Source organism: Salmo salar, chromosome ssa14 (genome assembly GCF_905237065.1).
Source record: "Salmo salar chromosome ssa14, Ssal_v3.1, whole genome shotgun sequence".
In the NCBI taxonomy this organism is placed as follows: domain Eukaryota; kingdom Metazoa; phylum Chordata; class Actinopteri; order Salmoniformes; family Salmonidae; genus Salmo; species Salmo salar.
The window spans coordinates 52,822,061-52,894,149 of record NC_059455.1 but is presented as its reverse complement, the minus strand read 5'-3'; the positions used below and the strand labels follow the sequence as shown (position 1 = coordinate 52,894,149).

The 72,089-nt window shown below is 44.5% G+C and overlaps 3 protein-coding genes across 4 annotated transcripts in view; 2 read left to right on the top strand and 1 right to left on the bottom strand.

Moving 5' to 3' along the window:
• The window catches only part of eef1da (eukaryotic translation elongation factor 1 delta a (guanine nucleotide exchange protein)), a 16,079-nt gene extending 7,675 nt beyond the window's left edge, over positions 1 to 8,404 (bottom strand). For both annotated transcript variants that reach the window (XM_014141295.2, XM_014141296.2), the window contains exon 1: positions 8,277 to 8,404. The gene's annotated coding sequence lies outside the window, so the exon portion shown is untranslated. The remainder of the gene's footprint in view (positions 1 to 8,276) is intronic.
• Positions 8,405 to 8,631: 227 nt separating this feature from the next.
• LOC106569722 (zinc finger protein 436) lies at positions 8,632 to 30,831 on the top strand. The gene is made up of 3 exons (XM_014141293.2): positions 8,632 to 8,956; positions 9,055 to 9,114; positions 29,049 to 30,831. Exons 1-3 carry the CDS (start codon positions 8,857 to 8,859, stop codon positions 30,029 to 30,031), a joined length of 1,143 nt encoding a protein of 380 aa, XP_013996768.1. The 5' UTR covers positions 8,632 to 8,856; the 3' UTR covers positions 30,032 to 30,831.
• Positions 30,832 to 51,165: 20,334 nt separating this feature from the next.
• Positions 51,166 to 61,792, top strand: LOC106595329 (chemokine XC receptor 1-like). The gene is made up of 3 exons (XM_014186705.2): positions 51,166 to 51,755; positions 57,769 to 58,019; positions 60,178 to 61,792. The coding sequence occupies exons 1-3, from the start codon at positions 51,729 to 51,731 to the stop codon at positions 61,190 to 61,192; spliced, it is 1,293 nt and encodes a 430-aa protein (XP_014042180.2). The 5' UTR covers positions 51,166 to 51,728; the 3' UTR covers positions 61,193 to 61,792.
• Positions 61,793 to 72,089: the final 10,297 nt, after the last annotated feature.

Genomic DNA, 72,089 nt, shown 5'->3' with positions numbered 1-72,089 from the left:
GGGTTAAATAGTATCTTTGACACGCAAAGACCCAAAAGGCATCCCATAGAAATCCAGGTTGAGAATGAAACGACTGAACAAATGAACAACGAAACAGCACAGCAAGTAAGTGAAAGAAATAGGTTTTGATTATGTTTTACTGATAATGGGGACATGTGTAAATGCCAACAAAATAACTTTTGGTCTGTGTGGTGTGTGTAACCTTTATTTAACTAGACAAGTCAGTTAAGAACAAATTCTTATTTACAATGACGGCCTACCCCAGAAGACGCTGAGCCAATTGTGCAATGCCCTATGGGACTCCCAATCACGGCCAGATGTGATACAGCCTGGATTCGAACCAGGGACTGTAGTGACACCTCTTGCACAGAGAATGCAGTGCCTTAGACCGCTGCGTCCGTGTTTTAACTGTACTAGAATGCTTAAGGCCGCTAAAATGTTAAATAATGTTTTTTTTTTAGGGGGAAAATATTGGATATCGTATCGGCCAAAAATGTCATATCGTTGAATCACTAATAATAAACAAGATGCAATAATTTATCGTTAGTGGGAAGAGCGAAAATCTATTTAATCTTTGCATTATAAAATAATTTGAAATAAGAATATTTCCTAGTATTTATTTACATGTTCATGACCAATAAATAAATACTTTTTCTGACTGATGGTTTCATACTGGTGAAATAGCCTATAGGCCTACAACAAGAAAGGCTAAACATAACATCCGGCCATGAGTTCATATTCCCCGAGTAGCCATACAACAAATCCACAGCTCTTATTTAATTGGGCGCATCATATGCTGAACATATAACATTATAATAACTAGTTCTCTTATTTAATAATAATGTCTAGTTTTTGCTCTATGCACCCAAAAGGAAGCAGGTTTTATAACATACAGTAGAATTTAAACAGGTGAACATACAGTTCATCTTTACATTGAAGAGTGTAGGGGACGCCACCGAGTGCGGGGGACGCCACCGAGTGTAGGACGCCACCGAGTGTAGGACGCCACCGAGTGTAGGACGCCACTGTAATTAGACCTACCGTAGTACATACCACTGAGTGTGTGGGATACCATTGTGTGTAAGATGCCACTGTAATTAGACCTACTGTAGCTCATTTTCCCCCTAGTAGATCATGTTTCAGAATTCGCTGGCAGTGCAGCATATTTAGGGTCAGGCAGTGCAGCATATTTATGTTCAGGAAAAAAATGCTAAACATTATTGCATTCAAACTATCTGCTGACAGGTGTATAAAAATAGAGCACACAGCCATGCAAATCTCCATAGGAAAACATTGGCAGTAGAACGGCCTTACTGAAGAGCTCAGTGACTTTCAACATGGCGCCGTCATAGGACGCCACATTTCCAACAAGTCAGTTTGTCAAATTTCTGCCCTGCTAGAGCTGCCCCGGTCAACTGTAAGTGGTGTTATTGTGAAGTGGAAACGTCTTGGAGCAACAACGGCTCAGCCGTGAAGTGGTAGACCAAACAAGCTCACAGAACGGGACTGCCGAATGCTGAAGTGCATAAAAATCATCTGTCCTCGGTTGCAACATTCACAAGCCTAAGATCCCCATGCCAAGCGTCGGCCGGAGTGGTGTAAAGCTCACTGACATTGGACTCTGGAACAGTGGAAACATGTTCTCTGGAGTGATGAATCACGCTTTACCATCTGGCAGTCCGACAGACGAATCTGGGTTTGGTGGATGCCAGGACAACGCTACCTGCCACAATGCATAGTGTCAACTGTAAAGTTTGGTGGAGGAGGAATAATGGTCTGGGGCTGTTTTTCATGGTTCAGGCCCCTTAGTTCCAGTGAGGGGAAATCTTAATGCTACAGCATACAATTACACTGTAGACTGTTCTGTGCCTCCAACTTTGTGGCAACAGTTTGGGGAAGGCCCTTTCCTGTCTCAGCATGACAATGCCCCCATGCACAAAGCAAGGTCCATACAGAAATGGTTTGTCGAGATCGGTGTGGAAGAACTTGACTGGCCTGCACAGACTGGCCTGCAGCAATGTTCCAACATCTAGTGGAAAGCCTTCCCAGAAGAGTGGAGGCTGTTATAGCAGCAAAGGGGGGAAAACAACTCTATATTAATGCCCATGATATTGGAATGAGATGTTGGACCAGCAGGTGTCCACATCCACTACATGAGTATTAGTGAAATATAGGCAACAGATATTGCATACATAACCAGTCAAAACAATTTAGAACACCTCATTCAAAGGTTTCTTTATTTTCTACATTGTAGAATAATAGTGAAGACGTCAAAATGATGAATTAACAGATATGGAATCATGTAGTAACAAAAAATATCTTTCAAATCAAAATATATTTTAGATTATTCAAAGTAGCCACCCTTTGCCTTGATGACAGCTTTGCACACTCTTGGCATTCTCTCAACCAGCTTCATGAGGTAGTCACCTGGAATGCATTTCCTTTAAATTACATAGAGGAGACTGTAGGGTGTCCACCACTCTGCCCAGAGCGGATGAAAATGTGATGACATTTCACTCCGTTATTTTATAAAATACAATTTACCAAGACAAATAAATTGTATTTATATAGCCCTTCTAACATCAGCTGATATCTCAAAGTGCTGTACAGAAACCCAGCCTTAAACCCCAAACAGCAAGCAATGCAGGTGTAGAAGCACGATGGCTAGGAAAAACTCTAGAAAGGCCAAAACCTAGGAAGAAACCTAGAGAGGAACCAGGCTATGAGGGGTGGCCAGTCCTCTTCTGGCTGTGCCGGGTGGAGATAACAGAACATGGCCAAGATGTTCAAATGATCATAGATGACCAGCAGGGTCAAATAATAATAATCATAGTAGTTGTCGAGGGTGCAACAAGTGATTCTTTGTCCTTAATCGTTTAGTGGGGTCTAACATTATTTTCAGCCTAATACATCTGATACTAAGTACCGAGCTGACAGAGCGGTGTGGTTCTCTACAAAACCTTCGTTTAGTGATCATTGTCGTCCAAATTGTTTCCATGTACCAAAATTAGCACGGCACGAGCCGAATTAAATGTAAAAGGCTTTGAAAATAAAAAGCTTGCGATAAGCTCAGTTGACATTTCACAGAAGTCTTGGAAAAAGAACAGGAACCTCAACATTCATATGAACAGCAACATGTTTCATGAGTTGAAATAAAAGATCACAGAAATTTTCCAAAAAGCTTATTTCTCTCAAATTCTGTGCACAAGTTTGTTTACACCCCTGTTAGTGAGCATTTCTCCTTTGCCAAGATAATCCATCCACCTGACAGGTGTGGCATATAAAGAAGCGGATTAAACATGATCATTACACAGGTGCACCTTGTGCTGGGGACAATAAAAAGGCCACAGATGTCTCAAGTCGAGGGAGCGTGCAATTGGCATGCTGACTGCAGGAATGTCCACCAGAGCTGTTGCCAGAGAATTTAATGTTAATTTCTCTACCATAAGCCACCTCCAACATAATTTTAGAGAATTTGGCAGTCCTCCACATCTGGCTTTTTCACCTGCGGGATCATCTGAGACCAGCCACCTGGACAGCTGATGAAACTGTGGGTTTGCACAACTGAAGAATTTCTACAAAAACTGTCAGAAACCGTCTCAGAGAAGCTCATCTGTGTGCTCGTCGTTCTCACCAGGGTCTTGATCTGACTGCAGTTCGGTGTCATAGCCGACTTCAGTGGATAAATGATCACCTTCGATGGCCACTGGTACGCTGGAGAAGTGGGCTCTACACGGATGATCCCAGTTTCAACTGTACTGGGCAGATGGCAGACCGTGTGTATGGTGTCTTGTGGGCGAGGGGTTTAGTGATGTCAACGTTGTGAACAGAGTGCCCCATGGTGGCGGTGGGGTTATGGTATGGGCAGGCATAAGTTACGAACAATTTAATTTCATCAATGGCAATTTGAATGCACAGAGATGCCGTGATGAGATCCTGAGGCCCATCGCTGTGCCATTCATCCGCCACCATTACCTCATGTTTCAGCATGATAATGCACGTCTAAATGTAGCAAGGATCTGTACACAATTCCTGGAAGCTGAAAATGTTTCAGTTCTTCCATGACCTGCATACTCACCAGACATGTCACCCATTGAGCATGTTTGGGATGCTCTGGATCGATGTGTATGACAGCGTGTTCCAGTTCACGCCAATATCCAGCAACTTCACACATAAGAGGGACAACATTCCACAAGCAACAGCCTGATCAACTCTATGTGAAGGAGATGTGTCGCGCTACATGAGACAAATGGTGGTCACACCAGATACTGACTGGTTTTCTGATCCACACCCCTACCTTATTTAAGGTATCTGTGACCAACAGATGCAGATCTGTATTCCCAGTCATGTGAAATCCATAGATTAGGACCTAATGAATTTATTTCAATTGACTGATTTTCTTATTTGAACTGTAACTCAGGAAAACCTTTGAAATTGTTGCATTTCTATTTTTGTCCATGGTACCTCTATATAGTTATGTCCTGTGGATTGGAGAAGTTGAGTTGAATGGTGAGCTTGTCAGGTAGCCTTCATTCCCTCCTAGCATGTAGCCTAGCTGACGCCATGCTATTTTCAGGTAGCCTTCATTCCCTCCTAGCATCTAGCCTAGCTGACGCCATGCTATTTTCAGGTAGCCTTCATTCCCTCCTAGCATGTAGCCTAGCTGACGCCATGCTATTTTCAGGTAGCCTTCATTCCCTCCTAGCATCTAGCCTAGCTGACGCCATGCTATTTTCAGGTAGCCTTCATTCCCTCCTAGCATCTAGCCTAGCTGACGCCATGCTATTTTCAGGTAGCTTTCATTCTCTCCTAGCATGTAGCCTAGCTGACGCCATGCTATTTTCCTGATTCATGACCACTTTGTTCTTCGGGACATTGATGTAGTCACTAATTTTGACCATCCTTCAAGGGTAAGAACTCCAATATGTTTTGAACAGATTATGAGACGTGAGGGTTGGACCATTGGTTTTCTAAGAGTCGCCGCCACACAATTAGCATTATTTTACCCATTGGTCAAAAGATGCGTTTTTGATTGGACACCTTAAAAATAGGAATCCATAACATTACAGCTGCATTTACCATTAAGAAAACTTGACATTTTGGCAATAACTGAGAAGCTCAGAGATGAGCATCTGTTCTTTCCTCTAGCATGTCTCACTGACTTACACACAATACCCCATAATGTGGAATTGTGTTTTTCAAAATGAATTACAATTAAAAGATGACATTTCTTATGTATTCACCCCTTTGTTATGGCAAGCCTTAACAGTGGTTGAATACTTAAAACATGGCATGGTTTTATTTTTTTCAGGAGTAAACATTTGCTTATTAACAAGTCACATAATAGCATGGTGAAGTTATTAATTATACTGTGGATGGGGTCTCAATACACCCAGACACTACAAAGATACAGGCGTCCTTCCTAACTCAGTTGCCGGAGAGGAAGGAAATCCGTTCAGGGATTTCACCATGAGGCCATTGGTGACTTTAAAACAGTTAGAGTTTAATGGCTGTGATTGGAGAAAACTGAGGATGGATCAACAACATTGTAGTTACTCCACAATACTAACCTAAATGACAGAGTGAAAAGAAGGAACCTGTACTGAATAAAAATATTCCAAAAACATCCATTCTGTTTGCAACAAGTCACTTAATACCGCAAAAGACGTGGCAAAGCAATTCACTTTTTGTCCTGAATACAAAATGTTGTGTTTGGGCAAATCCAATACATATTGGATTTGAAGCATAGTGGTGGCTGCATCATGGTATGGGTATTATTAATATAGTTTTCCAGGATAAAAATAAACTGAATGGAGCCAAGGGAAAAATCCTGGAGGAAAACCTGTTTGTCTGCTTTACACCAGACACTGGGAGATTAGTTCACCTTTCAGCAGGACAATAACATAACACAAGGCCATGAAGACAGTGAATACTTCAGAATGGCCATGTTACAGTTTTCACTTAAATCTGCTTGAAAATCTATGATAAGGCTTGAAAATTGCTGTTTGCCATGATCCCCGACACCTTGACAGAGCTTGAAGAATTTTTTTCAAGAATAATGGGCAAATATTATACAATCCAGGTGTGGAAAGCTCTTAGAGACACACCCAAGATTTAGCTCAATTATAATTATCTCAAATACCTCGACACCGGTGCCCCCTCACATTGACTCTATACCGTAACACCCTGTATATAGCCTCCACTTTGACTCTGTACCGGTACCCCCGGTATATAGCCTCCACATTGACTCTGTACCGGTACCCCCTGTATATAGCCTCCTCATTGACTCTGTACCGGTACCCCCTGTATATAGCCTCCTCATTGACTCTGTACCGGTACCCCCTGTATATAGCCTCCTCATTGACTCTGTACCGGTACCCCCTGTATATAGCCCCGCTATTGTTATTTACTGCTGCCATTTAATTATTTGTTTTTCATCTCTTACTTAAAAATATATATATATATATTTTATGTATTTTCTTAAAACTGCTTCGTTGGTTAAGGGCTTGTAAGTAAGCATTTCACTCTAAGGTCTACACCTGTTGTATTTCAGCGCATGTGACAAATACAATTTGATAAGATTTTAGCATTTTGCAAATCATTTGGGATTAACAAGTGATAGTTTGGGTTATGGAATCTCTAAGAGATCAGAACAGTTTTTCAATGGCAAACTATGGAACACTCATTACCAAAACATGCCCTTATCTCCGAAACCTGCTTATCATTAACGTAATGCACCAATATTTAGAAAAATAAAACCTTTACTTCAGTCATTTTGGCTTAATCTGATGGTGTGCCTTTTGTTCTTTATCCAAATATGAGTAAATAAATTAACATTCATACACAATAATGACAAAATAACATTCACAAACAATAATGACATAAAATAACATTCATACACAATAATGACAAGAAACAACATTCAGAAAATATTGTTTTGAGAAATTACTAAATACATTTTCAATTTAAATATATTTGCTTTCAGTGTTGTTTAACTCAAGCCTTTCCATTAGGTGTACAAGGTAAAAAAATATATATTAGAAATGGATTTATTCCTTTTTGGACTCCGAAAACTGTTGGAAGTTGTAGACATTGTGGTAAAATGCAAAGTATCAGATCAATAAACATAATTATGAAATAGATCAATAGAGATCCTAATCTCAGTGATCCACGAGGAATTATGGTCTCCTCTATCATGGTACATGCCTAGTGGTTTCCTCTAGCAGCATGGTACGTGGTTTCCTATAGCAGCATGGTACGTGGTTTCCTATAGCAGCATGGTACGTGGTTTCCTATAGCAGCATGGTACGTGGTTTCCTATAGCAGCATGGTACGTGGTTTCCTATAGCAGCATGGTACGTGGTTTCCTATAGCAGCATGGTACGTGGTTTCCTATAGGAGCATGGTACATGCCTAGTGGTTTCCTATAGGAGCATGGTACATGCCTAGTGTTCATGGTTTCCTATAGGAGCATGGTACATGCCTAGTGTTCATGGTTTCCTATAGCAGCATGGTACATGCCTAGTGGTTCCCTATAGCAGTATGGTACATGCCTAGTGGTTCCCTAGAGCAGCATGGTACATGCCTAGTGGTTCCCTAGAGCAGCATGGTACATGCCTAGTGGTTCCCTAGAGCAGCATGGTACATGCCTAGTGGTTTCCTAGAGCAGCATGGTACATGCCTAGTGGTTTCCTAGAGCAGCATGGTACATGCCTAGTGGTTTCCTAGAGCAGCATGGTACATGCCTAGTGGTTTCCTAGAGCAGCATGGTACATGCCTAGTGGTTTCCTAGAGCAGCATGGTACATGCCTAGTGGTTTCCTAGAGCAGCATGGTACATGCCTAGTGTTCATGGTTTCCTCTAGCAACATGGTACATGTGGTGTTCAGTTTCTCATGACGGACATTACATAAAAATAAGTTTGAAACAATTCCGGATAAAACAGCTTTGATCAATTTCACATTGGACTTGATTGTCATGCAAACGTTTTGTTTTCCCCTTGAAAGGACTTTACTAGTTACCAACGAGCAAGTCCGTGCAAGTAACTAGTGTCGTGAATTGCAGCTGTGCGTTGGCGTCTCCGAGCTGTGGTTTGATGTGTGGCAGGAGAAAACTCCGCTTAGGTAACTTCAGCTGAAGTTTGGCATGCAGAAAGTTGCTGATTATTCGGCCACGTGCTATTAAATATTCCCCGTTAAACATGTTTTCTGACTAAAAGAACATTAACCTCAACTATAGATACTCGGAGGTGTAAAATAATCAGTTAGTTTGACTCACTGTGTTTTTTTATCGAGGTTTTATAGTTGAGTCGGTGTTGCCGGCGTACACCCTGCTGTAATCCGATGATCGAAAAGAAGTGGACAGGATGGACGAACGGTACTTGTTCAGAAAGGAAGGGGGGAACTTTTTATAAGTTTATATCATGCGTGGAGGAACTATTAAACTATATAAAGAGATAGTGACCACTATATGAAACTGTAAATACTTATTCGTTTACGTTTTAGTTAGCAGTGAAAAGCTAGTTTATGTTTTTACGATTTTTAAATGTACTTTATCAGTTGGTACGCACCAACATTGAAAACTACATTTACTACAATGCATTGCGCTTATGGTGTGTCTATATATTCGGTCCGGTAAGAAAAGAGGAACGTTTTTTTTAAGCCAGAACATAACAAAGTAACTAGTCTTTCAAGTAGCTAGCTGTTTGTAGAAACTCTGATTTAGGTATATCCCCCATTGGTTTTCGTTCTACACGGGATTGTGAAATTCGTACAGTTTGTCTGCTACATAAACTAACCGTTGACAGATAGCTAGTTAGCTTAGCACCGTAGACGGTAAAAAGCGCCGAACTAGCGAGATGGTATCAGTCAACCCAGTGGACTCTGATCCGGTACTCGGGATCAACGTTGTGGTGAAGGATGAAGAGGGAGAGGTAGTGGATTATTTAACTGAACCAAGTAAGTTTTGATGGATCCATGTAACTAAACTATGTTTTTGTGATATTGTTTTAGTTTTTTTGTTATAGCCTATGTGTTTTTATTCTGTTTTCAAATAGTGCTGTCCTGGGGTGTGAAAGAGGAACAAGAAGAGGTACCGTGTCACCTAGGAGAACACGGTAAGTCTGAGTGATAATAGAGAGAAATAGTTATGGCGTATTTTTGTAGGCACTAAAGCCGGTGTCGGCTTCAGTTCGGCTGGCGGCAAGGCGAACCGGACGAGTGTACTCGTATGGTCCCTAAAATGATGTTCACTTGAAAAACCAAAAAAATAAATAAGGGGGAAAGCGGCAATATTACCCAGGGCCAGTAGAGGGCGGTGAACTGGTAATACACATCTACGGCCAAACAAGGAAGTGACAACAACCAAACAAGGAAGAAACGCGCTGGGGAATATAAACAAAGAATTTTATAACAGAAAGAATATAGGCCACAGCCTGTCGTTTCCAACGGGGACAAATGAGTCATTGTGGGCAGAGCCAGAGATTCTATTGGCGTGTTCTCGCATGCATCTGCATATTTCCATTAGGGAACGCCTATTGTGTGCTATAACTCAATTCTCTTTTGCACTCCTCCTAAGCGATGCTATTTTTCACAAGTTTTTCAAAAGGTAAAGTCTACAAAACGTAGTTCACTCTGTTCATAACATTTTCTAGTTTTGGGAACAGAACTGCATTGACATCAAATGTTTAATTGATGAGAAAATGTGCATAATGTAGGCAAAAATCCATCTAATTTGTCTTCTCCCACTGCCGGCCAGTGAGCAAGCAGATGCTTGACATTTTATACATCCGGTGAAATATCCGTCTCATTGTTCTATCTGTGATATAATAGTGTACACAGAGAGACACTTGACTGGCGAGATAACGGAAGTTGTGCGAATTGCCCAGGGTCTACTAGATTTGATATATTTAGAAACACGCATAATGGGGATCTACAATCAATCAATCGATCAAATGTATTTATATAGCCCTTCTTACATCAGCTGGTGTCACAAAGTGCATTACAGAAACCCAGCCTTAAATCCCAAACAGAAAGCAATGCAGGTGTAGAAGCACGGTGGCTAGGAAAAACTCCCTAGAAAGGCCAGAACCTAGGAAGAAACCTAGAGAGGAACCAGGCTGAGGGGTGGCCAGTCCTCTTCTGGCTGTGCCAGGTAGAGATTATAACAGAACATGGCCAAGATGTTCAAATGTTCATAAATGACCAGCAGGGTCAAATAATAATAATCACAGTGGTTGTCGAGGGTGCAACAGGTCAGCACCTCAGGAGTAAATGTCAGTTGGCTTTTCATAGCCGATCATTCAGAGTATCTCTACTGCTCCTGCTGTCTCTAGAGAGTTGAAAACAGCAGGTCTGGGACAGGTAGCACGTCCGGTGAACAGGTCAGGGTTCCATAGCCGCAGGCAGAACAGTTGAAACTGGAGCAGCAGCACGGCCAGGTGGACTGGGGACAGCAAGGAGTCATCAGGCCAGGTAGTCCTGAGGCATGGTCCTAGGGCTCAGGTCCTCTGAGAAAGAGAGTTAGAGAGAGCATACTTAAATTCACACAGGACACCGGATAAGGCAGGAGAAATACTCCAGATGTAACAGACTGACCCTAGCCCCCCGACACATAAACTACTGCAGCATAAATACTGGACGCTGAGACAGGAGGGGTCGGGGGACACTGACCCCATCTGACGATACCCCCGGACAGGGCCAAACAGGCAGGATATACCCCCACCCACTTTGCCAAAGCACAGCCCCCACACCACTAGAGGGATAACTTCAACCACCAACTTACCATCCTGAGACAAAGCCGAGTATAACCCACAAAGATCTCCGCCACGGCACAACCCAAGGGGGGGTGCCAACCGGGACAGGAAGATCACGTCAGTGACTCAACCCACTCAAGTGATGCACCCCTCCTAGGGACGGCATGGAAGCGCACCAGTAAGCCAGTCACTCAGCCCCTGTAATAGGGTTAGAGACAGAGAATCCCAGTGGAGAGAGGGGAACCGGCCAGGCAGAGACGGCAAGGGCGGTTCGTTGCTCCAGCCTTTCCGTTCACCTTCACACTCCTGGGCCAGACTACACTCAATCATAGGACCTACTGAAGAGATGAGTCTTCAATAAAGACTTAGTGGTCGAGACCGAGTCTGCGTCTCTCACATGGGTAGACAGACCATTCCATAAAAATGGGGCTCTATAGGAGCAGCCTCCAGCTGTTTGCTTAGAAATTCTAGGGACAGTAAGGAGGCCTGCGTCTTGTGACCGTAGCGCACATGTAGGTATGTACGGCAGGACCAAATCGGAAAGATGGGTAGGAGCAAGCCCATGTAATGCTTTGTAGGTTAGCAGTAAAACCTTGAAATCAGCCCTTGCCTTAACAGGAAGCCAGTGTAGAGAGGCTAGCACTGGAGTAATATGATACAATTTTGGGGTTCTAGTCAAGATTCTAGCAGCGATGTTTAGCACTAACTGAAGTTTATTTAGTGCTTTAGCCGGAAAGTAGAGCATTGCAGTAGTCTAACCTAGAAGTGACAAAAGCATGGATGCATTTTTCTGCATCATTTTTGGACGGAAAGTTTCTGATTTTTGCAATGTTACGCAGATGGAAAAAAGCTGTCCTTGAAACAGTCTTGATATGTTCGTCAGAAGAGAGATCAGGGTCCATAGTAACGCCGAGGTCCTTCACAGTTTTTTATTTGAGACGACTCTACAACCATCAAGATTAATTGTCAGATTCAACAGAAGATCTCTTTGTTTCTTGGGACCTAGAACTAGCATCTCTGTTTTGTCCGAGTTTAAAAGTAAAACATTTGCCGCCATCCACTTCCTTATGTCTGAAACACAGGCTTCCAGGGAGGGCAATTTTGGGGCTTCACCATGTTTCAACGAAATGTACAGCTGTGTGTCATCTGCATAGCAGTGAAAGTTAACATTATGTCTCCGATTGACATCATCAAGAGGTAAAATAGATAGTGAAAACAATAGCGGTCCTAAAACAGAACCTGATTTTTAATGTACTAGAATACTAGATTTGATGTACCTAGCAACACGCATAATAGGGATCTACTAGATTTGAGGTACCTAGCAACACGCATAATAGGGATCTACTAGATTTGAGGTACCTAGCAACACGCGTAATGGGGATCTATTAGATTTGAGGTACCTAGCAACACATATAAAGACTAAGACGGCGCCAAAAATCATGGCTGACGTTTTACATTCTCCAATTGTGTTATTTGGTAAATTTTTTTGTGTAACTTATTTTTTAACTTATTGTGTACATAATGTTGCTGCTGCCGTCTCTTATGACCTAAAATAACTTCTGGACATCAGAACAGCGATTACTCACCGCGGACTGGATGAAACGTTTTCCTTTAACGAGTCAGACGAGAAGGATATCCTGCTTTCACTGGAACAGGCCCAGATCCACGCCTTTTGCGTGAAGAAAAGATGCAGGAAAGGGGCCGCAGATCGGCCAGCCTTCTGAGAATCCATAGGCGAGCCACCGTCCGTTGTTCTTGCTAACATGCAATCATTGGAAAATAAAATTGATGACCTACTATTAAGATTATCCTACCAACAGGACATCAAAAACTGTAACATCTTATGTTTCACCGAGACGTGGCTGAATGACAATACGGACAATATAGAGCTAATGGGATTTTCCATGCACCGGCAGAACAGAGACGCTACCTCTGGTAAGACGAGGGGTGGGGGTGTGTGTCTATTTGTCAATAACAGCTGGTGCGCGGTGTCTAATATTAAAGTCTCGAGGTATTGCTCGCCTGAGGTAGAGTACCTCATGATAAGCTGTAGACCACACTATCTACCAAGAGTTCTCATCTATATTATTCGTAGCCGTCTATTTACCACCACAGACCGACGCTGGCACTAAGACCGCTCTCAACCAACTCTGAGGCCATAAGCAAAGACGAAAATGCTCACCCAGAAGTGGCGCTCCTAGTGGCCGGGGACTTTAATGCAGGCAAACTTAAATCAGTTTTACCTCATTTTTTTACCAGCATGTTAAATGTGCAACCAGAGAAAATATCTTAGACCACCTTTACTCCACACACAGAGACGCGTACAAAGCTCTCCCCCGCCCTCCATTTGGCAAATCTGACCATAATTCTAACCTCCTGATTCCTGCTTGCACGCAAAAACTAAAGCAGGAAGTACCAGTGACTCGCTCAATACGGAAGTGGTCAGATGACGCGGATGCTATACTACAGGACTGTTTTGCAGCACAGACTGGAATATGTTCCGGGATTCATCCAATGGCATTGAGGAGTCCACCACCTCAGTCATCGGCTTCATCAATAAGTGCATCGACAATGTCGTCCCCACAGTGACTGTACGTACATATCCCAACCAGAAGCCATGGATTACAGACAACATCCGCATCGCGCTAAAGGCTAGAGCTGCCGCTTTCAAGGAGCGGGAGACTAATCCAGACGCTTATAAGAAATCCTGCTATGCCCTCAGACGAACCATCAAACAGGCAAAGCATCAATACAGGATGAAGATTGAATCCTACTACACCAGCTCTGACACTTGTCGGATGTACCAGGGCTTGAAAACTATTACAGACAACAAAGGGAAACCCAGACGCGAGCTGCCCAGTGACACGAGCCTATCAGACAAGCTAAATGCCTTTTATGCTCGCTTCGAAGCAAGCAACACTGAAGCATGCACGAGTGCACCAGCTGTTCTGGATGACTGTGTGATAACGCTCTCGGTAGCCGATGTGAACAAAACCTTTAAACAGGTCAACATTCACAAAGCCGCTGGGCCAGACGGATTACCAGAGCGTGTACTCAAAGCATACGCTGACCAACTGTCAAGTGTCTTCACTGACATTTTCAACCTCTCCCTGACCAAGTCTGTAATATCTACGTGTTTCAAGCAGACCACCATAGTCCCTGTGCCCAAAGAAGCGAAGGTAACCTGCCTAAATGATTACCGCCCCGTGGCACTCAGGTCGGTAGCCATGAAGTGCTTTGAAAGGCTGGTCATGGCTCACATCAACACCATCATCGCAGAAACTCTAGACCCACTCCAATTCACATACCGCCCCAACAGATCCACAGATGATGTAATCTCTATTGCACTCCACACTGCCCTTTCTCACCTGGACTAAAGGAACACCTATGTGAGAATGCTGTTCATTGACTACAGCTCAGCGTTCAACACCATAGTGCCCATGAAGCTCACCTCTAAGCTAAGGACCCTGGGACTGAACACCTCCCTCTGCAACTGGATCCTGGACTTCCTGACGAGCCGACCCCAGGTGGTAAGAGTAGGTAACAACACATCCGCCACGCTGATCCTTAACACAGGGGCCCCTCAGGGGTGTGTACTTAGGTCCCTCCTCTATTTCCTGTTCACCCACGACTGCGTGGCCAAACACGACTCCAACACCATCATTAAGTTTGCTGACGACACAACAGTGGTAGGCCTGATTACCGACAACGATGAGACGGCCTATAGGGAGGAGGTCAGAGAACTGGCAGTGTGGTGCCAGGACAACAACCTCTCCCTCAATGTGAGCAAGACAACAGAGGTGATCGTGGACTACAGTGGAGCGGGTCGAGAGTTTCAAGTTCTTTGGTGTCCACATCACCAACGAATGATCGTGGTCCAAACACACCAAGACAGTCGTGAAGAGGGCACAGCAAAACCTTTTCCCCCTCAGGATACTGAAAAGATTTGGCATTGGTCCCCAGATCCTCAAAAGGTTCTACAGATGCACCATCGAGAGCATCCTGACTGGTTGCATCACCGCCTAGTATGGCAGCTTCTCTGAATCCGTTCATAAGGCGCTACAGGGGGTAGTGCATACGGCCCAGTACATCACTGGGGCCAAGCTTCCTGTCATCCAGGACCTATATAATAAGCGGTGTCAGAGGAAAGCCCATAGAATTGTCAGAGACTCCAGTCACTCAAGTTATAGACTGTTTTCTCTGCTACCGCACGGCAAGCGGTACCGGAGCGCCAAGTCTAGGACCAAAAGGCTTCTAAACAGCTTCTACCCCCAAGCCATAAGACTGCTGAACAATTAATAAAATCGCCACCGGACAATTTACACTGAACCCCCCCCCCTCTTTGTTTTGTACACTGCTGCTACTCTCTGTTTATTATCTATGCATAGTTACTTCACCTCTACCTACATGTAAAAATTACCTCAACTAACCTGTACCCCCACACACTGACTCGGTACCGGTACCCCCTGTATATAGCCTCCACACTGACTTGGTACCGGTACCCCCTGTATATAGCCTCCACATTGACTTGGTACGGTTACCCCCTGTATATAGCCTCCACATTGACTCTGTACCGGTACCCCCTGTATATAGCCTCCACACTGACTCGGTACCGGTACCCCCTGTATATAGCCTCCACACTGACTCGGTACCGGTACCCCCCTGTATATAGCCTCCACATTGACTCTGTCCGCCCCCTGTATATAGTCTCCAATTGACTCTGCGGTACCCCCTGTATATAGCCTCCACACTGACTTGGCGGACCCCCTGTATTAGCCTCACACTGACTCACCGGTACCCCCTGTATATAGCCTCCACACTGACTCGGTACCGGTACCCCCCTGTATATAGCCTCCACATTGACTCTGTACCGGTACCCCCCCTGTATATAGTCTCCACATTGACTCTGTACCGGTACCCCCTGTATATAGCCTCCACACTGACTCTGTACCGGTACCCCCTGTATATAGCCTCGTTATTCATATTGTGTTACTTTTTGTTATTACTTTTTATTTTAGTCTACTTGGTAAATATTTTCTTAACTCTTGTTGAACTGCACTGTTGGTTAAGGGCTTGTAAGTAAACATTTCACGGTAAAGTCTACACTTATTGTATTCGGCGCATGTGACAAAGTTTGATTTGATTTAATAGGGATCTACTAGATTTTCTGTACCTAGCAACAACATAATAGGCCAGATATGGAGACAGAGAAGATGTTACAGGTGCATCATGGTGGGCGTAAGGCCGAGAGAGCAATGGTGGAGTGATTCAATAGTTCTTTTAGGTCTGAACTGCTGCAGAAGACCCTTGTTTTACCACCGCCAGCTGTCCTGCCACAACGACAATTCCTTGTGTTTTCCTGGGAGATGTAGCTTTCCCTCCACATGAGAACCTCGTGCTCCCTCATCCAGGTATGTTGATAATAGAATGTTTCAATCAATCTAATTTCCCTTGTTACTGCATACATGTATGCACCTCTGAGAAACGCCATTTTATCAAGGCTTTTGGAATATGGTTTCTGGAAAATTGTATGATATTAAAAAAATATATATTTTTGAAATTTTTTTGTATTTAAAAAAAAAAATGTATCTCAGACATGTATGTATCTGCCATATATCCTCTCATTCACAGGTGTCTCAATAAACCTGGGCGTACCTTGAACCATCACCCCTCTCGTTCTCGCAGTCAGAGAATGCATTCGGCATTATGGCTTCGACGAGGGTTCTTGGTCGTCCAATCGAGGGTACCCCTGAAAATGACGGGTGACCCTCCACAACTACCTGTCTTCCACAGATGAAGCTCATTAGCCAAACGTAAGATGCACTACATGACCAAAAGTATGTGGACACCTGCTTGTTGAACATCTCATTCCAATATCATGGGCATTAATATGGAGTTGTTCCCCCACTTTGCTGCTATAACAGCCTCCTCTCTTCTGGGAAGGCTTTCCACTAGATGTTGGAACATTGCTGCTATAACAGCCTCCTCTCTCTTCTGGGAAGTCATTAATATGGAGTTGGTCCCCCTTTGCTGCTATAACAGCCTCCACTCTTCTGGGAAGTCAGTAATATGGAGTTGGTCCCCCCTTTGCTGCTATAACAGCCTCTACTCTTCTGGGAAGGCTTTCCACTAGATGTTGGAACATTGTTGCAGGGATTTGCTTTCATTCAGCCACAAGAGCATTAGTGAGGTTGGGCGCTGATGTTGGGCGATTAGGCCTGGCTCACAGTCAGCGTTCCAATTCATCACATTTGCTGACAACCCGCCAAACCCCCCCGGACGTTGCCATGGCAAGAAGCCATGGTTAGAAGAGGACAACTCAACCCAAGGCCAGCCAATCAGAACAGGCCTTTGTTTGGACTGCTCACACACACTCCTTAATGGACGCACTGTGAACGAAAGTAGTTTGTACTAAAATGTCGAGTTTTAATCTTGTTAATAAATTGAAACCTGATTTCTGTGACGTCTCAGTGTTCAGTAATTTAGATTTAGATTGAACTACACCATCAGTAGAAGAAAGCCTGTAAGGTCTGTGCCACACCTTCTCTACGTTGTCAGAACTTGATGTCCAAATGGATTGGAACACCACGTATTGAGATGAAATGCCAAAAGAACGGCCCGCTAATAAACCTTTTCTTGCTTCTGAAAGTACAAAAGTGTCTGCTGAGAACAGACATGTAAACAAGTGTTTATGGAAGAACAGTGTGCAGTTACACATATTAGGTTTGGGGAACAGTGTACATGGAGAGGGGGGACATTAGGAGTGTCTGGGGAACAGTGTACATGGAGAGGGGACATTAGGAGTGTCTGGGGAACAGTGTACATGGAGAGGAGAGGAGGGACATTTAGGAGTGTCTGGGGAACAGTGTACATGGAGAGGAGGAGGGACATTAGGAGTGTCTGGGGAACAGTGTACATGGAGTGGAGGAGAGGGGGGACATTAGGAGTGTCTGGGGAACAGTGTACATGGAGAGGAGAGGAGGGACATTAGGAGTGTCTGGGGAACAGTGTACATGGAGAGGGGGGGACATTAGGAGTGTCTGGGGAACAGTGTACATGGAGTGGAGGAGAGGGGGGACATTAGGAGTGTCTGGGGAACAGTGTACATGGAGAGGAGGAGGGACATTAGGAGTGTCTGGGGAACAGTGTACATGGAGAGGAGGAGGGACATTAGGAGTGTCTGGGGAACAGTGTACATGGAGAGGAGGGACATTAGGAGTGTCTGGGGAACAGTGTACATGGAGAGGAGGGACATTAGGAATGTCTGGGGAACAGTGTACATGGAGAGAAGGGACATTAGGAGTGTCTGGGGAACAGTGTACATGGAGTGGAGGAGAGGGGGACATTAGGAGTGCTACAAGCTACAAGACCATGGTGATTGCCTACGGAGCTGTGAAGGGAACGGCACCTCCATACCTTCAGGCTCTGATCAGGCCCTACACCCAAACAAGGGCACTGCGTTCATCCACCTCTGGCCTGCTGGCCCCCCTACCTCTGAGGAAGCACAGTTCCCGCTCAGCCCAGTCAAAACTGTTCGCTGCTCTGGCACCCCAATGGTGGAACAAGCTCCCTCACGACGCCAGGACAGCGGAGTCAATCACCACCTTCCGGAGACACCTGAAACAACCCCACCTCTTTAAGGAATACCTAGGATAGGATAAAGTTATCCTTCTAACCCCCCCCCCTTAAAAGATTTAGATGCACTGGATATCATAAGGTGAATGCACCAATTTGTAAGTCGCTCTGGATAAGAGCGTCTGCTAAATGACTTAAATGTAAATGTAGGAGTGTCTGGGGAACAGTGTACATGGAGAGGAGGAGGGGGACATTAGGAGTTTCTGGGGAACAGTGTACATGGAGAGGGGACATTAGGAGTGTCTGGCCAGCTCTAGGAAGAGTCTTGGTGGTTCCAAACTTATTTTATTTAAGAATGATGGAGGCCACTGTCTCGCTGCTCCACGGACAATTCCTTTGACTTCATGGTTTGGTTTCTGCTCTGACATGCACTGTCAACTCTGGGACTTTATATTGACATGTGTCTGCTTTTCCAAATCATGTCCAATCAACTGAATTTACCACAGGTGAAAGCAAAGATAACTGAACTTAATGACTATCGCCTCATAGCACTCACTTCCGTCATCATGAAGTGCTTTGAGAGACTAGTCAAGGACCATATCACCTCCACCTTACCTGACACCCTAGACCCACTTCAATTTGCTTACCGCCCCAATAGGTCCACAGACGACGCAATCGCCATCACACTGCACACTGCCCTAACCCATCTGGACAAGAGGAATACCTATGTAAGACTGCTGTTCATTGACTACAGCTCAGCATTCAACACCATAGTACCCTCCAAGCTCACCATTAAGCTCTAGACCCTGGGTCTCCACCCCACCCTGTGCGATTGGGTCCTGGACTTCCTGACGGGCCACCCCCAGGTGGTGAAGGTAGGAAACAACACCTCTACTTCGCTGATCCTCAACACTGGGGCCCACAAGGGTGCGTGCTCAGCCCTCTCCTGTACTCCCCGTTCACCCATGACTGCGTGGTCATGCACGCCTCCAACTCAATCATCAAGTTTGCAGATGACACAACAGTAGTGGGCCTGATTACCAACAACGACGAGACAACTTACAGGGAGGAGGTGAGGGCTCTTGGAGTGTGGTCTCAGGAAAACAACCTCTCACTCAACGTCAACAAAATAAAGGAGATGATCGTGGACGTCAGGAAACAGCAGAGGGAGCATCCCCCTATCCACATCGACAGGACAGAAATGGAGAAGGTGGAAAGTTTTAAGTTCCTCGGCGTACACATCACGGACAAACTGAAATGGTCCAACCACACACAGTGTGGTGAAGAAGGCGTAGCAGCGCCTCTTAAACCTCAGGAGGCTGAAGAAATGTGGTATGTCACCAAAACCCTCAAACTTTTACAGATGCACAATTGAGAGCATCCTCTCAGGCTGTATGGCAACTGCTCCGCTCACAACCTCAGGGCTCTCCAGAGGGTGGTGAGGTCTGAACAACACGTCACCGGGGACAAACTACCTGCCCTCCAGGACACCTACACCACCTGATGTCACAGGAAGGCCAAAAAGATCATCAAGGACAACAACCACCCGAGCCACTGCCTGTTCACCCCGCTATCATCCAGAAGGCGAGGTCAGTACAGGTGCCTCAAAGCTGGGACCGAGAGACTGAAAAACAGCTTCTATCTCAAGGCCATTTGTTGTTATTATGGATCCCCATTAGTTCCTGCCAAGGCAGCAGCTACTCTTCCTGGGGGTTTATTATGGATCCCCATTAGTTCCTGCCAAGGCAGCAGCTACTCTTCCTGGGGTTTATTATGGATCCCCATTAGTTCCTGGCAAGGCAGCAGCTACTCTTCCTGGGGTTTATTATGGATCCCCATTAGTTCCTGCCTAGGCAGCAGCTACTCTTCCTGGGGGTTTATTATGGATCCCCATTAGTTCCTGCCTAGGCAGCAGCTACTCTTCCTGGGGGTTTATTATGGATCCCCATTAGTTCCTGCCAAGGCAGCAGCTACTCTTCCTGGGGGTTTATTATGGATCCCCATTAGTTCCTGCCAAGGCATCAGCTACTCTTCCTGGGGGTTTAATATGGATCCCCAGTTGTTCCTGGCAAGGCAGCAGCTACTCTTCCTGGGGTTTATTATGGATCCCCATTAGTTCCTGCCAAGGCAGCAGCTACTCTTCCTGGGGGTTTATTATGGATCCCCATTAGTTCCTGCCAAGGCAGCAGCTACTCTTCCTGGGGTTTATTATGGATCCCCATTAGTTCCTGTCAAGGCAGCAGCTACTCTTCCTGGGGTCCAGCAAAATGAAGGCAGTTTATACAATTTTAAAAACATTACAATACATTGACTGTGTGCCCTCAGGCCCCTACTCCACCACTGCCACATATATACAGTACAAAATCCATGTGTGTGTATTGCGTATCCTATCGTTCGTGGGCATGTTTGTGTTGCTTCACAGTCCCCGCTGTTCCATAAGGTGTTTTTTTTAATCTGGTTTTTTTAATCTGTTTTTAAATCTGATTCTACTGCTGCTTGAGTTACTTGATGTGGAAAAGAGTTCCATGTAGCCATGGCTCTATGTAGTACTGTGCACCTCCCATAGTCTGTTCTGGACTTGGGGACTGTGAAGAGACCTCTGGTGGCATGTCTTGTGGGGTATGTATGGGTGTCTGAGCTGTGTGCTAGGTGTTTAAACAGACAGCTCGGTGCATTCAACATGTCAACACCTCTCATAAATACAAGTAGTGATGAAGTCAGGACCTGCCTTGTTGATAGTGCTGTTAAGAAGGTAGAAACTAGGGCCTGTAGGACCTGCCTTGTTCTAACTACACCAATTTAGCATAACAGGCACGCAAACAATGTTTGTGTGTTTTAAGCTTCACTGCGTTCCTGTCAAGGTGGCAGAGGCATGAAGGCACCCTGCAGTGATGTGTTAATTAGCTGAGAGCTACAGTGGGGTCTGAAAGTATTGACACCCTTGATAAAGATGAGCAAAAAGGACTATAAAATGCATCATTCAAATACTGAGCTATATTGTATGCTTAAAGAAAAGAGACATTATTTTATACTAATACAATTGATCAGAGAAAGAGACTTTGTTTAACAAGTAATATATTTTTTTTTCTCAAAAAGGTAACTTAGGGGTGAAAATTATTGATACACCAGTTTTCAATACCTTTTAATATCTCACATTGCAAGGTACCTGCACTGTCTTTTTCTGTTTTATGAGTTGGAAAACACATTGAGAGGAATCTTAGACCACTCCTCCATAAATAATCCTTCCAGATGGTTGATATCCTTCGTCTGCGCTTATGGACTGCCGTCTTCATTTAAATGAAATCAAATCAAAGTTTATTTGTCACGTGTGCTTCCAGAGGCAGTTTGGAACTCGGTAGTGAGTGTAGCCTTCCCTGTAGCTCAGTTGGTAGAGCATGGTGTTTGCAACGCCAGGGTTGTGGGTTCGATTCCCACCCCCCGCCAGCACAGGAAAATTTTTTTTTATGAAATGTATGCATTCACTACTGTAAGTCGCTCTGGATAAGAGCGTCTGCTAAATGACTAAAATGTAAAATGTAAATGTTGTTGATAGTGTTAAGAAGGTAGAAACTAGGGCTGTAGGACCTGCCTTGTTGATAGTGTTGTTAAGAAGGTAGAAACTAGAGCCTGTAGGACCTGCCTTGTTCATAGTGTTGTTAAGAAGGCAGAGCAGCGCTTTATTATAGACAGACTTCTCCCCATGTTAGCTAATGTTGTATCAATATGTTTTGACCATGACAGTTTACAATCCAGGGTTACTCCAAGCAATTTAGTCACCTGCTCAATTTCCACATTATTTATTACAAGATTTAGTTGAGGTTTAGAGTTTAGTGAATGATTTGTCCCAAATACAATGCTTTTAGTTTTAGAAATATTTAGGACTAACTTATTCCTTGCCACCCACTCCGAAACTAACTGCATCTCTTTCTTAAGTGTTGCAGTCATTTCAGTTGCTGTAGTAGCTGGTGTGTATAGTGTTGAGTCGTCCACATATATAGACACTATGGCTTTACTCAAAGCCTGTGGCATGTCGTTAGTAAAGATTGAAAAAAGTAAGGGGCCTAAACAGCTGTCCTGGGGAATTCCTGATTCTACCTGGATTATGTTGGAGAGGCTTCCATTAAAGAACACCCTCCGTGTTCTGTTAGACAGGTAACTCTTTATCCACAATATAGCAGGGGGTGTAAAGCCATAACACATGTTTTTCCAGCAGCAGACTATGATTGATAATTTCAAAAGCCGCACTGAAGTCTAACGAAACAGCCCCAACAATCTTTTATCATCAATTTCTCTCAGCCAATCATCAGTCATTTGTGTAAGTGCTGTGCTTGTTGAATGTCCTTCCCTATAAGCATGCTGAAAGTCTGTTGTCAATTTGTTTACTGTAAAATAGCATTGTATCTGGTCAAACACCATTTTTTCCAGAAGCTTACTAAGGATTTGTAACATGCTGATTGGTCGGCTATTTGAGCCAGTAAAGGGGGCTTTACTATTCTTGGGTAGAGGAATGACTTTAGCTTCCCTCCAGGCCTGAGGGCACTGCTCTCTAGTAGGCTTAAATTGAAGATATGGCAAATAGGAGTGGCAACATGGTCCGCTATTATCCTCAGTAATTAAACTGTTAAACAGCCGTCACTAACACACAGAGAGGCTGCTGCCTACATACAGACTCGAAATCATTGGCCACTTTAATGAATGGATCACCAGCCACTTTAATAATGAATAAATCTACTGCATCTTGCCTATGCTGCTCGGTCATCGCTCATCCAAATATTTATATGTACAGTTGAAGTCGGAAGTTTACATTGGAGGTTGGAGTCATTAAAACTCGTTTTTCAACCACTCCACAAATTTCTTGTTAACAAACTATAGTTGTGGCGAGTAGGTTAGGACATCTACTTTGTGCATGACATAAGTTATTTTTCCAACAATTGTTAACAGACAAATTATTTCACTTATAATTCACTGTATCATAATTGTAGTGGGTCAGAAGTTTACATACACTAAGTTGACTGTGCCTTTAAACTAAACAGCTTGGAAAATTCCAGAAAATGATGTCATGGCTTTAGAAGCTTCTGATAGGCTAATTTACATAATTTGAGTCAATTGAAGGTGTACCTGTGGATGTATTTCAAGGCCTACCTTCAAACTCTGTGCCTCTTTGCTTGACATCATGGGAAAATCTAAAGAAATCAGCCAAGACCTCAGAAACAGAGTTGTAGACCTCCACAAGTCTGGTTCATCCTTGGGAGCAATTTCCAAATGCCCGAAGGTACCACGTTCATCTGTACAAACAATAGTACGCAAGTATAAACACCATGGGACCACACAGCCGTCATTCCGCTCAGGAAGGAGACACGTTCTGTCTCCTAGAGATGAACGTACTTCGGTGCGAAAAGTGCAAATCAATCCCAGAACAGCAGCAAAGGACCTTGTGAAGATGCTGGAGGAAACAGATACAAAAGTATCTATATCCACAGTAAAATGAGTCCTATATCGACATAACCTGAAAGGCCGCTCAGCAAGGAAGAAGCCACTGCTCCAAAACCACCATAAAAAAGCCAGACTACAGTTTGCAACTGCACATGGGGACAAAGATCATACTTTCTGGAGAAATGTTCTCTGGTCTGATGAAACAAAAATAGAACTGTTTGACCATAATGGCCATCGTTATGTTTGGAGGAAAAAGGGGGACGCTTGCAAGCCGAAGAACACCATCCCAACCGTGAAGCACGGGGGTGGCAGCATCATGTTGTGGGGCTGCTTTGCTGCAGGAGGGACTGGTGCACTTCACAAAATAGATGGCTTCATGAGGAGGAAAATGTATGTGGATATATTGAAGAAACATCTCAAGACATCAGTCAGGAAGTTAAAGCTTGGTCGCAAATGGGTCTTCCAAATAGACAATGACCCCAAGCATAATTCCAAAGTTGTGGCAATATGGCTTAAGGACAACAAAGTCAAGGGATTGGAGTGGCCATCACAAAGCCCTGACCTCCATCCTATAGAACATTTGTGGGCAGAACTGAAAAAGTGTGTACGAGCAAGGAGGCCTACAAACCTGACTCCGTTACACCAGTTCTGTCAGGAGGAATGGGCAAAAAGTCACCCAACTTATTGTGGGAAGCTTGTGGAAGGCTACCCGAAACGTTTGACCCAAGTTAAACAATGTAAAGGCAATGCTAGCAAATACTAATTGAGTGTATGTAAACGTCTGACCCACTGGGAATGTGATGAAGCTGAAATAAATCATTCTCTCTACTATTATTCTGACATTTCACATTCTTAAAATAAAGTGGTGATCCTAACTGACCTAAGACAAAGAATCTTTACTATGATTAAATGTTAGGAATTGTGAAAAACGGAGTTTAAATGTATTTGGCTAAGGTGTATGTAAACTTCCGACTTCACCTGTACATATTCTTATTCCATCCCTTTAGATGTGTGTGTATAAGGTAGTTATTGTGGAATTGTTAGATTACTTGTTAGATATTACTGCATGGTCGGAACAAGAAGCACAAGCATTTCGCTACACTCACATTAACATCTGCTAACCATGTGTATGTGACCGATAAAATTTGATTTGAATTTGAGGTGGACTCCAATCATGTTGTAGAAACATCTCAAGGATGATCAATGGAAACAGGATGCACCTGAGCTCAATTTCGAGTCTCATAGCAAAGGGTCTGAATACTTATGTAAATAAGGTATTTCTGTTTTTTATTTTTAATAAATGAGTAAATGTTTTTCGCTTTGGCATTATGTAGATTGAGATGTTTATTTAATCCATTTTAGAATAAGGCTGTAACGTAACAAAATGTGGAAAAAGTCAAAGGGTCCGAATGCTTTCCGAATGCACTGTAAATCACAAAGACTTCATAATTCATAAAGGTCATCTTACCTGACTGGTATTATAGAACACAACATACAGGTAATGTTACCTGACTGGTATTATATAACACAACATAGACTTCATAATTCATAAAGGTCATGTTACCTGACTGATATTATCTCATAGAACATGGAGAGATCTCCTAAGCCTGTGTTTACCCAATACCTTATTTTCAGCCTTTATTCCAGAACCCCATTCCTTCCCATTAATTCCCCATGGGGGTGGCTAAATGAACCCCATTCCTTCCCCATTAATTCCCCATGGGGGTGGCTGAATAAACCCCATTCCTTCCCCATTAATTCCCCATGGGGATGGCTGAATGAACCCCATTCCTTCCCCATTAATTCCCCATGGGGATGGCTGAATGAACCCCATTAATTCCCCATGGGGATGGCTGAATGAACCCCATTCCTTCCCCATTAATTCCCCATGGGAATGGCTGAATGAACCAGAGCCCATTCCTTCCCCATTAATTCCCCATGGGGATGGCTGAATGAACCCCATTCCTTCCCCATTAATTTTCCCATGGGGATGGCTGAATGAACCAGAGCCCATTCCTTCCCCATTAATTTCCCCATGGGGATGGCTGAATGAACCCCATTCCTTCCCCATTAATTTCCCCATGGGGATGGCTGAATGAACTAGAGCCCATTCCTTCCCCATTAATTCCCCATGGGGATGGCTGAATGAACCACATTCCTTCCCCATGGGGATGGCTGAATGAACCAGAGGTAACTTATTTCCAGGTTTTAGGACTACAAGCTCTATCAATGACAATCTTTGTTTATGAGGGGAAATTAATTCAATTAAAATGGTTGTTCCAAATTTTAATTATATTTCAATGATTCCATCAATGTTTACTTAGTGTAAAGGTATTATTAAAGAGCATATGGGAGGGAAAAGACATCAGTATGCAGAAAATACGTGCCCCTAAAGAAAAGGACTTCCAGATGTGGAGCTGTACAACATGGCCTCTCCAGCGATCCAGAACAGCTAAACACTAGAGGAAGTTAAGGAGAGATGGTTTAAATTTAAACGGGGTTTAACAGCTCATTTTGGACCGTTACATATTCTATCCCAAAAGAAGAGCTAATGATACAGATATTCAGGGAATTAATCAATTTCTAGACCATTCCTGAGCGCTGTGGTTGTCAGTGCATTCAAGGATCAAAGAGTCTCCACACCGATAAAGATATGCTTTTGTATGGTACACTGCTATGTGGGGGAAATGAAGGATTCCTACTCTGGGAGACCTGAACAAGAATAAGGTATTTTTGTATAAAGTGTGTGATAATGATATATTGCTAACTAAAAGCTGTGTCAACACTAGGTGGCACCATTATGTCAAAAGGCAACAAGGTTGTAGAAGGTGTATTTTCATTCCCAAGCTTTGTGCAATCAGCCGTTGTATGTTACAATGCTGTTAAAGGTTAATCATGTGAACCTGAATTGTGGCAGAGGGACAATGTGACATAAGAAGTAGAGCTGATAAACCGGAAATATCGACACTGTCCAAAGCGACCATTTTATCGAGGACATTTTACTGATATCGATAACAACGATAGTAGCCTATACTAGAAGAAAGGTTTGAAATGAAACAGGCCTAACTCTGCTAATAACAAGACAAATAACATTCAAAGATGTAGGATTTTAAAAGGTCAAATAAAATGAAAGTAACTGGTGCTTATTAACTTTATAAACATATTGTTCAATTTATCACTATTGTGATAATTCAGTCAATTTATTGTGAAATGGGTTTTGGTCCAAATCGCCCAATAAGAGGATATGATTGTATATTATCACAGATATTGTCAGAGAAGCCAATAGAAAGGTATACAATTAAATGTTTTTCATAGATTTTATTTCCCTCCTGTAAGGTCCCATAGGATGATGTGAAGGGGAACCCTCCTTCACATTGTGGGAAAGCCCGGTTGTGCACCCCCTATGGGACAAAGCTTTGTAGTGCATGGGAGATGGCCTTGGATCCCAGCTCCCTACTGTAGGTCACCAAGGCTGTCTGTTGAGTGACATCTGAAATAAGAGGGATTAACCAGACAGAATGTATAATATTATGTTGAGGTATTGTGTTAAGGCTGGTCCTAAAACATTGGAAAAGCTCTGAGTTATTTGTTATTTATTTAACCTTTATTTAACTAGGCAAGTCAGTTAAGAACAAATTCTTATTTTATAATGACGGCCTACCCCGTGTTGACGGAATGGATTGATACATTGATAAAAAACAACATTGTATGAAATCATGTTGGCAAAGCGGCAGGAGGAAAACAATACAGACTCCAAGAAGAGATGGGAACCATTCCTGTGTTTCCTTACAAGCACATAACAGAATATCATGAAATCGCAGATCATTTATCAGGAAAACATCTCTATGGATCTGCAGTGTCTGTTTTCTCCCTATGGATTTGTGTTTTGTATGAGTGTTTTCTTGTTTAATACAGTACCTACTCATTCAAGAGTTTATTTTATTTTTACTATTTTCTACATTGTAGAATAATAGTGAAGACATCACAACTATGAAATAATACATATTGAATGATGTATTAACCAAAAAAGTGTCAAACAAATCAAAATATATTTTTTATTTGAGATTCTTCAAAGTAGACACCCTTTGCCTTGACGACATCTTTGCACACTCTTTGCATTCTCTCAACCAGCTTCATGAGGAATGCTTTTCCAACAGTCTTGAAGTAGTTCCCACATATGCTGAGCACTTATTGGCTGCTTTTCCTTCCCTCTGCGGTCCGACTCATCCCAAACCATCTCATTTGGGTTGAGGTCAGGTGATTGTGGAGGCCAAATCATCTGATGCAGCATTCCATCACTCTCCTCCTTGGTCAAATAGCCCTTACACAGCCTGGAGGTGTGTTGGGTCATTGTCCTGTTGAAAAACAAATGATAGTCCCACTAAGCCCAAACCAGATGAGATGGCGTTTCGCTGCAGAATGCTGTGGTAGCCATGCTGGTTAAGAGTCCCTTGAATTCTAAATCAAACCAGACAGTCACCAGCAAAGCACCATCACACCTCCTCCTCCATGCTTCACGGTGGGAACCACACTTGCGGAGATCATCCGTTCACCTACTCTGCGTCTCACAAAGACACGGTGGTTGGAACCAATAATCTCAAATTTGGACTCATCAGACCAAAGGACAGATTTCCACTGGTCTAATGTCCATTGCTTGTGTTTCTTGGCCCAAGCAAGTCTCATCTTCTTATTGGTGTCCTTTACTAGTGGTTTCTCTGCAGCAATTTGACCATGAAGGCCTGATTCACACAGTCTCCTCTGAACAGTTGATGTTGAGATGTGTCTGTTACTTGAACTCTATGAAGCATTTATTTGGACTGCAATCTGAGGTGCAGTTCATTGCCGATTTCTGAGGCTGGTAACTCTAATGAACTTATCCTCTGCAGCAGAGGTAACTCTGGGTCTTCCTTTCCTGTGGCGGTCCTCATGAGAGCGAGTTTCATCATAGCGCTTGATGGTTTTTGCGACGGCACTTGAAGAAACTTTCAAAGCTGTCATGAAGGCAAAGGGTGGCTACTTTGAAGAATCTCAAATATAAAATATATTTTGATTTGTTTAACACTTTTTTTGGTTACTACATGATTCCGTATGTGTTAGTTCATGATTTTGATGTCTTTTGACTGGTACTGTATATTGGTTGTTGTTTTGTGTTTTAAAGATGAATTGTTTATACAAAAACAACAATAGATGAAATTATGTAACGTTTAAAACTAATAAAATATCCTACATTTGAATACAGCACTATGAATTTTTTTTGAAAGTAATGCTGTTTCCCTCCTGTCCTGCAGGTGGCTGTATAGACCAGGCTATAGACCCTTCAGAATCACCCCAGAAGAATCAGCAGGGTCACACCACTGAAACCAACTACCCTTGCTTAGCCTGTGGGAAGTATTTCTACAACTCATCAACCCTGCGGAGACACATGCGTACTCACACAGGAGAGAGGCCGTATCACTGCTCTGAGTGTGGGCGGAGCTTCAGTCACTCTGGCAACCTGAGGAGTCATCAGGTGATCCACACAGGAGAGAGACCGTACCACTGTCTGGTCTGCGGCAAGAGCTTCAGTCAGCCAGGAGGCCTGGCCAAGCACCAGAGGACACACACAGGAGAGAAGCCATTCCACTGCACTTTCACAGAGTGCGGCAAGAGTTTCTCCAAGTTAGAACACCTACAGACACACCACAGGACTCACACAGGAGAGAAGCCTTACCCCTGCTCCTCTGACTGTGGAAGGAGATTCTCCAACTCAGGCCAGCTGACCCAACACATGCGTACTCACACAGGAGAGAGGCCGTACCACTGCTCAGAGTGTCTGAAGACCTTCTCCCACCCAGGAGCTCTGAAGGACCACCAGAGGATTCACTCAGGAGAGAGACCCTACGTCTGCGCTGTCTCGGCCTGCGGTAAATCGTTTATAAACTCTGGGGCTCTGAAAAAGCACAGCCAGACGCACACAGGGGAAAAACCTCACTGCTGCTCTGACTGTGGGAGAGGCTTCTCCCAGCTGGCTCACCTCCAGGCTCATCAGAGGACTCACACAGGGGAAAGACCCTATCATTGCTCCCTCTGTTGGAAGAGCTTTATTCAACAAGGGCATCTGGACAGGCATAGACGCATCCACCTAGCTGTGGACACACCTGAAGATCAGTTATCCCCTAGCATCAGTCCAGATCAGCACATTAGACCGATAGATGATCCACCTAACGTCTTTGATGAAGAAACTGTGCCAGAACAACCTGTACATACTGAATTAATGAGTGACCTTGAATGATTGGTTTGATTGCATAATTCCAGACTGTGTCAATTTTTACACTGTTTTTGTTTGTATCTCACTGCTGCATAAAACCATTGGTGTTATTATTCTGTCAAATAGCCTGCAATACATAATGTGGGTGGGTGGACGGACGGACGGACGGACAAGGCCTGATGATGGATGGATGGGTGGGTGGGTGGACGGACGGACGGACAAGGCCTGATGATGGATGGATGGATGGGTGGGTGGGTGGGTGGACGGACAAGGCCTGATGATGAGCTGATGATGGGTGGATGAATGGATGGGTGGACGGACGGACAAGGCCTGAAGATGAGCTAATGATGGGTGGATGGATGGATGATGATGGGTGGGTGGGTGTATGGATGGGTGGGTGGGTGGACGGACAAGGCCTGATGATGAGCTGATGATGGGTGGATGAATGGATGGGTGGACGGACGGACAAGGCCTGAAGATGAGCTAATGATGGGTGGATGGATGGATGATGATGGGTGGATGGGTGGGTGGGTGGGTGGACGGACAAGGCCTGATGATGAGCTGATGATGGGTGGATGAATGGATGGGTGGACGGACGGACAAGGCCTGAAGATGAGCTAATGATGGGTGGATGGATGGATGATGATGTATGGATGGGTGGGTGGGTGGACGGACAAGGCCTGATGATGAGCTGATGATGGGTGGATGAATGGATGGGTGGACGGACGGACAAGGCCTGAAGATGAGCTAATGATGGGTGGATGGATGGATGGATGGATGGATGATGATGGGTGGATGGATGGGTGGGTGGGTGTATGGATGGGTGGATGATGATGATGGATGGATTGATGATGGGTGGATGGGTGGGTGGGTGGATGGATGGATGGGTGGGTGGGTGGATGGATGATGATGGATGGGTGGATGGATGGATGGATGGGTGGGTGGATGGATGGGTGGGTGGGTGGATGGAGTTGTGTTTTCCCTCCCAGTGAATGTTGAACTTTTCATGGCAGTCTAGTTGATAACAGCACGACTGTATGTGTTGAACGTGTAAACGACTATGTGTTGAACGTGTAAATGACTGTGTTGAACGTGTAAATGACTATGTGTTGAACGTGTAAATGCTTTCATCAAACATTAGTCAAGCCAGTTGTTCTACTCTCAACCTTTTGTTTAAAACGGATTTAAAATGAGATAATATAATACAATGAGTTTAATAGTATTTCAAATACTAGAGGCTTCTAATAATGAGGTGTTGCAAGAGGCTTCTAATAATGATGTGATGCAAGAGGCTTCTAATAATGATGTGATTCAAGAGGCTTCTAATAATGATGTGATTCAAGAGGCTTCTAATAATGTGTTGCAAGAGGCTTCTAATAATGATGTGTTGCCAGAGGCTTCTAATAATGATGTGATGCCAGAGGCTTCTAATAATGATGTGATGCCAGAGGCTTCTAATAATGATGTGTTGCCAGAGGCTTCTAATAATGATGTGATGCCAGAGGCTTCTAATAATGATGTGTTGCCAGAGGCTTCTAATAATAATGTGTTGCCAGAGGCTTCTAATAATGATGTGTTGCCAGAGGCTTCTAATAATGATGTGTTGCCAGAGGCTTCTAATAATGATGTGATGCAAGAGGCTTCTAATAATGATGTGATGCAAGAGGCTTCTAATAATGATGTGTTGCCAGAGGCTTCTAATAATAATGTGTTGCCAGAGGCTTCTAATAATGATGTGTTGCCAGAGGCTTCTAATAATGATGTGTTGCCAGAGGCTTCTAATAATGATGTGATGCAAGAGGCTTCTAATAATGATGTGATGCAAGAGGCTTCTAATAATGATGTGATGCAAGAGGCTTCTAATAATGATGTGTTGCCAGAGGCTTCTAATAATGATGTGTTGCCAGAGGCTTCTAATAATGATGTGTTGCCAGAGGCTTCTAATAATGATGTGTTGCCATAGGCTTCTAATAATGATGTGTTGCAAGAGGCTTCTAATAATGATGTGTTGCCAGAGGCTTCTAATAATGATGTGTTGCAAGAGGCTTCTAATAATGATGTGATTCAAGAGGCTTCTAATAATGATGTGATGCCAGAGGCTTCTAATAATGATATACAGTGCATTCGGAAAGTATTCAGACCCCTTGATGTTTTCCACAGTTTGTTACGTTACAGCAATATTCTAAAATTGATTAATCTACACACAGTACCCCATAATGACAAAGCAAATGTTATTTGTGACATTTTTACAAATGTATTAAAAATAAAAAATGGAAATATTACATCTACATAATTATTCAGCCCCTTTACTCAGTACTTTCGAAGCACCTTTGGCAGTGATTACAGCCTTGAGTTTTAGGTATGACGCTACAAGCTTGGCACACCTGTATGGGGACACCTGTATGGGGAGTTTCTCCCATTCCTCTCTGCAGATTGATGTGGGGCAATCAAACAGGTAAAACGTCAGTATAGAGACAAAGTGGAGTCGCAATTCAACGGCTCAGACACCAGACGTATGTGGCAGGGTCTACAGACAATCACAGACTACGAAAAGTAAAACCAGCCACGTCACAGACACTGATGTCGTGCTTCCGGACAAGCTAAACACAATCTTTGCCTTCTTTAAGGATAACACAGTGCCACCGTCGCAGCCAGTACGAAGGACTGTGGGCTCTCCTTCTCTATGGCCGAGATAAGACATTTAAAAATGTTAATCCTTGCAAGGCTGCCGGCCCAGACGGCATCCCTAGCCGCGTCCTCAGAGCATGTGCAGACCAGCTGGCTGGTGTGTTTACGGACATATTCAATCTCTCTATCTCAGTCTGCTGTCCCCACATGCTTCAAGAAGTCCACCATTGTTCTTGTTCCCAAGAAAGCAAAGGTAACTGAGCTAAATGACCACCGCCCCCATCCCATCTGGACAAGAGGAATACCTATGTAAGAATGTTGTTCATTGACTACAGCTCAGCATTTAACACCATAGTACCCTCCAAGCTCATCATTAAGCTCGAGGCCCTGGGTCTCAACCCCGCCCTGTTTAACTGGGTCCTGGTCTTCCTGATGGTCCACCCCCAGGTGGTGAAGGTAGGTAACAACATCTCCACTCCACTGATCCTCAACACTGGAGCCCCACAAGGGTGCGTTCTCAGCCCCCTCCTGTACTCACTGTTGACCCACGACTGCGTGGCCATGCACGCCTCCAACTCAATCATCAAGTTTGCAGACGACACTACAGTAGTAGGCTTGATTACCAACAACGACGAGACGGCCTACAGGGAGGAGGAGAGGGCTCTGGGAGTGTGGTGTCAGGAAAATAACCTCTCACTCAATGTCAACAAAACAAAGGAGATGATCGTGGACTTCAGGAAACAGCAGAGAGGGAGCACCCCCCTATCCACATCGATGGGACAGCGGTGGAGAAAGTGGAAAGTTTTGAGTTCGTAGGCGTACACATCACTGAAAAACTGAAATGGTCCACACACACAGACAGCGTGGTGAAGAACGCACAACACCTCAGGAGGCTGAAGAAATTTGTCTTGTCACCTAAAAACCTTACAGATTCAGAATCGAGAGCATCCTGTCGGGCTGTACCACCACCTGGTACGGCAACTTCTCCGCCCACAAGCGCAGGGCTCTCCAGAGGGTAGTGAGGTCTGCACAACACATCACTGGGGGCAAACTACCTGCCCTCCAGGACACCTACAGCACCCGATGTCACATGAAGGCCAAAAAGATAATCAAGGACAACAACCACCCGAGCCACTGCCTGTTCACCCCGCTATCATCCAGAAGGCGAGGTCAGTACAGGTGCATCAAAGCTGGGACCGAGAGACTGAAAAACAGCTTCTATTTCAAGGCCATCAGACTGTTAAATAGCCATCACTAGCCAGCTACCACCTGGTTACTCAACCCTGCACCTTAGATGCTGCTGCCCTATGTATATAGACATGGAATCACTGGTCACTTTAATAATGTTTACATACTGCTTTACTTATTGTATTCTACTGTATTTTAGTCAATGCCACTCTGTGATATGTTTCACCTGTGAGACCACATACAAACTTGTCTCAGAGAGCGTCGTCAAGAAAACGTTCTGCAATGAGAATTGGCTTGAAATGCCTTGAGAGAGTTTCAGTCAGTTCTGCATAGGTCAACTCATCCATACTCAGACCCAAAACACTGAGAAATACATCTGCTTTCTTTTCAACTTTGATTTCATTTGCAGCCAGCCAACGCTCAAAACAGGAATCAGAATCCTCTTTTGTGGCCTCAAACTCTGGTACTCGACCAATGGTTGTCATTTTCACAGTTAATTGTTCAGTTTCCACTTCCATTGTATTCCTTTAAAAAAAATATATATATTTCTCCACTGAGATGCCTATTTTCAATGACAGTTCTTACTTTAACCAGAGGGCAGTAATCGCTGTTGTGGACTCCAATAGGCCTGCTGCTTGGCAGCTCCCGAACGCTGTGCCTGATAGCAGTCTTCTACTGGTGAAACAAAACCTGCCGATTTACGTCCTGGTATTGAGTTTCATCCTTCTCTTCAAGCAGTGTCCGTTTTAGAAGAATCACCTCATCGCCACTGTGATAGTTGTGCTGTGGAGATCAGGCAGGTGACGGGAGTACAGTTTAGTGTTGTTTAGTAAAAACATCTCGTGCCTGGCCCAAGAAATCAAATCAAATTGTATTAGTCACATGTGCCGAATACAACAGGTGTAGGTAGACCTTAGAGTGAAATGCTGAATACAACAGGTGTAGGTAGACCTCACAGTGAAATGCTGACTTACAAGTCCTTAACCAACGATGCTTTAAGAAGTTAAGAAAAATAAGTGTTAGTACATTTTTTTAACTAAAAGTTACAAATAATTAAAGAGCAGCAGTAAAATAACAATAGCGAGACTATATACAGGGGGTACCAATACAGAGTCAATGTGGAGGCTATATACAGGGGGGTACCGGTACAGAGTCAATGTGGAGGCTATATACAGGGGGTACCGGTACAGAGTTAATGTGGAGGCTATATACAGGGGGTACCGGTACAGAATCAATGTGGAGGCTATATACAGGGGGTACCGGTACAGAGTCAATGTGGAGGCTATATACAGGGGGTACAGGTACAGAGTCAATGTGCGGGGGCACAAGTTAGTCAAGGTAATTGAGGTAATATGTACAGTTGAAGTCAGAAGTTTACATACACCTTAGCCAAATACATTTAAACTCAGTTTTTCACAATTCCTGACATTTAATCCTAGTAAAAATTCCCTGTTTTAGGTCAGTTAGGATCACCACTTTTTTTAAGAATGTGAAATGTCAGAAAAAATAGTAAAGAGAATAATTTATTTCAGCTTTTATTTATTTCATCACATTCCCAGAGCCAATGTGTAAAGGGGTGCGTAACTGGCAGGGAAGTCAGACGCAGGAGAGCAGAACGAGATAGTAGCCGGAGCAATTTAATAAAAAAAAAACAACGTCATAAAAATACAACAGAAAATGGGTACAAAAAACCCTACGCGCACCAGTAAACAAGTGCACAAGCACTTAACAACAAACAATCCCAAACAAAGACATGGAGGGAACAGAGGGTTAAATACACAACACTTAATGAAGGAAATGGAAACCAGGTGTGTAGGAAAACAAGACAAAACAAATGGAAAATGAAAAGTGGATCGACGATGGCTAGAAGACCGGTGACGCTGATCGCCCAACGCCGCCCGAACAAGGAGAGGAAACGACTTCGGTGGAAGCCGTGACACAATGTGACCATGCATAGACTATAAACAGAGAGCAGCAGCAGGGTAGTGTTATGTTACGACACCTAATAGGAAGTGCTCATGCGCACCAGGCAGTGATGCAACCAGTCAGGATGGTCTTGATGGTGCAGCTGTAGAACCTTTTGAGGATCTGAGGACCCATGCCAAATCTTTTCAGCCTACTCAGGAGACAGAAAACATTTGGTATGGGTCCTCAGATCCTCAAAAGGTTCTACAGCTGCACCATCGAAAGCATCCTGACTGGTTGCATCATGGCCTGGTATGGCAACTGCTCAGCCTCCGACCGCAAGGCACTACAGAGGGTAGTGCGAACGGCCCAGTACATCACTGGGGCCAAGCTTCCTGCCATCCAGGACCTCTATACCAGGCGGTGTCAGAGGAAGGGCCCTAAAAATTGTCAAAGACTCCAGCCACCGAAGTTATAGACTGTTCTCTCTGCTACCGCACGGCAAGCGGTACCGGAGCGCCAAGTCTAGGTCCAAGACGCTTCTAAACAGCTTCTACCCCCAAGCCATAAGACTCCTGAACATCTAATCAAATGGCTACCCAGACTATTTGCATTGCCCCCCCTCTTTACACCACTGCTGCTACTCTGTTATCATCTATTCATAGCCACTTTAATAACTCTGCCTTCACATACTACCTCGACTAACTGGTGCTCCCGCTCATTGACTCTGTACCGGTACCCCCCCTGTAAATACTCTCACTATTGTTATTTTACTGCTCCAATTTAATGACTTTTATTTCTTATTTTTTATTTGTATTTTATGGTTAGGGGCTCGTAAGTAAACATTTCACTGTAAGGTGTTGTATTCCGCGCATGTGACTAATAAAATTTGATTTCATTTGATTTGATCAGATAATCCTCACATAGCAAAGTAAACCGGCTCACCTCACCTCTCTCTGGACAGAGTAAACCCTCTCACCTCACCTCTCTCTGGACAGAGTAAACCCTCTCACCTCTTCCTCTCTGGACAGAGTAAACCCTCTCCCTTCACCTCTCTCTGGACAGAGTAAACCCTCTCCCTTCACCTCTCTCTGGACAGAGTAAACCCTCTCCCTTCACCTCTCTCTGGACAGAGTAAACCCTCTCCCTTCATCTCTTCCTCTCTGGACAGAGTAAACTCTCTCCCTTCACCTCTCTCTGGACAGAGTAAACCTTTAATAAAGTCTGTGAGCTGGTGTGGAGGAGTCAGGCGCAGGACAGCAGATATGAGTAAAAAAACGTATTTACTCAAAATACAAACAAATACAAAGCAATAATGCGAGCCCACAATAACGGACCGTATTACTCAAACAAACAAACATGGGGGAACAGAGGGTTAAATAATGAACAAGTAATTGGGGAATTGAAACCAAGTGTGTAAGACAAGGACAAAACAAATGGAAAATGAAAAGGGAATCGGCGATTGCTAGAAGGCTGGTGACGTCGACCGCCGAACGCTGCCCGAACAAGGAGAGGGACCGACTTCCCTCTCCCTGAAGGGTAGCTACGCTAGCTTGGTCACTGGTGAAGGGTAGCTACGCTAGCTTGGTCACTGGTGAAGGGTAGCTACGCTAGCTTGGTCACTGGTGAAGGGTAGCTACGCTAGCTTGGTCACCGGTGAAGGGTAGCTACGCTAGCTTGGTCACCGGTGAAGGGTAGCTACGCTAGCTTGGTCACCGGTGAAGGGTAGCTACGCTGGCTTGGTCACCGGTGAAGGGTAGCTGCGCTGGCTTGGTCACCGGTGAAGGGTAGCTACGCTGGCTTGGTCACCGGTGAAGGGTAGCTACGCTGGCTTGGTCACCGGTGAAGGGTAGCTACGCTGGCTTGGTCACCGGTGAAGGGTAGCTACGCTAGCTTGGTGACTGGGTCTGATTGGTAGATAGGGCTGCGTGCCATCCGCATAGCAGTGAAACTGAATATTATGATTGCGGGTGATGTCACCAGGGGATGCATATACAGGGGGAAAAAAGGATTGGGCTTCAAGAATTGATACTGTCGTGGAAAATTGTCTTAAAAGTATCACTCTTACAAGAACTTGTAAATTCAATATAGACTTTAATACAAAGTAGCAAAGCCGAGCTGGTCCGCGGAACAACTGACTTTCTCAGGCCCCAGCTCTGCTTTTATGCACATACAATACATAGGTCCATCCTTTATGTAAATGAAGAAAAACCCTTTGTGCTTTCTGCCACCATTATCTTTCAACCCTATGGATAACGCCCATATCTGAGGATAACGCCCACATCTGCTCTTGTTTCTAACATAATGGTGGCCAAACTTTCCTTATATGGACATAAAATTAATGCATGCATCGCATGCTTACCCTTACTTATTTGTCCTTGTTATCTTTACTTATGGTTAGGTGTTTATCTCCTCCTCCCTTCATTAATGTATCTCTGCTTTTCCTTCCCTCAGCACATTCTCTTTTCTCCCACATAAATCCCTCCTCTGGGACTAATTAGTCCCACACAAAACATGATTAACCAAGAGAATTTAAGGATAGGAGTAATAACAATAATAATAATAATCCAACAACCGGTAAGTGTGTGGAACGGAATGTGAACAGATAAAACGTAATCATACTCTGGACCAAACATCTCCAATCCCCTAACATGGATCGGAGTAAAAGATCCAGTCAAAGTTAAAATTGGCAATGAGGATATATATGTGACAAATTAATATACTATGAGGATACACATGACAGATGAATATGCTATGAGGAAGCATGAGCATGTAGTACAAAGCCTTGCCTGAGGTTGTCTCAGCTATTTAGAATATATGAAATAATACAAAGAGTTATATCAAGAAAATAAATAATAAACATAATAAGAATGATTAAAAGGTAATGCATGAATATATTGCAATATACGAATAATATATGAATAATATAATATATGATTAATATATGAATCTGAACAAGGCCCAAACGATCAAAAATAAAAATGACAAACATCATTCCAAAATGAGACATTCTAACACGATCCTCCCTCGCGGACACCTCTCTGACATGTACTGAGCACATATTACTCATGACTGCTAGAAGATTAAGGACATGGTCCGTAGACACTTGTAACCGGAAACATCCTCTGTTACCTAACGTATAATACATGTTCATCATTTTAGGAAGGCAAAACTAACTTTTAATTAAAGAAAAGCATACATTTATACATGTATGAAACCAATGGAACAGACATAACAGACAACATATACTTTAGGCCTGTTCAGAGTTATACCAGGAGTTATGTCCTAGGGGCACACTCCTCATCTGCACAAATAGGACAATCCCCTCTTTGGCACATTGCACAAAAGAAAGGTTCGGGATGATGGAAATGTCCATTAATGTCAACTTGGGAGCACCACTTGCAACGCCTAGGTTTTGGACATTTTTTGTGTACATGAACAATCACTAATTCACCTGAATCGGGGTTTGTGCCATACACCGAAAACCCACCAGGTCGCCAGTCATGGCACTCATAACCTCTTCCACGGATCACCTCATGGAGACAGTTAGGGTTTCCAAAAGGACAATCAAGGGGACCTCCAACAGCATTGCAAGGGTTCCCATACTTATTTGTATAATGTCCAGAGTTGCCTGGGACAGGATTGACTACGATAGGTGGATCCAAAATATGATCCTTAAACTTGATTCTTAACCTCCTTTTTCGTTCAGGGTTGACTCCACGCACCGACATCTGCTTAACAGCAGTCTTAACCACGAGTGATTTAACTAAAGGTAACACACAGCAAAATACAACGCCTAATGCCACTAGGCCTCCACCCACCATGATGGCCAGCCTAGTAAACATAGCGCCCCATTTTCCTAAGGCCAGGTCCAACCAATCCCAGACATGAGAATCAAACCCAGCATTCGCTTTCACTTCTGCTCTTAACCCTTTAAGTTTATTCATAGCTAGGGAAAATGTTCCATTAGGTGCAGTGTTATTGGGAATAAAAGTACAACACGCATCTCCATACATTACACAAACTCCCCCCTTCTCCGCTAAGAGCCAGTTGAGAGCTTCCCTGTTTTGCCATGTCATCTGGCTTGTGGCCTTTACCTGTTCTCCTAAAGCTGTCAAAGCAGAGTCTGTATAATTTATAAATCTTTGTTGGTTATAATATATATAATTAATCCACTCTAAGTTCTTATTGGGTGTGACCCACAAAAATATAGATTCAAACCCAGATTTAACCTCATCCCTGGCTTTAAACTCATTGGGCACACCCCTGGGTTGTCCAATTGAATCAAGGTATACTTTAGGATCCGATTCATATTCTCTCTTAGTTCTAGTTTTAGCGTGCTCCACCTGGGGTATTTTAATAATGGCAACTTGTTGGACTGCTCTGACTAACGTACACAACCCAATCCATCCTTCAGGAAGAACATTCAGAAGTTTGTTTTTCCCACACATCCAAAAACTATCAGCAATACCTCCATCTTGGTTCTTTAACATAGTAAGAGATGGTGCAACCTGAGTGATGTTGCCACACGACCCCTTCCTATTTGTAATTAGTCCTTTCTCATCAAATTTACGAATACCCACAATTTCTAACACCCAGATAGTGTCACACTTTACCGTTGTTTTTCCCACATCAATTCCACCAATACCATAACTATAGAAACATTCATATTTTCCCTTAACCACAGTACTTTTGTCTATCTGAGGTTTAGTTAACTCAGTCCTAATGTTGTATGTAGCACATTCCTTGTTAGCCAGTACAGTCTTATTTAACATAGTTTTACCTTTAGTACTGCCCAAAGCCATTCTGCACTCAATGTCACATAAAGGAACATGGTACTTTCCATGATTACAATTAGCATTTTTCCATTTAGCACAACTGTCAAATGATGCCGGTTCTGGTACTATTAATATTTCAGACAAGGGTGATTTGCTGCATAATATACAATTGTCAATCTTATGTCTGTCTGCTGTATACCTTGCCCATTTATACCAGTCATTTTTTGCCGCTTCTTCCAATGTTCTGTCCTTGGGTGGTTCTGATTCTGCCCCACCCGCTGTCTCGTCCATATCATATCCTTGAGGTGAACTGTTTGGTTTTGTCAACAAGTTCCAAATGTCAGTGAAAAACCCTCCTGATTCCGATGTTTCTGGTTTCGTTGTAGGTTTCGCTGTAGGTGTAGTCACAGGTGTCGTTGTAGGTGTAGTGGATTTCTCACCCAGAGTAGTAGATGTTACTCCAGTCGTGACCACTGTGGTATTTACAGCTGCTGCCACAGTTGTCGTGGTTCTAGTTGTTGTAAGTACTTCTGGATCGGGTGCTGGTGTGAATTCGATTTTCATGGTGGTTGTACTGCTTCCTCCAACCAGTCCTGTATGTGTCAGCTCAACTATAAATTCTTCTCCTTCAACTGGTTCAATGTTTTTTATGCTGAGCACCCATTCATTTTCTTCTTTAATTACTGTTAGGTCACATCCTTTGTGATCCCAGACCACTTCTCCCTTGGTCTGATGATGAGTCCATCCACAGCAGGCGACTTCCGGTAGGGGTTTTATCCTGTATATCGCGACTGTTTTCTGTTCTCCTGCTTCCGTTATGATCTGAGGTGGGACTATAATTCTGACCCTGTTCTTCCCACCTGGTTGTCTGTCAGGTTCCTCTCTTTTTTCCCTATTCAATTGTTCATCGGGGGGACCAGGTGAGTGCCGAAAAGTCAATGGTGGGAAAAGCCCCTTGCTCTTCGGCCCTTGGATCATCTCCCTCTTCTGCTCCACCTGGCTCCCCATTTGGGTAGTCATCAATTCCAGGGAAGAGTTGTTCCCATTCTTCGGGGTGTACTTCTGGATCCCATTGTATTGGGCTTTCGCCATAGATATCTGCCACAGTAGGCATACCACCAGGAGTATTAGGCATATCGTTTTTCCCCCCCCTTGGAGTCTCTGGTCCCATAGGCTTGAATATCGTTGGTTGGCCAGTTTCTTCTCCTGCCCTGTCTCTTCGTTTACTCCTTCTGAGGGCAGTTGGTGGTGTGTCAGCCGTCTCTTGGCTTTCGCCTGGCTTGCTAGCTTCCTGGCTTCCTTCCGAAGCCTCGTTCTCTTCCGCTGTTCCTCCTCCTGTCGTGCCCCCGTTTGGTGTATCAGCATCCTCTGGGTCCTCATTCCTATTTGGTTGTTTCCTCCTGTCTGTCGGGACCCTGGTGCAGTGGTTGAGATGATACCACGTCTTGCTTCCTTTCACCTGGACGGCTGTCGACGTTGCTTCGGCCACCTCGTAGGGTCCTTCTCTCCTTGGTTGATCCCACTTTCTCCAGAACACCCGAATGTAGACCAGGTCCCCTGGTATCACCTGGCGTGGCCCTTCTGGTCTCTGCTCCGGTTCCTTCTTTTTCTCCTGTGAATATATAGCTTCATGTATCTTGGTTAGATGCTTTACATATGATTTTAGTTCTGTTTCTAGTATGTCTAACGAGGGACCTTTATACAGTCCCCCTAGTGATGGCACAGGCATGGGTCGACCCGTAAGCATTTCATGCGGTGACAAGTGCGTGTTTCTGTTAGTTTCCATGCGACTGCTCATTAGTGCAAGCGGCAAAGCATCTACCCAGTTAAGCCCCGTGGATAGGCAAATCTTTATTATTTTATTTTTCAGCGAGCCGTTGGCTCTCTCTACGATTCCTTGCGATTGGGGATGATACACACATCCTAGTCTTTGTTTCATCCTTAGTTTCTGTATTATGATTTTTACCACTTTTTGTATGAACGCCGCGCCATTGTCTGAACTGATTTCTGATGGAATACCAAACCTAGGTATTATTTCTTTTGATAAGAATTTTATCACGGTGTTTGCTCCTTGATCAGCCGACAGAATTGCTTCTATCCATCTGCTAAACCTGTCTATTATGACTAGCATGTACCTTTTACCATAAGCAGGTTTTATCATGTCTACATAGTCCATCACAATGTGTCGAAATGGTCCTTCTGGGACTGGTATGTGACCTATAGGCGTGGTTATACCTTTATGCATGTTGTTTTTCGCGCATATTTCACATTTTGACAAGACGTCATCTACTGTTGCTTGTAGATAAGGAGACCAAAAACCTTGTTTTTTGTTTTGTCTTACCACCTCCCCCCTTGCACAATGATCTAGATCATGTGCATCATTAATAAGCAAACCCAATAATGTGGTACTGGCAAGTATGGCACCATCATGTGTTCTCCATACCCCATGTCTATCAACAGAGGCTCCCCTCTGTATCCAGGTATTTTTCTCGGTGATCGTGGCACGAGCCTGAATTTGAATCAACTCAGCAGGAGTTGTGAGTGGCGCAATTCCGATTACATCTAATAACGGTGCCGTTAGAATAGGGACAATACATCTAGATGCCTTTTTGGCAGCCTCGTCAGCTGCATTATTGCCCCTGATAACAAAATCATTACCTTTTTTGTGAGCTTGACATTTGATTATTGCCAGTCTCCTAGGGTACATTAAAGCTGTCATTAGTTTAATGATTTGTGCATGATGTTGGATAGGAGTTCCATCACTCTTTTTAAACCCTCTCTGCTTCCATACTGCACCCAACAGGTGACACACCCCATGTGCATAAGCCGAATCGGTGTAGATGTTAACTGTCTTTCCCTTTCCTAGCACACAAGCAGCCGTTAATGCCTGTAGTTCAGCCAATTGGGCTGAACATGGTTGGGGGCAATATTCTATTACTACCTCGGTGAAGGCTCTACCTTGTTCCTTAACTACTGCAAACCCTGCATGATTACCAGTGTAGTCCTTAAAACAGGAACCATCTACAAAGTAATTTTCCAGGTTACTTCCCTCACGGTCCATTAATGGAATGGACTCTAAATCAGGGCGCAGTTTGGTAAATGTTAGGGCTTCAGCAACACAGTCATGTGCTTGTCCTTCAAAGTCAAATGGAATTCTGTCAGCTGGATTGACAGTGTTGCATTTTTTTATGGATACGTCCGGGTAAGTGAGTAAAGTCATGTAGTCTAAGGTTCTAGCGTTAGTTAACACAAATCTTCCCTGTTCTATCAGCTCCACTATTTTATGATGGGTACTTATAATCACTGGATATCCCATGGTGATCGTCGAGGCTTTGTCATACGCGTAATGTAAGGCTGCTAATCCCTGATAACAGGGTGGGTAGCCTTGAGCTACTGGATCCAATTTAGAACTGTAGTAAGCAATAGGTTGTTTCTTTCTACCGCTACATGTTTCCTGCATAAGAATAGCGGCCGCATAGTTGTCACACCTATTTGCTACGTATAACAGAAATGGTTTAGTGTAATCAGGTGCTGCTAGGGCCGGTGCTGTTTGCATTTCCTTTTTGAGTGTTTCGAATGCAATGACAGCATCGGAGGTCCACTCCAGCGATGCTCTTAGATTAAGCTGTCCTGCTTCCTTCATTATTTCTCTCAGAGGAGCCGTTTTGATTACATACTCCTCTATCCAATCAGAACGAAATCCTGTCATTCCTAAAAAGGTCATCATTTGAGCTACCGTTTGGGGCAACGGTGCTTTGCTAATTCCCTCTAGTTGTCCTGGAGCTATTGCTTTAGTTCCATGGGCTATTGTTCTGCCTAAGTACTCAACCTGGGGTTGACAGTACTGTAATTTTGCTTTAGAGACCTTGTGTCCTCCATCCGCTAACCTCTGCAGGACTTTTAGTGAGTCAGAGTGGCACTGTTCTATCGTGGAGGCGCAGATTAGTAGGTCATCTACATATTGGATCAGAGTGCCGTCAAGCACTAATTCTTCTAGATCTGCTCTCAATATTTGATTGAACAAGTGCGGGCTGTGCCTAAATCCCTGGGGGAGACGGGAGTAAGACAGAGTTTTACCTCTGTACCTAAATGCAAACAAGTGCCTGCATTCCTCCGCCAGGGGGACACAAAAAAATGCTCCACACAGGTCAATCACGGTGAAGTATTTGGCATCTGGGGGAACATTAGTCAACAGCGTGTGAGGATTGGGAACTTCTGCTGGACAATCTTGTGCTATATCATTAATAGCCCTCAAGTCGTGTACCAGTCTCCATTTTTTACCATCGGCTTTAAGTACAGGTAGCAAAGGTGTATTGCAGACGCTTGGCATCTCAATTAATACTCCTGCCCTGATCAGTCCCTCAATCGTTGATCTTATTCCCTCCTCAGCTTCGGGCTTCATAGGATACTGGGCTTTCCAAGGAGGTTTGGTGTCTGGCTTGACTTTTATGTTGATCGGGCTTGCTGATTTGACAAGCCCTACGTCGGTATCATGTTGTGACCATACTTCTGGTGGTATGATTTTCTCCATTTCTTCTCTAAGCTCGCTAATTAGCCCTATCCCTTCACCTAACACTACTTGTTGGTCTGCACTGACCTCTATCTCCCTAGGATCGCCAATCATCATTGTAGTAGTGACTATCTTGATGAATGCTTTATCTTTGGAGTGAAAAATCAATGGAATGTCTGTTTTGTCCCACTTTGTCTTTTTAGCTTTCCTCATCATGGGTCCCACATCCTTTGATGTGAAACCTTGATTTACTAGCAATGTGATGTGAGGGATAGAGTCCGAGACATTGAACCATTTCAGCACAAATTCAGAATCGTCTCCGTCCATCACATCCATCGCCGCTCCCTGTTCTCCAATGATTATACATTGGGACATAATTGGTGCTTTCCTGTTATTTGCCCCCAAGACCCAGAGATGTTCTAGCAACGGATCCTGATGAGGGTCAAATTGCATTGTGCAGTGATATTCAGACCCTGCTCTAACCGCTCCGGGTATCTGGGCCTGAATAAATTTACCCCATCTTCTTACTGTCCTGTCTACATCTGTTTCAATACCTCCTAACCAATATACGTTGGCTGTGGCCTCTGTGTTTACCACCGGTAATTGTAATCCTATTTTTTCTATTATCACCCCGTCGGGGGAGCATTTAATTTGTATACCCATTTGGCATAGGGCATCTCTTCCTAACAGATTAACCGGTGTTTGATCTGATACCAGTATTGGGATTGTTGCTGATTTACCGTTAGCAGTAAGACGAACTGGAGCGGTCATTGGATTTAGCTGCGCTTTTCCCGAGAATCCTATTGTTTTGGCATATTTACCAGACATGGGGAGATGAGAGGCATAATTTGGACTCACACATGTGTAAGTGGCTCCAGTATCTATTAACATGGGTACGCCTCTATTCTCTATTTGAACCTGCAGCATAGGCTCTTGGTCAGCTCCTGTAGTTAAAATTGTAAACTGACCCTCCCCTTTAGGATTCTCTGGGCATCCCTAGTATATCTGATTGGGTCCTGACCATGGGTTCACAGGGCCCGGGGGTGGGTTCCGGTCACCCTGCCATCCGCCAGTAGGGCCCCAGGGATTCTGGTTTCCCCCAGCAGGTGGCTGCCAGCCACCGGAGCTGTTGTTTGCTGGTGAACGCCTATTGTGTGTATTATCCCCAGTACGATCCTGCCACGGGTTTACGGGACATTCACGTCTGGTGTGCCCTTGTTGGTAGCAGCCCCAACACACACCAGGTGGCCCCCGTGGGGTCCTGGTTCCTTTCTTCTGATCCCCCTGTATATTTCTTTGTTGTCTGTTCCCACCAGTCCAAATCGGGGGCTGTGTGTACACATTTTCTACTGGCAATGGGACAGGCACTTGGGTCCGGCCAGGGGTCAACGGTTGCGGCCCTCCTGGGGAAACAGCAGCCATTGTTCCTATCTCGGGCACAGAGGTGGTTACTGAGGCCTGGATCTTTTTCTTTCCTTTGGTCAGTTCTTCCAGCTGCAACTGGGCCAGCCTTCTCTGGATGTCTTTCCCTTGCTCAGCTTGTTTTTGTTCCTCCCTTCTATGTTTCTCGACAGCGTGAACCACATAGTCACAGAATTCTTTGAATGGTTTTGAGGTAAGTCCCACCACGTCCTCCAGCCGGTTCCTTACTGGCTGGGGCATGGCTTCCACCACTGAGGTCCGGAACATTGTTGTCATCAATTCATTTTCCTCCGGATCCTGTTCTGTTTCCATTCTCCATTTTTTCAATTGTCCATGCAGGTACGCAGCTGGGTTTTCTGCAGCTCCAATGGCCTCTCCCCTCAGTGCCTTGGGGTCCACCTTTGTTGGGTATGCTGCCCTTAGGGCCCTCCAGATGGCAGGCCTATACCTGTCAAACATCAGTCCGTCTCTTGACACCTCCCACTCTGTGCCGTTGATTCCTCCCTCCTGCATGATTTCTCCCATTCTCTGCACGCTTGTTACCCTTGCCAGTAATGCCCTTATGTCGCCCACCGCCAGTAATTTCCCCATTGTAAATTCTTCAAAGGTTCTGATCCACTTCCCAGCTCCTTCATGGAGATCCGGCAGCCGGGTGACCAAACCCTCCAGGTCCTGCGTAGCCCATGGTATGTAGTGCCCCTGATTTCCTTTTATCAGGATTGGGCATTGGTTATACGGATCTAGACTATAGTTTTTTGCTTTTTTCTTTGCCCTGTCTCTGAGCACCATGTGATCTGTTTCTGTGGAGTCTTGTTTCAGATTTTCCTGTAGGTTGCGAGCTGTTGCCTCATCTTGCCTCTCTTGCTCCCTTGCATACTCTTCCTCTGCTCGCTCATATTCTTCTTGTATCTTTTGTGTTAATAGGCGGTCCTTCCTTTCTAATAGATCTATATCGAATCTATTATCTTTACCCTCATCCTCAGATTCTTCCCCAAAGTTGCTGCCTGCATCAGATCCTTCAGGAGTTTTTGGGTGTTTCTGTGACTTCTCTTCTTTCTTGTCTTTTTCTTTTCTTCCTTCTGTTGTGTGTTGTTTCGGTGTTTCCTTCTTTCCCATTTCTGTTTCCATTGCTTTCAGGGTTTTTATCAAACCCCCATAGCAATTGAAACCTTCTTCTTCGCTTCTTGTGTGTCTCTTTGTTTTTGTTGGACCTTTCCCTGCTGAGTGAGGGGGTGCACCCACTGCTCTGGGTGTGCAGGCCTCTTCCTCCTCCTCCTCTGTCACTTCTACCCTACCTCTTATTTCCATCTGTCCGGTTACCATGGGATACTGCCCATGGGGATAAGGTGGTGGCTTATTCTCCCACACACCCTTTTCCTCATTTTTCTTGTGATCTTTCTTCAGCATTTCTCTTGCTGTTCTCATGCTGTGTAACAGGCCCATTCCTTCGTCTTTAAACATTTTCAATATTTCATTCTCTCTTTCTCGTTTGTTCTTTCTTTTCTGTTTTTTATTGTTTGGTTTGTAGTTTTTTATTAGGGTCTCCATTTCCTCACACACAGAGACATCCAATGTCCCCTCTGCAGGCCATTTGGTATTATACTTTCTAGTACGTTTTTCCCATTTTTCAGATGTTTCTTTTATTTCATTTTTATTCAAAGGGTGTCTGGCCCCCAAGATCTCTACCGGTGTCCCATTCCCTTTGAAGGGCATCTTTGTCTTTAGCTTTACTTTCCTGTATTAAATCCCTTTCCTAGGCTGCGACCTCCTAGGGACCCAGCAATTCTAAAGTGTTTTATTTTACTTGTGTTTACACTATGCTGCGTTATCCGTTTTGTGAATGCCAAACATTTATTGCGGTTCCGTGTGTTATCTTATTTAATTCTGGCTTGACCTGTCTTTATTTTTACTTCTTGTTTTAGTTTATATCTTTATCTGTGTGTGTTTCCTTTCCTCCCTGCGCACTGTGTGTGCTATGTGTATGTGTTTACTGTCTTCTTATTGTCTTATTTTCCTAGTTTTATCAATTTTTTAATATACTGTATTATATCGATGTTTTATCTTTACATATAGCTCTCCTTATCCGTTATCTATTGGTTTTATTCCCTTCTCTCCAGGAGAGTTTTACCCCTACTCTCCCTATCTATATCGAGCGGCTACACAGCGGAGCTTCACAGTTCCTCCCCTGTCCCAAAATAGGGGAGGAATCACACACCTGTTATCCTGTTATCTCTCCTCCTTGCTCTATGCTTCTGACTTGTTCTAATATGCTTCCTCAACCTAGAGAAACTTTCACTCACTCAAACACACTTTTTTATTTGCATTCATACAATCTTTATTCACATTCGTTCATCCACACCCTGCTTTACCTAAAGCAACCTATAAAACCTATTCCTGATACACTTCCTCAACACAGGATAACTTTGTATTCATAGGATTTTTGTAGTATGTCGGAAATTCTGCTTAATCGAGTCAGTTTCCCTTCACACTGTCTGTCCCCCCCCTTGTACTGTCCTCCGTTCCTCAGAGCAGCTACGTGGTGGACCCTACTGATCTTCCGGCGCCGTTAGCAAAGCGGAGCGTTAGTATCTGTAGGACTAACTTTTCACGGTTACCATTCGTCTACCTAGATCGAATCTCTCCCGTGCCCTACCTGCTCACTGCATACAGATCCTCGTTCCTCGAGCGATATCGTGAACAGCCCACTCAATCAAGCCCTCTAATTTTCTCCTAGGCGCGATTGTGTAGGATTTCTATCTATTTATCTATTTGTTCTGACCACACGCATACAGCAGCAGTAGCCCCACGCCAGGTCAGGCAGTCCAGCCGAAAGAGAGCAAATGCACACACCTCTTGGGCCACACAAGGTTCCCAGATCTATGGTCTCGTGAGAGGAGCAACCCGAATCACACACCCAACACGAACCGCCTGATCAGGTTGATTGGGCTGTGTTAACGCACATCCCAAAACAGGTCCTGAAACAGTCGAACTCGGCCAAGCAGAATCAGACGGGACAATCCCTCCCAACAAAACCACACATGTGGGCCCGTTAGAACGGTCCAGTCAGCGCAGGCGCAAGCCCTCCCCGCTAGATACCTACACAAGCCGGTCCACTATCTACTGCGCATGTAATCCCAACAAATTGTACACATATCACATTTAATAATTCCCCATTCATGCATGCATGCAGTTCTATTGAATTCAAAAGTTCTTTCAGTACCACTACATTTTTCAGGAGTTCTTTAAATAGAGAGACCTACGTGGCGTCTCCTTCGTTGAGACTGAATCTCCGAAGCAATCTACACAAACATTTCAACTATTGTAAGAACAAGCTTACCTTATTATAGTTGGGCGGCCACCCGTTTGCGAGACTGCTCCAGAAAAACCGTCACCAACCAAAAACGCCGTTGTCTGAGGTCCCTTCAACTCCTGGCAAGCTCGCCAAAGTATGTCGTGGAAAATTGTCTTAAAAGTATCACTCTTACAAGAACTTGTAAATTCAATATAGACTTTAATACAAAGTAGCAAAGCCGAGCTGGTCCGCGGAACAACTGACTTTCTCAGGCCCCAGCTCTGCTTTTATGCACATACAATACATAGGTCCATCCTTTATGTAAATGAAGAAAAACCCTTTGTGCTTTCTGCCACCATTATCTTTCAATCCTATGGATAACGCCCATATCTGAGGATAACGCCCACATCTGCTCTTGTTTCTAACATAATGGTGGCCAAACTTTCCTTATATGGACATAAAATTAATGCATGCATCGCATGCTTACCCTTACTTATTTGTCCTTGTTATCTTTACTTATGGTTAGGTGTTTATCTCCTCCTCCCTTCATTAATGTATCTCTGCTTTTCCTTCCCTCAGCACATTCTCTTTTCTCCCACAATACCTGAGGGACACCGTAGTGAATAGGTTCCACAAAGATATGAGCTGAACCAGTCGAGGGCAACGCCAGAGATTCCCACCCAACTCTTCATCCGCTCAACAAAGATGTTATGATCAATAGTTTTAAACTGAGATCTTAAAGACCTACGATAGAGCATTTAATAGCATCCGCAGCCAACAGAAGGTCATTAATGTCAACAGGAAATAGAAAAAAAGAGGAGAGTAAGACGTCCTGTGGAACTCTAAAAAGGCCTCCATATCTATATGGAAAGGGTTAAAAACAACAGCCAGCGATGTTAGAGACCTTGATGTCTTTGTGGTCTAGTGACCTTTACTTTCCCAAATCCTCCTGGTAACCCTCTGTAGTTGTTAGGACCGTTCTACCTGAGAGGAACAGATACCTGCATGTGTTCTAGTTTGGAGTTCAGCTCCAACCTCCACACTATGTGTGCAGCCTAAACCCTATTCTCTTTACAGTACATTGATTTAACCTTTATTCAACTAGGCAAGTCAGTTAAGAACAAATTCTTATTTAACAATGACGGCCTACCCCAGCCAAAACCTAACCCAGACAACGCTGGGGGACTCCCAATCACGTTCGTTTGTGATACAGCCTGGAATCGAACCAAGGTCTGTAGTGATGCCTCTAGCACTGAGATACAGTGCCTTAGACCGCTGTGATTCAGCCTGGAATCGAACCAAGGTCTGTAGTGATGCCTCTAGCACTGAGATACAGTGCCTTAGACCACTGTGATTCAGCCTGGAATCGAACCAGAGTCTGTAGTGACGCCTCTAGCACTGAGATGCAGTGCCTTAGACCGCTGTGCCACTCGGGAGCCCATGTGGGCCTGGTTAAAAGTAGTGCCCTTTAAAGGGAATAGAGTGCCATTTGTGACGAGTCATACCTATGGTCTCATCTGTTTCTCTGAGGAACAGAAACCTGCAGTTGGATTTCAGGTGCAACTTCCAAACTGTTTCTATGAGGAACAGATTTCAGGGCCAACTTCCATACTTGGTGCGTCTCAACGGTCTATATGGTGCACTACTTTTGACCAGAGCCCCCATAGTACACTATATAAAGTAGTGTACCATAAAGGGAATAGGGTGCCATTGGTCTTTCCTTAGGGTCTAGTATTGCAGTCAGTCAGAGTAGGTATCTGAGACAGGTAGACTAAATCAGATCAGTCATCCTCATCTGTAGTCACTTAGCAACAACCAGGGTCTCTGTGTTCCAGGGTCTCCGTGTTCCAGGGTCTTCCTGTTCCAAGGTCTCCGTGTTCCAGGGTCTCCGTGTTCCAAGGTCTCCGTGTTCCAAGGTCTCCGTGTTCCAAGGTCTCCGTGTTCCAAGGTCTCACCACCTAGTCCTGTCCTGCTGGGACTACATACCTCTACAGGGAGATGGATGCTGAAGGAGTCAACATGGAGGTAGGAGGAGCGATATACATTTTATATCTAATATATACTGAACAAAAATATACTGAACAAAAATATAAATGTGACATGTAAAGTGTTGGTCTCATGTTTCATGAGCTGAAATTAAAGATCCCAGAAATGTTCCATACGTACAAAAAGTTTATATCTCTCAATTTTTTTGCACAAATGTGTTAACATCCCTGTTAGTGAGCATTTCTCCTTTGCCAAGATAATCCATCCATCTGACGGTTGTGGCATATCAAGAAGCTGATTAAACAGCATGATAATTACACAGGTGCACCTTGTGCTGTGGACAATAAAAGGCAACTAAAATGTGCAGTTTGGTCACACAACACAATGCCACAGATGCCTCAAGTTGATGGAGTGTGCAATTGGCATGCTGACTGCAGGAATGTCCACCGGAGCTGTTGCCAGAGAACTGAAAGTTAATTTCATTACCATAAGCCACCTCCAACGTGGTTTTAGAGAATTAGGCAGTACGTCCAACCGGCCACACAACCGCAGGCCACGTGTATGGTGTCGTGTGGGCGAGATGTTTCCTGATGTCAGCATTGTAAACAGAGTGCCCCATGGTAACGGTGGGGTTATGGTGTGGGCAGGCATAAGCTCCCGACAACAAACACAATTACATTTTATTGATGGCAATTTGAATACACAGAGATGCCGTGATGAGATCCTGAGGCCCATTGTCGTGCCATTCATCCACTGCCATCACCTCATGTTTCAGCATGATAATGCACGGCCCCAGGTCAGAAGGATCTGTAAACAATTCCTGGAAGCTGAAGATGTCCCAGTTCTTCCATGAACTGCATACTCACCAGACATGTCACCCATTGAGCATGCTTGGGATGCTCTGGATCGACGTGTACGACAGTGTGTTCCAGTTCCCACCAATATCCAGCAACTTAATCATCAATGAAAAGGAAAAGGTGTAACCGATGTGAAATGGCTAGTAGTTAGCGGTGGTGTGCGCTAATAGCTTTTCAATCGGTGACATCACTCGCTCTGAGACCTGAAGTAGGGTTTCCCCTTGCGTTGCAAGGGCTGCAGCTTTTGTGGCGCGATGGGTAACAATGCTTCGTGGGCGTCAGTTGTTGATGTGTGCAAGGGTCCCTGGTTCAAGCCCAGGTTGGGGCGAAGAGAGGGACGGAACCTACACTGTTACAAAGGCATAACATGCACATAGGTTAGGCTACTATGGTGAGCGAGCGTTGAGCCTTTTCATTTTCAATATGTATTGATTACCCATTTATTTGTCTCTGCCTGCAAATCGTCCTCCTAAAAGGTAGACTATACCCTTTTGGCCTAGCCAAAACGTTGCATCATCATTCTTGCTGCTTCCAGTTCAGTAGCCATACCTGTGAGATCAGGTGCTCGTGTGGTGTCTATTAAATAGAGTGGGCTATAGCCTATGCATGGGCAGAGAAGCATGAGGCTGTTATCTTTCCAAGGAAATGGACTTCCTAAATAGGCCTATGGTTAGGCTATAGTTTACTACATTACCTAGAAATAGGGCTAAATATTGATCACCCATATTTCTCCTTTTGAAAATCTTCCCACTCCTGAAAGGTAGGCTATAAAAATAGCTGAAGATGAAGTGCAAGTCTCTCCAACTCTGCTCTCTTCAAACTACATCTAGCATAGTGGCTGATATAACCCAGTAATACAATATAAAGGCCATGTGAGAATCTCTGGTAATTTAACCTATTTCTGAAGTTATTTTTGTGCATTTGATATTGCCTATAGGGTGCAAAATAGCGGACACCATGGCTGGTAGGCGAGCTGCATCACATACACCTAAAATAACATTGCGGGACTGTGGTTGGTTTGGACCAGTTCTTGAGATAGTGGACAGGACTGCAGTTGGTTTGGACCAGTTCTTGAGGTAGTGGGTAGGACTGCGATTGGTTTGGACCAGTTCTTGAGGTAGTGGGTGGGACTGCGGTTGGTTTGGACCAGTTCTTGAGGTAGTGGGCAGGACTGCGGTTGGACCAGTTCTTGAGGTAGTGGGTGGGACTGCGATTGGTTTGGACCCGTTCTTGAGGTAGTGGGTGGGACTGCGGTTGGACCAGTTCTTGAGGTTGTGGGTGGGACTGCGGTTGGACCAGTTCTTGAGGTAGTGGGTGGGACTGCGGTTGGGTTGGACCAGTTCTTGAGGTTGTGGGTAGGACTGCGGTTGGACCAGTTCTTGAGGTAGTGGGTAGGACTGCGGTTGGGTTGGGCCAGTTCTTGAGGTAGTGGGTAGGCCTGTGGTTGGACCAGGTCTTGAGGTAGTGGGTGGGAGTGCGGTTGGGTTGGACCAGTTCTTGAGGTAGTGGGTGGGACTGCGGTTGGGTTGGACTAGTTCTTAAGGTAGTGGGTGGGACTGCGGTTGGACCAGTTCTTGAGGTAGTGGGTGGGACTGCGGTTGGACCAGTTCTTGAGGTAGTGGGTGGGACTGCGGTTGGACCAGTTCTTGAGGTAGTGGGTGGGACTGCGGTTGGACCAGTTCTTGAGGTAGTGGGTAGGACTGCAGTTGGTTTGGACCAGTTCTTGAGGTAGTGTGTAGGACTGCAGTTGGTTTGGACCAGTTCTTGAGGTAGTGGGTAGGACTGCGGTTGGACCAGTTCTTGAGGTAGTCGGTGGGACTGCGGTTGGACCAGGTCTTGAGGTAGTGGGTAGGACTGCAGTTGGTTTGGACCAGTTCTTGTGGTAGTGGGTGGGACTGCGGTTGCGTCCCACCTACTCAACAGCCAGTTGAATCCTGTGGCGCTTTATTCAAATCCTTAGATATGCTATTACTTCAATTTTTCAAAAATATGACTATTTTACACCATTTTAAAGATAAGACTCTCGTTAATCTAACCACACTGTCCGATTTCAAAAAGGCTTTACAACGAAAGCAAAACATTAGATTATGTCAGCAGACTACCCAGCCAGAAATAATCAGACACCCATTTTTCAAGCTAGCATATAATGTCACATAAACCCAAACCACAGCTAAATGTAGCACTAACCTTTGATGATCTTCATCAGATGACAACCCTAGGACATTATGTTATACAATACATGCATGTTTTGTTCAATCAAGTTCATATTTATATCAAAAACCATCTTTTTACATTAGCATGTGACTAGCATGTGACTAGCATTCCCACCGAACACTGCCGGTGAATTTACTAAATTACTCACGATAAACGTTTCACAAAAAGCATAACAATTATTTTAAGAATTATAGATACAGAACTCCTCTATGCACTCGATATGTCCGATTTTAAAATAGCTTTTCGGTGAAAGCACATTTTGCAATATTCTCAGTAGATAGCCCGGCATCACAGGGCTAGCTATTTAGACACCCAGCAGGTTTAGCACTCATCAAAGTCAGATTTACTATAAGAAAAATGTTCTTACCTTTGTTGTCTTCGTCAGAATGCACTCCCAGGACTTCTACTTCAATAACAAATGTTGGTTTGGTCCAAAATAATCCATCGTTATATCCAAACAGCGGCGTTTTGTTCGGTGCGTTCTAGACACTATCCTAAAGGCTAAATAAGGGTGACGAGCATGGCGCAATTCGTGACAAAAGAATTCTAAATATTCCATTACCGTACTTCGAAGCATGTCAACCGCTGTTTAAAATCAATTTTTATGCAATTTTTTCTCATAAAAAAGCGATAATATTCCGACCGGGAATCTGCGTTTAGATAAACAGACAAAGGAAAAGAAACCATTCGGTCGAAGCGGGCACGCGCCTAAGCCCATAGTACTCTGAGTGGCCACTTGCCAAAAGCGATAAAGTGTTTCAGCCAGAGCCTGCCTCGATATCGTTCAACGTTTTCCCGGGCTCTGAGACCCTATGGACGACGTAGGAAGTGTCACGTTATTGCACAGATCCTGAGTCTTCAATAAAAAGAGCCAAGATGAAACACTACTTCTCAGACAGGCCACTTCCTGCTTGAAATCTTCTCAGGTTTTGGCCTGCCATAGGAGTTCTGTTATACTCACAGACACCATTCAAACAGTTTTAGAAACTTTAGGGTGTTTTCTATCCAAAGCCAATAATTATATGCATATTCTAGTTACTGGGCAGGTGTAGTAACCAGATTAAATCGGGTACGTTTTTTATCCAGCCGTGCAAATACTGCCCCCTATCCCCAACAGGTTAGCAGACACTCTTATCCAGAGCGACTTACAGTGGCGAATGCATACATTTCAGGCATTTTTTTTGTTTGTACTGGCCCCCCGTGGGAATCGAACCCACAACCCTGGCGTTGCAAACACCATGCTCTACCAACTGAGTGTGCACCATGCTCTACCAACTCAGTGTGAAAAGTAGGGAATTAGCTAGGGAAACTGACAGATCAATAACGTTACATTGACATAATGACTAATAAAACTCACATTGCACTGAAGAAACGTCAGAATATCTATCTTCAATCGTTTTGCTGATGGTTTCATGTTTGATTCAGGTCTAGTGTGATTCAGGTCTAGTGTGATTCAGGTCTAGTGTGATTCAGGTCAAGTGTGATTCAGGTCTAGTGTGATTCAGGTCTAGTGTGATTCAGGTCTAGTGTGAATCAGGTTAGTTTGAGTCAGGTCTAGTTTGATTAGCCAACTTTTGGCCAGCTCTTTCTCTAACGGTACATCAACTGGCGCAAGCTTGCAAAGTTAATTTACTTCTAAAACGGGACAAACAAAGGCTAGAAATTATTTTTCATACAAACAACAGCTGTTAAATAGAGGTGGATATTATTACTTTCTGACCGATAACTAGAGGCTAGAGCTGACCTGGCTGTGGTAGCTATTATTAGCTAGCACAGCTTATTCATTCACCTTTGTCGAGATGGGATGAAACATTAGCTTACGTTACTGTACATGTCTGTTACAATACTAGCTCAGCACTGCGAATAAACAGTAGTTTTTTTTCTGTTAAGTTAAACAGCAGTTACCTTGCCAGCTACATCAGTCAATTAAAGAGTAGCCAGTTTCTCCTCTGCTTGCTTTTACAACTCGGTGACAGAGTGCACCACATACACACTGAACTAAGCTCAACTCTCCCATGCTGGTCCAGACAGCCTTCCAGAAGCTTTGCCTACACACACCATGTCAGCACGCTCTGTGGTGTCCGGGGTAGTCATAAACTCAGCCGGCTGAACACTCTAAACAGCCTTCGGAGGTGTCCGCGGTGTCAGAGGTGTCCGCATGGTCCTAAAGCACACCGTTGCCACCTTTTGGATCACATTGCAATGATAAAACTGGGTGGGGGACAAAAATGCAATTTCAGAATGTGGGACTTGACCCCCCATATCCCCAGTGAAAGTTGCGTCCCTAATATGAACTGTAACTCAGTAAACTCTTTGAAACTGTTGCATTTCTATTTTCGTTCATTATATTTTAACATGATTGCTGTTCACTTCAGCTTGTAACACCTTATCACAGATATGATTGTGCAGCTCATGGAGATAAATTGTTTACATTTTAGTCATTTAGCAGACGCTCTTATCCAGAGAAATTTACAATAGTGAATGCATACATAAAAAAAAAAAACAATTGTACTCGCCCCCCGTGGGAATCGAACCCACAACCCTGGCATTGCACACACCATGCTGGCGTTGCAAACACCATGCGCTACCAACTGAGCCACAGGGAAGACGACTGACTCAGATTGACGACTAACCCAGATTGACTGACTCAGACTAGGAGCTAGTAAAACAGGAACTGATACCATTGTAGGTCAAATATACTGCTCAAAAAAATAAAGGGAGCACTAAAATAACACATCCTAGATCTGAATGAATGAAATAATCTTTATTGTCAATCAGTGTTGCTTCCTAAGTGGACAGTTTGATTTCACAGAAGTGTGATTGATTTGGAGTTGCATTGTGTTGTTTAAGTGTTCCCTTTTTTTTTGGAGCAGTGTATAATGGTATATTTATTAGTATTTCATGCTATCATTGTTGCTGGGTATAGTTGAACCTATTTCCCCTCATAGGAATCTCACTCATTAAGACTTGTTGAATCTCAGCTGTTTCCTACAGGGAACCTGTATAGCACTGTAGAGGAAGGATGGAGACATACTAACCCCAAATACAGCAATGGAACCAATGCCACCAGTGATTTCTACGGCAGCGGCGACTTTGACGAAGAGTACGGGGATGAACTCTGTTCCAAGACAGACGTGGTCTGGTTCGGAGCCCTCGTCACACCCATGGTCCTCTCCGTGGTCATTGTGCTAAGCCTTGTGGGTAACCTGCTGGTGCTGGTGATTCTGGCCAGGTAGGACAGTCTGATGATGAGAAACAGATAAGGAATATTTTCCTCATTTTAACTTGGCTTGCTGCTCTTGTTATGCATCTTGTTCGGAGAGAGCGAGGTAACTAGTGACAGTCTAAGGATGGAGGAAATTTTGTACTGGTCTTAACGGTCTGTGTGGAGGAGTAGAGTCTTCCTCAGTGGTCTGTGTTACCTGGAGGAGTGGAGCCTTCCTCAGTGGTCTGTGTGGAGGAGTGGAGTCTTCCTCAGTGGTCTGTGTGGAGGAGTGGAGTCTTCCTCAGTGGTCTGTGTGGAGGAGTGGGGTCTTCCTCAGTGGTCTGTGTGGAGGAGTGGGGTCTTCCTCAGTGGTCTGTGTGGAGGAGTGGAGTCTTCCTCAGTGGTCTGTGTGGAGGAGTGGAGTCTTCCTCAGTGGTCTGTGTGGAGGAGTGGAGTCTTCCTCAGTGGTCTGTGTTATCTGAAGGAGTGGAGTCTTCCTCAGTGGTCTGTGTTATCTGAAGGAGTGGAGTCTTCCTCAGTGGTCTGTGTTATATGAAGGAGTGGAGTCTTCCTCACTGCCTTATAGCCTAGTTCAGGGAGCTCTAACCCAGTTCCTGAAGAACTACCATCCTGGAGGTTTTCACTCCAACCCTGCTGTAGCACACCTGATTCTAATAATTAGCTGGTTGATAAACTGAATCAGGTTAGTTACAACTGGGGTTGGAGTGAAAACCTCCAGGAACAGGGTCGGAGTTAAAACCTCCAGGAGGGTCTCTCTCCAGGAACAGGGTCGGAGTTAAAACCTCCAGGAGGGTCTCTCTCCAGGAACAGGGTCGGAGTTAAAACCTCCAGGAGGGTATCTCTCCAGGAACAGGGTCAGAGTTAAAACCTCCAGGAGGGTATCTCTCCAGGAACTGGGTCAGAGTTAAAACCTCCAGGAGGGTATCTCTCCAGGAACAGGGTCAGAGTTAAAACCTCCAGGAGGGTATCTCTCCAGGAACAGGGTCAGAGTTAAAACCTACAGGAGGGTATCTCTCCAGGAACAGGGTTGAAGAGCCTAGTTTAAACCATAACTATTACTGTAGTCTTCAGAGTTACAGGGTAGACCTATTACTGTAGTCTTCATCAGGGTTACAGGGTAGGACTATTACTGTAGTCTTCATCAGGGTAGAACTATTACTGTAGTCTTCATCAGGGTAGAACTATAACTGTAGTCTTCATCAGGGTAGAACTATAACTGTAGTCTTCATCAGGGTAGAACTATAACTGTAGTCTTCATCAGGGTTACAGGGTAGAACTATTACTGTAGTCTTCATCAGGGTTGCAGGGTAGGACTATTACTGTAGCCTTCATCAGGGTTACAGGGTAGACCCTACTGTAGTCTTCATCAGGGTTACAGGGTAGAACTATTACTGTAGTCTTCATCAGGGTTACAGGGTAGAACTATTACTGTAGTCTTCATCAGGGTTGCAGGGTAGGACTATTACTGTAGCCTTCATCAGGGTTACAGGGTAGACCCTACTGTAGTCTTCATCAGGGTTACAGGGTAGACTATTACTGTAGTCTTCATCAGGGTTACAGGATAGCACTATTACTGTAGGCTTCATCAGGGTTACAGGGTAGAACTATTACTGTAGTCTTCATCAGGGTAGAACTATTACTGTAGTCTTCATCAGGGTAGGACTATTACTGTAGTCTTCATCAGGGTAGAACTATTACTGTAGTCTTCATCAGGGTTACAGGGTAGAACTATTACTGTAGTCTTCATCAGGGTTACAGGGTAGGACTATTACTGTAGTCTTCATCAGGGTTACAGGGTAGAACTATTACTGTAGTCTTCATCAGGGTTACAGGGTAGAACTATTACTGTAGTCTTCATCAGGGTAGAACTATTACTGTAGTCTTCATCAGGGTTACAGGGTAGGACTATTACTGTAGTCTTCATTAGGGTAGAACTATTACTGTAGTCTTCATCAGAGTTACAGGGTAGAACTATTACTGTAGTCATCAGGGTTACAGGGTAGAACTATTACTGTAGTCTTCATTAGGGTTACAGGGTGTTTAAAACAGTGTTGTGTTTAAAACAGTGTTGTGTTGCGTTTAAAACAGTTGTGTTTAAAACGGTGTTGTGTTTAAAACGGTGTTGTGTTTAAAACGGTGTTGTGTGTCTCTGCTTCTCTCCCAGGTACGAGCATCTTCGGTCAATGACAAATGCGTTCATGATGAACCTGGCGTTGTCTGACCTGGTGTTCACCTGCGGCCTTCCCTTCTGGGTCTCCTATCACCTGAGTGGCTGGAGCTACGGTGACCTCACCTGTAAGGCAGTCAGCTTCCTATTCTATGCTGGCTACTACAGCAGTGGCATCTTCCTCATCCTAATGACGCTGCATCGTTACCTGGCCGTGCTCCGCCCCCTGTCGCGCCTGGTGTCAGGCCCCTCCCGCTCTCAGGGCACCTGGAGCGCTGTCGTATCATTGGTCGTCTGGACCGTCAGTCTGTTAGCTGCTATGCCAGCTCTCATCTTTACCAAGCTCATCATCACTGATTCTAACGACCTTAAAGACCTTCTGGACCATAACAACCCTGATGGGCCTAGTGACTCTCCCGCCCCTAGTGGTGAACAGCGGTACTGTGAGGTTGCAGATGTCAGCTGGAGGCTGTGGGGGGTCTACCAGCAAAACATCCTGTTCATAGTGACATTATTAGTGGTGTGTGTCTGTTACAGTCAGATTGTAGTCCGCCTCCTGAGGCCCAGGGTTAGGGTTAGACGCCAGAGGAGCGGAGGAGACAGTAGGAGTCAGAGAACAGCCAGGCTGGTCTTGGGCCTGGTCCTTGTTTTCTTTGTGGGCTGGGCGCCGTACAACGTGGTTATCTTCCTCAGGACGCTGGTGTATAAGAGTCAAGATGGCGGCGGTGTTGACAGTGTTGCGTCATCCTCAACACCATGGGAGGAGTGTGGCACCAGCAATACGTTGGACTACTCCTTCTATGCGACCAGGCTGCTGGCGTTCTCCTACTGCTGTCTCAACCCACTGTTCTACGTGTTCGTTGGGGTCAAGTTCCGGAACCACCTGAAGAGAATGTTGAAGGGTTGTTGTCACGGTGTTACCGTTGTCAATAACAACACCAACAATAGCAGTGTTCTGTACAGGAGCAGCAGAATGACATCACAGTCCAGTGGGGAGGAGTTCTCACTTTAAATAGCAGCACTGTAAACACCAACAATAGCAGTGGTCTGTACAGAAGTAGGAGACTGACTCACAGTCCAGGGGGAAGGAGTCACTTTCATACTAGATATTGTAGTATTCTTTACTTCGTCATACCTGGAGCCTTACACTTTCATACTAGATATTGTAGTATTATTTACTTCATGTTACCTGGAGCCTTACACTTTCATACTAGATATTTTATTGTAGTATTATTTACTTCATGTTACCTTGAGCCATTCACTGGGTCTATTTTCCATTCATATTATCCATTTGCAGATAATGATTGCATTCCTCAAGACTATTTGAGGTGTTTATATCAAATCCATTTAATACCACGTTTCATACCAGGTTTAGAAGCAAATTAAATTGTGATTGTTGTATTTTGATTGCTGTAAGCCAAATCAAATTGTATTTGTCACATACACGTGATTAGCAGATGTTATTGTGGGTGTAGCGAAATGCTTGTGTTTCTAGCTCCAATTGTGCAGTAATATCTAACAATTCACAACAACACACACAACACACACGCACAACCTCAAAGTAAAATAATGGAATTAAGGAATATTTAAATATTAGGATGAGCAATGTCAGAGCGGCATAGACTAAAATACAGTAGAATAGAATACAGTATATACATATGAAACGAGTAAAGCAGTAGAATAGAATACAGTAGATACACATGAGATGAGCAAAGCAGTAGAATAGAATACAGTAGATACACATGAGATGAGTAAAGCAGTAGGATAGAATACAGTATATACATATGAGATGAGTAAAGCAGTAGAATAGAATACAGTAGATACATATGAGATGAGTAAAGCAGTAGGATAGAATACAGTATATACACATGAGATGAGTAAAGCAGTAGAATAGAATACAGTATATACATATGAGTTGAGTAAAGCAAAAATATGTAAACATTATTAAAGTGACTAGTGTTCCATTCCTTAAAGTGGCCAGTGATTTCTAGTCTATGTACATAGGCAGCATTCTCTAATGTGCTAGTGATGGCTGTTTAACAGTCTGATGGCCTTTTCAGTCTCTCGGTCCCCGCTTTGATGCACCTGTACTGACCTCGCCTTCTGGATGATAGCGGGGTGAACAGGCAGTGGCTCGGGTGGTTGTTGTCCTTGATGATCTTTTTGGCCTTCCTGTGACATCGGGTGGTGTAGGTGTCCTGGAGGGCAGGTAGTTTGCCCCCGGTGATACGTTGGGCAGATTTAAGCTCCACTGCTGTCCATCGATGTGGATAGGGGCGTGCTCCCTCTGCTGTTTCCTGAAGTCCACGATCATCTCCTTTGTTTTGTTGACGTTGGGGGAGAGGTTATTTTCCTGACACCACACTCCGAGGGCCCTCACCTCCTCCCTGTAGGCCGTCTCGTCGTTGTTGGTTATCAAGCCCACTACTGTTGTGTTGTCTACAAACTTGATGATTGAGTTGGAGGCGTGCATGGCCAAGGGTGAACAGGGAGTACAGGAGATCGTTGAGCACACACCCTTGTGGGGCCCCAGTGTTGAGGATCAGCGAAGTAGAGGTGTTGTTTCCTACCTTCACCACCTGGGGGCGGCCTGTCAGAAAGTCCAGGACCCAGTTGCACAGCGCGGGGTTGAGACCCAGGGCCTCGAGCTTAATGACGTGTTTGGAGGGTACAATGGTGTCGAATGCTGAGCTGTAGTCAATGAACAGCATTCTAACATACAGATATTATTTTTGTCCAGATGGGATAGGGCAGTGTGCAGTGCGATGGTGACTGCGTCGTCTGTGGACCTATTGGGGCGGTAAGCAAATTGGAGTGGGTCTAGGGTGTCAGGTAGGGTGGAGGTGATATGATCCTTGACTTGTCTCTCAAAGCACTTCATGATGACAGAAGTGAGTGCTACGGGGCGATAGTCATTACGTTCAGTTACCTTTGCTTTCTTGGGTACAGGAACAATGGTGGCCATCTTGAAGCATGTGGGGAAAGCAGACTGGGATAGAGAGAGATTGAATATGTCTGTAAACACACCAGCCATTGTGTTGCCATACTGTAGGTTTATATAATCAGCATATATTTTTCAAGGTCAGATTTTAATTGTGTAAATATTGAAATATTGTTTAATGTTTTTAAGTCTTCTGAATAAAGTATTGATTTGTTTTAACATTGATGGAAAATGTCTAAACTGTCCAGTATATCACAATTATTAAAACTTTGATAATTTGACTAAATTTGAAACTGAGGTGAAAATGAGGAACAACATGCAGTCTGTCCCCTCCTCTCTAGAACAGGTTAACAGCTCTCTAAATGAGGAACAACATGCAGTCTGTCCCCTCCACCCTAGAACAGGTTAACAGCTCTCTAAATGAGGAACAACATGCAGTCTGTCCCCTCCTCTCTAGAACAGGTTAACAGCTCTCTAAATGAGGAACAACATGCAGTCTGTCCCCTCCACCCTAGAACAGGTTAACAGCTCTCTAAATGAGGAACAACATGCAGTCTGTCCCCTCCACCCTAGAACAGGTTAACAGCTCTCTAAATGAGGAACAACATGCAGTCTGTCCCCTCCACCCTAGAACAGGTTAACAGCTCTCTAAATGAGGAACAACATGCAGTCTGTCCCCTCCTCTCTAGAACAGGTTAACAGCTCTCTAAATGAGGAACAACATGCAGTCTGTCCCCTCCTCTCTAGAACAGGTTAACAGCTCTCTAAATGAGGAACAACATGCAGTCTGTCCCCTCCTCTCTAGAACAGGTTAACAGCTCTCTAAATGAGGAACAACATGCAGTCTGTCCCCTCCTCTCTAGAACAGGTTAACAGCTCTCTAAATGAGGAACAACATGCAGTCTGTCCCCTCCACCCTAGAACAGGTTAACAGCTCTCTAAATGAGGAACAACATGCAGTCTGTCCCCTCCTCTCTAGAACAGGTTAACAGCTCTCTAAATGAGGAACAACATGCAGTCTGTCCCCTCCTCTCTAGAACAGGTTAACAGCTCTCTAAATGAGGAACAACATGCAGTCTGTCCCCTCCTCTCTAGAACAGGTTAACAGCTCTCTAAATGAGGAACAACATGCAGTCTGTCCCCTCCACTCTAGAACAGGTTAACAGCTCTCTAAATGAGGAACAACATGCAGTCTGTCCCCTCCTCTCTAGAACAGGTTAACAGCTCTCTAAATGAGGAACAACATGCAGTCTGTCCCCTCCACTCTAGAACAGGTTAACAGCTCTCTAAATGAGGAACAACATGCAGTCTGTCCCCTCCTCTCTAGAACAGGTTAACAGCTCTCTAAATGAGGAACAACATGCAGTCTGTCCCCTCCACTCTAGAACAGGTTAACAGCTCTCTAAATGAGGAACAACATGCAGTCTGTCCCCTCCACTCTAGAACAGGTTAACAGCTCTCTAAATGAGGAACAACATGCAGTCTGTCCCCTCCACTCTAGAACAGGTTAACAGCTCTCTAAATGAGGAACAACATGCAGTCTGTCCCCTCCACTCTAGAACAGGTTAACAGCTCTCTAAATGAGGAACAACATGCAGTCTGTCCCCTCCTCTCTAGAACAGGTTAACAGCTCTCTAAATGAGGAACAACATGCAGTCTGTCCCCTCCACTCTAGAACAGGTTAACAGCTCTCTAAATGAGGAACAACATGCAGTCTGTCCCCTCCTCTCTAGAACAGGTTAACAGCTCTCTAAATGAGGAACAACATGCAGTCTGTCCCCTCCACCCTAGAACAGGTTAACAGCTCTCTAAATGAGGAACAACATGCAGTCTGTCCCCTCCTCTCTAGAACAGGTTAACAGCTCTCTAAATGAGGAACAACATGCAGTCTGTCCCCTCCACTCTAGAACAGGTTAACAGCTCTCTAAATGAGGAACAACATGCAGTCTGTCCCCTCCTCTCTAGAACAGGTTAACAGCTCTCTAAATGAGGAACAACATGCAGTCTGTCCCCTCCACTCTAGAACAGGTTAACAGCTCTCTAAATGAGGAACAACATGCAGTCTGTCCCCTCCTCTCTAGAACAGGTTAACAGCTCTCTAAATGAGGAACAACATGCAGTCTGTCCCCTCCACCCTAGAACAGGTTAACAGCTCTCTAAATGAGGAACAACATGCAGTCTGTCCCCTCCACTCTAGAACAGGTTAACAGCTCTCTAAATGAGGAACAACATGCAGTCTGTCCCCTCCACTCTAGAACAGGTTAACAGCTCTCTAAATGAGGAACAACATGCAGTCTGTCCCCTCCTCTCTAGAACAGGTTAACAGCTCTCTAAATGAGGAACAACATGCAGTCTGTCCCCTCCACTCTAGAACAGGTTAACAGCTCTCTAAATGAGGAACAACATGCAGTCTGTCCCCTCCTCTCTAGAACAGGTTAACAGCTCTCTAAATGAGGAACAACATGCAGTCTGTCCCCTCCACTCTAGAACAGGTTAACAGCTCTCTAAATGAGGAACAACATGCAGTCTGTCCCCTCCACTCTAGAACAGGTTAACAGCTCTCTAAATGAGGAACAACATGCAGTCTGTCCCCTCCACCCTAGAACAGGTTAACAGCTCTCTAAATGAGGAACAACATGCAGTCTGTCCCCTCCACTCTAGAACAGGTTAACAGCTCTCTAAATGAGGAACAACATGCAGTCTGTCCCCTCCTCTCTAGAACAGGTTAACAGCTCTCTAAATGAGGAACAACATGCAGTCTGTCCCCTCCTCTCTAGAACAGGTTAACAGCTCTCTAAATGAGGAACAACATGCAGTCTGTCCCCTCCACTCTAGAACAGGTTAACAGCTCTCTAAATGAGGAACAACATGCAGTCTGTCCCCACCTCTTTAGAACAGGTTAACAGCTCTCTAAATGAGGAACAACATGCAGTCTGTCCCCTCCTCTCTAGAACAGGTTAACAGCTCTCTAAATGAGGAACAACATGCAGTCTGTCCCCTCCACCCTAGAACAGGTTAACAGCTCTCTAAATGAGGAACAACATGCAGTCTGTCCCCTCCTCTCTAGAACAGGTTAACAGCTCTCTAAATGAGGAACAACATGCAGTCTGTCCCCTCCACCCTAGAACAGGTTAACAGCTCTCTAAATGAGGAACAACATGCAGTCTGTCCCCTCCACCCTAGAACAGATTAACAGCTCTCTAAATGAGGAACATCATGCAGTCTGTAACCTCCACCCTAGAACAGGTTAACAGCTCTTTAAATGAGGAACAATCTGAAGTCTGTCCCATCCTCTCTAGAACAGGTTAAAAGCTCTCTAAATGAGGAACAACATGCAGTCTGTCCCCTCCTCTCTAGAACAGATTAACAGCTCTCTAAATGAGGAACGAACAGGTTAACGGCTCTCTAAATAAGGAACAACATGCAGTCTGTCCCATCCTCTCTAGAACAGGTTAAAAGCTCTCTAAATGAGGAACAACATGCAGTCTGTCCCCTCCACCCTAGAACAGGTTAACAGCTCTCTAAATGAGGAACAACATGCAGTCTGTCCCCTCCACCCTAGAACAGGTTAACAGCTCTCTAAATGAGGAACAACATGCAGTCTGTCCCCTCCACCCTAGAACAGGTTAACAGCTCTCTAAATGAGGAACAACATGCAGTCTGTCCCCTCCACCCTAGAACAGGTTAACAGCTCTTTAAATGAGGAACAACATGCAGTCTGTCCCCTCCTCTCTAGAACAGGTTAACAGCTCTCTAAATGAGGAACAACATGCAGTCTGTCCCCTCCTCTCTAGAACAGGTTAACAGCTCTCTAAATGAGGAACAACATGCAGTCTGTCCCCTCCTCTCTAGAACAGGTTAACAGCTCTCTAAATGAGGAACAACATGCAGTCTGTCCCCTCCACTCTAGAACAGGTTAACAGCTCTCTAAATGAGGAACAACATGCAGTCTGTCCCCTCCACCCTAGAACAGGTTAACAGCTCTCTAAATGAGGAACAACATGCAGTCTGTCCCCTCCTCTCTAGAACAGGTTAACAGCTCTCTAAATGAGGAACAACATGCAGTCTGTCCCCTCCTCTCTAGAACAGGTTAACAGCTCTCTAAATGAGGAACAACATGCAGTCTGTCCCCTCCTCTCTAGAACAGGTTAACAGCTCTCTAAATGAGGAACAACATGCAGTCTGTCCCCTCCTCTCTAGAACAGGTTAACAGCTCTCTAAATGAGGAACAACATGCAGTCTGTCCCCTCCTCTCTAGAACAGGTTAACAGCTCTCTAAATGAGGAACAACATGCAGTCTGTCCCCTCCACTCTAGAACAGGTTAACAGCTCTCTAAATGAGGAACAACATGCAGTCTGTCCCCTCCACTCTAGAACAGGTTAACAGCTCTCTAAATGAGGAACAACATGCAGTCTGTCCCCTCCTCTCTAGAACAGGTTAACAGCTCTCTAAATGAGGAACAACATGCAGTCTGTCCCCTCCTCTCTAGAACAGGTTAACAGCTCTCTAAATGAGGAACAACATGCAGTCTGTCCCCTCCACTCTAGAACAGGTTAACAGCTCTCTAAATGAGGAACAACATGCAGTCTGTCCCCTCCTCTCTAGAACAGGTTAACAGCTCTCTAAATGAGGAACAACATGCAGTCTGTCCCCTCCACCCTAGAACAGGTTAACAGCTCTCTAAATGAGGAACAACATGCAGTCTGTCCCCTCCTCTCTAGAACAGGTTAACAGCTCTCTAAATGAGGAACAACATGCAGTCTGTCCCCTCCACTCTAGAACAGGTTAACAGCTCTCTAAATGAGGAACAACATGCAGTCTGTCCCCTCCACTCTAGAACAGGTTAACAGCTCTCTAAATGAGGAACAACATGCAGTCTGTCCCCTCCACCCTAGAACAGGTTAACAGCTCTCTAAATGAGGAACAACATGCAGTCTGTCCCCTCCACCCTAGAACAGGTTAACAGCTCTCTAAATGAGGAACAACATGCAGTCTGTCCCCTCCACTCTAGAACAGGTTAACAGCTCTCTAAATGAGGAACAACATGCAGTCTGTCCCCTCCTCTCTAGAACAGGTTAACAGCTCTCTAAATGAGGAACAACATGCAGTCTGTCCCCTCCTCTCTAGAACAGGTTAACAGCTCTCTAAATGAGGAACAACATGCAGTCTGTCCCCTCCTCTCTAGAACAGGTTAACAGCTCTCTAAATGAGGAACAACATGCAGTCTGTCCCCTCCACTCTAGAACAGGTTAACAGCTCTCTAAATGAGGAACAACATGCAGTCTGTCCCCTCCACTCTAGAACAGGTTAACAGCTCTCTAAATGAGGAACAACATGCAGTCTGTCCCCTCCACCCTAGAACAGGTTAACAGCTCTCTAAATGAGGAACAACATGCAGTCTGTCCCCTCCTCTCTAGAACAGGTTAACAGCTCTCTAAATGAGGAACAACATGCAGTCTGTCCCCTCCACTCTAGAACAGGTTAACAGCTCTCTAAATGAGGAACAACATGCAGTCTGTCCCCTCCTCTCTAGAACAGGTTAACAGCTCTCTAAATGAGGAACAACATGCAGTCTGTCCCCTCCACTCTAGAACAGGTTAACAGCTCTCTAAATGAGGAACAACATGCAGTCTGTCCCCTCCTCTCTAGAACAGGTTAACAGCTCTCTAAATGAGGAACAACATGCAGTCTGTCCCCTCCACCCTAGAACAGGTTAACAGCTCTCTAAATGAGGAACAACATGCAGTCTGTCCCCTCCTCTCTAGAACAGGTTAACAGCTCTCTAAATGAGGAACAACATGCAGTCTGTCCCCTCCACTCTAGAACAGGTTAACAGCTCTCTAAATGAGGAACAACATGCAGTCTGTCCCCTCCTCTCTAGAACAGGTTAACAGCTCTCTAAATGAGGAACAACATGCAGTCTGTCCCCTCCTCTCTAGAACAGGTTAACAGCTCTCTAAATGAGGAACAACATGCAGTCTGTCCCCTCCACCCTAGAACAGGTTAACAGCTCTCTAAATGAGGAACAACATGCAGTCTGTCCCCTCCTCTCTAGAACAGGTTAACAGCTCTCTAAATGAGGAACAACATGCAGTCTGTCCCCTCCACTCTAGAACAGGTTAACAGCTCTCTAAATGAGGAACAACATGCAGTCTGTCCCCTCCTCTCTAGAACAGGTTAACAGCTCTCTAAATGAGGAACAACATGCAGTCTGTCCCCTCCACTCTAGAACAGGTTAACAGCTCTCTAAATGAGGAACAACATGCAGTCTGTCCCCTCCTCTCTAGAACAGGTTAACAGCTCTCTAAATGAGGAACAACATGCAGTCTGTCCCCTCCTCTCTAGAACAGGTTAACAGCTCTCTAAATGAGGAACAACATGCAGTCTGTCCCCTCCACTCTAGAACAGGTTAACAGCTCTCTAAATGAGGAACAACATGCAGTCTGTCCCCTCCTCTCTAGAACAGGTTAACAGCTCTCTAAATGAGGAACAACATGCAGTCTGTCCCCTCCACCCTAGAACAGGTTAACAGCTCTCTAAATGAGGAACAACATGCAGTCTGTCCCCTCCTCTCTAGAACAGGTTAACAGCTCTCTAAATGAGGAACAACATGCAGTCTGTCCCCTCCTCTCTAGAACAGGTTAACAGCTCTCTAAATGAGGAACAACATGCAGTCTGTCCCCTCCTCTCTAGAACAGGTTAACAGCTCTCTAAATGAGGAACAACATGCAGTCTGTCCCCTCCACTCTAGAACAGGTTAACAGCTCTCTAAATGAGGAACAACATGCAGTCTGTCCCCTCCTCTCTAGAACAGGTTAACAGCTCTCTAAATGAGGAACAACATGCAGTCTGTCCCCTCCACCCTAGAACAGGTTAACAGCTCTCTAAATGAGGAACAACATGCAGTCTGTCCCCTCCTCTCTAGAACAGGTTAACAGCTCTCTAAATGAGGAACAACATGCAGTCTGTCCCCTCCACCCTAGAACAGGTTAACAGCTCTCTAAATGAGGAACAACATGCAGTCTGTCCCCTCCTCTCTAGAACAGGTTAACAGCTCTCTAAATGAGGAACAACATGCAGTCTGTCCCCTCCTCTCTAGAACAGGTTAACAGCTCTCTAAATGAGGAACAACATGCAGTCTGTCCCCTCCACCCTAGAACAGGTTAACAGCTCTCTAAATGAGGAACAACATGCAGTCTGTCCCCTCCTCTCTAGAACAGGTTAACAGCTCTCTAAATGAGGAACAACATGCAGTCTGTCCCCTCCACTCTAGAACAGGTTAACAGCTCTCTAAATGAGGAACAACATGCAGTCTGTCCCCTCCACTCTAGAACAGGTTAACAGCTCTCTAAATGAGGAACAACATGCAGTCTGTCCCCTCCTCTCTAGAACAGGTTAACAGCTCTCTAAATGAGGAACAACATGCAGTCTGTCCCCTCCTCTCTAGAACAGGTTAACAGCTCTCTAAATGAGGAACAACATGCAGTCTGTCCCCTCCTCTCTAGAACAGGTTAACAGCTCTCTAAATGAGGAACAACATGCAGTCTGTCCCCTCCACTCTAGAACAGGTTAACAGCTCTCTAAATGAGGAACAACATGCAGTCTGTCCCCTCCTCTCTAGAACAGGTTAACAGCTCTCTAAATGAGGAACAACATGCAGTCTGTCCCCTCCACCTCTAGAACAGGTTAACAGCTCTCTAAATGAGGAACAACATGCAGTCTGTCCCCTCCACTCTAGAACAGGTTAACAGCTCTCTAAATGAGGAACAACATGCAGTCTGTCCCCTCCTCTCTAGAACAGGTTAACAGCTCTCTAAATGAGGAACAACATGCAGTCTGTCCCCTCCTCTCTAGAACAGGTTAACAGCTCTCTAAATGAGGAACAACATGCAGTCTGTCCCCTCCTCTCTAGAACAGGTTAACAGCTCTCTAAATGAGGAACAACATGCAGTCTGTCCCCTCCTCTCTAGAACAGGTTAACAGCTCTCTAAATGAGGAACAACATGCAGTCTGTCCCCTCCACCCTAGAACAGGTTAACAGCTCTCTAAATGAGGAACAACATGCAGTCTGTCCCCTCCTCTCTAGAACAGGTTAACAGCTCTCTAAATGAGGAACAACATGCAGTCTGTCCCCTCCACCCTAGAACAGGTTAACAGCTCTCTAAATGAGGAACAACATGCAGTCTGTCCCCTCCTCTCTAGAACAGGTTAACAGCTCTCTAAATGAGGAACAACATGCAGTCTGTCCCCTCCACTCTAGAACAGGTTAACAGCTCTCTAAATGAGGAACAACATGCAGTCTGTCCCCTCCTCTCTAGAACAGGTTAACAGCTCTCTAAATGAGGAACAACATGCAGTCTGTCCCCTCCACTCTAGAACAGGTTAACAGCTCTCTAAATGAGGAACAACATGCAGTCTGTCCCCTCCACCCTAGAACAGGTTAACAGCTCTCTAAATGAGGAACAACATGCAGTCTGTCCCCTCCTCTCTAGAACAGGTTAACAGCTCTCTAAATGAGGAACAACATGCAGTCTGTCCCCTCCTCTCTAGAACAGGTTAACAGCTCTCTAAATGAGGAACAACATGCAGTCTGTCCCCTCCACTCTAGAACAGGTTAACAGCTCTCTAAATGAGGAACAACATGCAGTCTGTCCCCTCCTCTCTAGAACAGGTTAACAGCTCTCTAAATGAGGAACAACATGCAGTCTGTCCCCTCCACTCTAGAACAGGTTAACAGCTCTCTAAATGAGGAACAACATGCAGTCTGTCCCCTCCTCTCTAGAACAGGTTAACAGCTCTCTAAATGAGGAACAACATGCAGTCTGTCCCCTCCACCCTAGAACAGGTTAACAGCTCTCTAAATGAGGAACAACATGCAGTCTGTCCCCTCCACTCTAGAACAGGTTAACAGCTCTCTAAATGAGGAACAACATGCAGTCTGTCCCCTCCTCTCTAGAACAGGTTAAC

Coding starts and splice junctions, on each gene's coding strand:
- LOC106569722 (XM_014141293.2), top strand. CDS start 8,857: ATGGTATCAGTCAACCCAGTGGACTCTGATCCGGTACTCGGGATCAAC. Junction 8,957..9,054: donor GGATTATTTAACTGAACCAA/GTAAGTTTTGAT, acceptor GTTTTCAAATAG/TGCTGTCCTGGGGTGTGAAA. Junction 9,115..29,048: donor GTGTCACCTAGGAGAACACG/GTAAGTCTGAGT, acceptor CCTGTCCTGCAG/GTGGCTGTATAGACCAGGCT.
- LOC106595329 (XM_014186705.2), top strand. CDS start 51,729: ATGGATGCTGAAGGAGTCAACATGGAG. Junction 51,756..57,768: donor CTGAAGGAGTCAACATGGAG/GTAGGAGGAGCG, acceptor GTTGAATCTCAG/CTGTTTCCTACAGGGAACCT. Junction 58,020..60,177: donor GTGCTGGTGATTCTGGCCAG/GTAGGACAGTCT, acceptor CTTCTCTCCCAG/GTACGAGCATCTTCGGTCAA.